Source organism: Brienomyrus brachyistius, chromosome 16 (assembly GCF_023856365.1).
Source record: "Brienomyrus brachyistius isolate T26 chromosome 16, BBRACH_0.4, whole genome shotgun sequence".
Taxonomy (NCBI): Eukaryota; Metazoa; Chordata; class Actinopteri; order Osteoglossiformes; family Mormyridae; genus Brienomyrus; species Brienomyrus brachyistius.
The window spans coordinates 25048986-25121074 of NC_064548.1; the positions used below are offsets into that span (position 1 = coordinate 25048986).

A 72089-nucleotide genomic window follows, 5' to 3' on the forward strand; every position below is an offset into this window, starting at 1 on the left:
TGACTGCCATTTTTGACTTAAACAGGCAACCTTCTGGTCACCCCTGGGTCCTTAATCTCTGCTCTAACCACCGTCCCAGGTTGAGTTGAGTAATGACTTTCATTAAACTATTAGCCGCAGTGGCAGAAAATGAGGAAGGCGGTCTGTGGCATTTATGTGCTTGCATTGCTCTCTCATTCACTGGGGGGGGGGGCAGGCGGGTGGTGGGTTGGGGGGTTGAATATTTTACTGCTGTTCTGGATTGCTGTGTCCCTTTGAAATAGAAACCTTATGTATATGTATGAAATGAGCCCGGGATACTTAATTCACTTTCATCACAGTGCTTATGTCTGTTTTCCGGATTTATATATTTGCGTATACGCTATGGTGTGCAATTTATTTATTCAACGTTTATTTTTTAACCCCGCAACTCAGCGGGGCACCTGTTCTCGGTTACACTGACCTGAGATAAATCTAGGCCGAATTTAGTCCCGCATAAACACCTTGCGTACAGCACGCTGGCTCGGTGGGTAGTGCTGTAACCTCGCAGATCTACGGTTGGTCTTCGCTTCCCGCCTCTCTGTGTGGAGTTTGCATACATCTCCATGTGTTCGCAGCGGTTTCCTCCTGCAGTCCAAACACAGGCGGATACGTGAATCGGTGTCTCTAAAGCATCCGAGGGGATCCCCTGTCATCGACTAGCACCTCCTTCCCACGGTTTTCTGGGATCAGCCCCAAACTCACCGCAACCTTGCAGCGGTTATGGAAGCCGGACAGATAACTGCTCTTACAGCACGGAGGCTTGACATCTACGCCTGCTTTTCGGCCCTCGCTGCTATGTTTTCCTCCATAATCTGAAAAGCAGCACCAAGCAGAGAAAACAGTATGTTCTTGACGTGGTCGGAGGCTGCCATTTGGCCTGGCATTCAGGAAGAGGCTCTCGGAGGCAAATCACAAATAAGAGACTTCGCTTTTGGTGCGGAAATGCATGTACTCCATCATGTTGTCTGTCCAAACACGTGCGTCCGCATCCCGCCTCGTATCGGGCTGAGTGAAGGAAGAGGAAAGAAGATGGATGGATGGTATTTGTGTGCAGACTGAGAAACGGGCTGTGAGTGGGGGGGGGGGGGGGGGGCATCCTACTCCCAGGTTTTGTCTATAAAAGTATGAGCTGAGCGTCTGACTTTGCGTCTGAGAAGTGGAACTATAATTACCGTGATGCTGGGAAAAGTGTGCAGCGGATCGTTAATCTGGCCCTGCCCCCTCTCTCTGTTTATCTGCCCCCCCCCGCCGACCACTACCAAATGGTCTGCGGTTTCCATCTCTGCGACCCGACATCGCGATGCCGCAGAAAGTCAACTCCCCGTCCGCAGCTGACGTTTCGGATCAGCGAGAGTAAATGGCCGCCGCCCCTCCGTCCCCCCAGAGATTCCGATGTCACTGCATTCCGTGAATCCCACCGAGCGTGTCATTTATTATAAATAATGCTTTTTCCCAGGAAGGCTGTCTGGACCCCCACCCGCTTTTCCCGAGCCCCTCCTCCAGGAGCTGCCGAAGTATCAGTGACAGTGTTTATATCGATTTCAGTGCTCTCGGCTTAACCAGACCAGAAACTGTTTTACTTTTCGGGGCCTAACCAGGAATATATATTTTCATGTTTTCTGCCTGTAATTAACAAGGAAGAAAGACTTTTTTTTCCATGGGCGTAAAGAGAAAGACCACATGTCCACAGTTTATTTTAAATAAAGGCCTTTAAAGGGCCCTGTCTCGTAGGTGTAACCACAGCAGCCTGATTGGATGGTCTGGCAGTGCTGCCTGGAAGCGCTGTTACAGGCATGAAAGTCTGGTTCTTTCACAGTGAAGTTAAAGGGCCGGTCCATCATTCAAGGCTTTTTTTTTTTCGTTTAATTTCTGGGAGTCGTGATAAAAGTCAGCTGAAATGGAGCACTTTGGTCTAATTGGACAGAAGGTAGCTGCAGCGATCCGGCTGTAAATTACACTTCCAGGGGGGGGCAGTCCACCGCTCACAAGCAGCCGGGCACTAACTGGGGGGTCGCTGGGCAATTAACATAAATAACCTGTCGCGCCGCCAAGTTAAACAAGGCCATAAACATAACATAAAGTTCAAATGTATGGGATGTCAGAGGCAAAAAGCAGGCAGGGTGTGGGGGCCCGGCCTGGCAGGGGGGGGTACGTAAGAGCAGGCCTGCTTTCACTTTCTGCTTTGGCATCTCCCGGTAAGAAACAGGCGTGCATTACTTACTCACACTGTCACGCTCTGCCGTCACGGTGGGGCTGGCACGGCCAACAGACGACATACGCGACCGCCTAGGGGGTGCAAAAAAGCAATCGAAAAAAGGTCAGTAGTAATACTTCTGGTCGCATTCCGTTATTTGCACTAGTTTTAAGATTTCGCTCCTTTTCTTGTGAAACAGACACTAGCTAGCTAGTTAGCAGCCAGACTCTCTGCTACTGAAATGTTTTTAATATAATAATCATCGTGCTTAGGGAGCTGGAATGTCCAGTGCCGGCCCTGCCTCATGAAGATAAGCTCAGCGGCAAGCGGGTGCAGCGTAAGGCTGCCACCTTTATCGAGAAGAACTCGCACTGACCGCAGCTCGTGTGCCACCTACCCATCGGGGTGGCTGCCTGTCAGTGATGTCACCGTCTGGCATCCAGACCCGTAACACAGAGAGTGCAGATCCTTCGGAGTCACTTTTAATCTGCTGTACATATAGACAGCGTCTTCAGCTGCGTGGGTGACGGCTGCGTTAGTGACAAACCACCAGGCCAGCCCCCGCATGCCGGCTGCGCAGCTGCACACGACAATTCGTCATACCGTGTGCTTTCGGAATGGCCTTTGTCATTGATGTCCTGGCATCTGTAAAGAAAAGAACAGCCTATTAAAATACAGCGTCCAGCAAAGAAGATGTGCATTTCTGATCCAGTTCCTGCACATCTTCCAAAACAGAAACACATGACTCATGGCTAATACTCTATTTCGGTGGAATATATTGCTATACGAATATTCACCGGTCAGCAATTACATTAAAACCACTTGTCTGATAATGTGTAGCTCCTCCTCATGCCTCAAAACACAGATCTGACCCGATGATGGACCTACGTAGGTGTCCTGTGGTATGTGGTGTAACACGTTAGCAGCAGAGTTATGGTCTCCATGTGTCGGACCTGTTTGTTCAGCACATCCTACAGATGCTTGATCTAATTGAGATCTGGGGAATTTGGAGGCCAAGTCAAAACCTTGAACTCTTTCATGTTCCTCAAACCATTCCTGAATAATTTTTGCAGTGCGGCAGGGAGCATCATCCTGCTGAAGGAGGCCACTGCTGTCTGAATGTCTGTTCATGTACATGAATGTCAGGACCCAAGGTTTCACCAGAGCTTAACCCTGCCTCCGGCTGGGCAATGTGTATCCCAGTACCATCCCAGTACCATCCCAGTACCATCTCCGCCCCAGATAAACGACACACACACACCCGGCCATCCACATGATGTAACAGAAAACATGACTCATCGGACCAGGCCACCTTCACCCATAGCTCCGTGGCTCAGTTCAGATGCTTTCGTTCCCTTTCTGGGCACTTCCTGTGGTGCACAGGGGTCAGCATGGACACTCTGACTGGTCTGCAGCTACGCAGCCCCGTACACAGCAAGCTGCCATGCACTGTGTCTTCTGACACCTTTCTATCATAGCCAGCATCAATTTTTCAGCAATATGTGCTGCAGTAGCTCTCCTGTGGGATTGGAGCAGACGGGTCAACCTTCACTCCTCACGCACATCAGTGAGTCTTGGGAGCCCATGATCCTCTTACCAGTTCATCGGTTGGTCTTCCTTGGATCACTTTTGGTAGGTACTGACACTGCATACCAGGAACACTGCACAAGACCTGTCATCTGACCCAGTCGTCCTGCCACCACAATTTGGTCCTTGTCAGAATCCCTCAGATCCATATTCTTGCCCCATTTTTCCTGCTTCCAACACATCAACTTCAAGAACTGTCTCTTCACATGCCTAATATACAACGGCACCCTTGACAGGTGACATTGTAACAAGATAATCAATGTTATTCACTTCACCTGTCAGTGGTTTTAATGTTATGGTTGATCGATATAAGCTATTATATATATATGAATGAAGTGAATATTCTTTTTGTATACACAGCATGTCTGACGTACCAGTGCTTCCATGGAAAAGAAGTCACTGCACTAACCGGGGGTCAAGAGATGTTATAAAAGTAAATGAGTGCTCTCCTTGTTCCTCCTGTCAACCAAGGTTACACAGACATAGAGATAAAGAGGTAGAGGTGAAGCGGGCAGAATGACAGTCAAGGACCCTGCTGTTCTATTCTCTTAAATATCTAGCCGTTACATCTCAATTGGTCAGCTGAGAAGTCTATTGAATTGAAGTACCTGAACCACTGTAGAGCTGTCCATATTGTGCCATGAAGAAAAGGCTTTCAGACAAATTCAGACGCTGTTGGGAGATCCTCGGTCTGAGCTGCATCAGAATGAATGAAAATACGAAAGCATTTTAAAAGTATACATTACGAAGCGTGTACGTCAGTTTAAATAACATCAAGAGACACATGGATAAAAATGAAGGTGTATGGTTTCCAAATATGACCTTGTAAAAAAAATAGAACAGGATAGAAAGAGTTAGTCCAGGTGCAGATAGAGGCAGAGGAGTCTGGCGTTTCCTCCTGCCAGCTTGTTTTTATCCGTGTGACAGGCAGACAGCAGTACCACCACATATTAGTGCCCTTTCAAGTCGAATAAAAAGAGAAAAATCTCTTAAATTATATATGGAATGACTCAAATCCACCAGGGACACAGAGAGACACGTATGAGGAGCCTGTCTGAGACCCGCCCTCAAGGGGGCGCTGGTGGGGCTGCGATTGAGGACCAGCGAAAACGTCACCACGGGCTGAGATGAAAGGCCACTCTTGTTTTCTTACCTGTGGCTGTTCCAGCTTTAGATACGGCCCTTTGAATCTGGGGAACGTCCCATCAAGCGAGAGACCCGGGGGGGGAGGGGGGGGGGGGTTTCTCTCCGTGAGTTTTTCCACGGTGTCACAGACACAGGCCGCTCAGTTCTGCCAATCTGCTCCCACCCCCAGAAAAGCCTTCATAACTTCACAAAGTCACCACGAAAGTTTCCTAGCCGCCGTGGACGACCGCCTGGCCTGCAGACGTGGAAGGTTGTTTTTTTTTTTCAGACGATATCCAGATTTGACTCTGGGACGGTTTCCATTTCGGTTTGTTTCAGCCAAGCGAAACTAATACTCACGAAAGCCGGACTTTCTGCTTCTCTGTTCCCCACCTTTCAACGAAGGTGGACTTCACAGCGCAGGAGTCAGCTCATGAACGAGGGCGAAAATCAGCCCTTCGCTTTCTATACTTGGCATTTTATGGCATTAAAAACCAATGTGGATAGAGAGGAATATGTGACCTTTCAGGGGTGCAAGACATCCCAGCATTAGAAAGCTTATATATGGAACATTTTCGTTCCTCTGGGGTTTTTAAAAGGAAGTCCTTCTTCTCAGACGGTATTTGTGGAAAAAGCAGAGATTAGATTATGTACAGTATCTTTGCCTTTGACCAGACACAGTGGGGTCACCTATCGCAACCAATAGAAAGACAGCTTTAACATCACACATACAAGGGGGCTAAGAAGAGGGGGAGGGGGGCACCTCCTGAAGAAGGAATAGTCTGATAGAGTCTGCTTTCCCTCTGAAGCTTCTCAAAGACCACTGGCTCTTCAACAGGCCCACTGTGCTGAGGATACAACCCCAAGCCCAACATCATTCCTACAAATCTCCATGTGTCCCCTCGACTTCCATTCCAAACACTGACCATTATCCAATATAGAGAGATAATATGCTTTAGGCAAGTTGATCATGCATCCGAAACACTGCAGTCTACATTAACTGCGTACTCCAGTGATTAACTACGAATAGGGCGAGTAAATAAGAATTTAATAAATATCTGCACCATTATGAATCATTGAGGAGCAGACAGTTTTAATAGCTTTAGTTTTTAACTAATTAAGGCAATCAGAGTGATTGCCTGATAGTCCTGAATGTTTGTGTAACGTTTAAAATATAGATACAGAGGATATATAGGCCAGAACTCCAACAGCTTACAGTGCATAAGCTCAAAACTTAAAAGATTATTTTTCAAGGGACAGCTCTAAAGATGGAGAATATGAGGAAATGTAATGAAATTTTTTATTTGATGACATAAAGCTGATGTCACTTCCTGTCACTTTCATATTCAGCCTTTAAACCCCCATAAAGCTGATGTCACTTCCTGTCACTTTCGTATTCACCCTTTAAACCCCCATAAAGTTGATGTCACTTCCTGTCACTTTCATATTCACCCTTTAAACCCCCACTTCCGAATGCGTCCTCTGGAAACCCCCATAATGTCGATAAGTACCACAATAATCGATGTAAACACCAGAGTTGTAAGACTGACAAGCTGATGTAAGCATCGCAAACCCGGCACTTGAGCGAGTCACGTCATCTGCTGTTTATTAGTGTTAACATTCACAGATATTTATAAACACTGTACAAGGCACATGGAGATTTATACTGTGTAATGTTTGCTATCTGCTCATTTCACTTTGCTTTTATTTTCTTGTTTTGCCCCAGTACCACACGACTGGTTTACATCACTGCCCACTTCGTCCAAAACTGCCTCATGCCGCCAACTGTTACGGGGGAGGGCGGGGGGCTGGGAGTCGCTGGCTCCAGGCTCTTCATTCAAGAGTCAGAACACATTCTCACGTCCGTGAGATGTGCTCCAGGATGAATGGTCCTGGCAAAACAGCAAATCGGCTCTCCCTCGCCACGGTTAACGATTTCTGTCTCACGCTGTGTCCTCCCCGGCAGGAATAACATTGGGCATTATTTATCAGGCAGCTTTGGGACAGCCTCCATAATCCTTCAGGGGTAAACCAGTCACTGACGGTGCACCAGGGTCTTATCATTACAAATCATAGACATGCATTGATAGATTATGATATTTTACTGCAACTGGAGGGGAGAAAGTTGCATTCGTAGATAGATGAGGATCCCACAAGTATGTTTTGTTTTCTTAACAATGAAGTTGTGAGACTGAGCTGCACCCATACACTGACTATAGATGGAAGCCAAGTACTGCTTACCAGCTCGATGCAGAAGCGTAGCGGTGTCAACAATGGCGGTAAAGTCCGTGTTCAAGCTATGGAACCACCCCCCCCCCAAGCACGAGAAATTCAGAGAAACACCACAAATAATGCCAATCGTTTAAAAGAAAAGGCACAAAACAGTAATTTAGCATTAAATCCATGCTAATTTGGATGGCTTATGATTTAAAGTGCAGTGTTCCTTATGTCACTGCAACAAGGCTCACTGCACTTTAAATCATATGCACATGTACAGTTTAAACCTTAAGATTATTTTCTTTATTACAACTATATTTCTCTATATTATGCGTATATTTTATCCATTGTTTTTTTAACTTGATGACTTATTCTTAATTTTTTATTATATTTTTGATTTGCAGCCTAAGGATCCTTCAGGGTACATTTCACTGCATGTTGTACTTGTATAAGTATAAAGTATCAGCACTGTCTCCTCACGCCGTGACTCTGGGTGTGGAGCTTGCATGTTTTCCCCGTGCCATTGTGGGATTTATTCACTTTCTGCCCACAGTCCAAAAACAGGCCAAGGTTGATTGGAGTTACCAAATCTCTGTGCATGTGTGAGTGACTGGTGTGTGAGTGTGCCCTGTGATGGGTTGGCGCCCCGTCCTGGGTTATTCTCTGTCTTGACCCCCTGTAACCCTGAATAGGATAAGGGGTTACAGAAAATGAATAGATAAATGCTAATCTGTTGTACTGCTTCATGAAATAGCCAAAAATAGCCAAGCAAAATTCACAAACAGACACACAGAATCACAAGAAACTTATTTTCAGTGGTATTTAAGTACATGCTAGGATCACAGCCACTGCCAATATTCAGAAAATCCATGAGATGCATGAGAAGCTTGAGATATTCGCCTTGTGATGTAGCTTCTTAAGGAAATGGCCTGATTTAAGATCAATGGGGGTCATTAATCTATCCAGCCAGGGCGCAAAGATATTCTCTGTTTCCAGTGCATCCTTAACAGCAGACAGCTTTGGCAGCATCTAAAACATATCCCTTGATTGGCTGAATCGTTAAGCCACCTTGTCCTTCATCGTTTACAGGCAGCCAATCAACAGCCTATTTTCAGCACAAAAAGGTTCAATGAGCGGTGGATTATCCTTGCCATAGGGCTGGTTCCCCGGTGACTCAGACTCAAATTTAAATCCATAATTATTTACAAATCCAACACTGTTAATAGGCTAATTCATGGGCTATGCTCTGTATTAGTGCCAATATGGAGTGCATTCAGGCACTGAGTAAACATACCTCTGTAGAATATTTCCATACAGAACATAAATGACTTACGACTAGTAAAGTATAAATCACTGCTTTGTAAAAACATGGATGAAAACTGTTACTTGTTTCACTGCAATCTCTTTTCTCGATGAGCCTCAGGCTGTAGGACGCTCCCGCTGATTGAGGAGAATTAAAATCTCAGACATGCGTTTGTACCTGGCGCTAATCCTGCTCTGGGTCTCCCAAACAACAGACTGCAGCCTTTCTCGCCGTGCGTTTGCTGCCAGGTGAACGAAGAACACTGAAAGACCCCCCCCCCTCGCATTTCGTATTCCGTTTGCGCTTCTGCCCGTCACAGACACAAGCTTAACCTGATTTAGCGTAATATCCCCTAAATGTCTTGACCACTTTATACCTAAACACATCACCTATTTTCTCCCGACATGCTACTTAGATAATGCCTCCACTTTTCTCCATTATAAACGCTTTGACATGCGGTTCTGCTACTTAGCAGTGCATGTGTTTGCTTCATAGAGATATTTGACTCACCTGTTGACTGGCTGCCATCATTATTAGAACAGAAAGACTGCAACCACCTTTGCAGATAATACACACAAGCCTACAATCTATCAATCACTTATTAAAACTCAATCTGACCTGTTGTGGCTGACACATGTTTATCACCTGCCCCCAAGGGCCATTTATCTTAGCTGAAACAGGCTTTGATTTTCCTGAGTGCTCCTGCTTTAGAATATAATGCACATGCAGTATCCTTTTCACCTCACGCCAGGTTTCCAGAAGTTCGGAAGAGAGGGTGTGTAATTCCAGCTAACCTTTTGCTCGCGTGTTCTTTCCGTGAACAGGCCAGCGTCCTCCGCGGAATCTAATAAAGTCCACGGCGGTACCAGATTGGTTAAAAGGGAGGGACGCGGAGACTCGGCGCGCTCTGCCATTTCCAAGCATCGTCTAGAAATCGTGGGCTGCTGCTTTGCAGCCTGTCCAAGGATCGTCAACCGCATCATATTTTTGTGTGCTGTCGAAATGTCACACTCATTCTGACATCCGTTAGGCCGAATATAAATATTTCTGGACATCCTCTACTATTTCTGTGCCTCTTTTTTTTCTCCATCCAAGACACATTTGGGCTTATTTCATTCCTCCTGTTGTGTGTGTGTGTCTCTGTGTGTGTGTGTGTGTGTCTGTGTGTGTTTATCACCTTGCTGTAATCACATAACTAATTGCTTTCCATCCACAGGTACGTGTTTCTATACGACCCTCACCCCCCACGGCCATTTTTATTTTGACTTTGTTAAAAAAAACCCCCGCTGACTCGCACATATCACCCGGACTGCCACTCTTCTGACTATGCGGCTCTCAACGAGAAACGTTAGCTTACGTGATACCAAGCGACCCCCCCCCCACCCTGTCTGCTCTGCTAACAAAAGCTCTCTGGTTGCCCAGAAAGGTATAGAGTTTAGGTTCAGCACTGCCTCCCGCCATCTCACCCCCATACCAGGTATTTTTACAAAACCCCCTTCCTCCCCCAGAGCCACAGAAACCCGGAGCGTAGAGGTACTTAGCGGCCTAGCAGGCCAGGCTAGCCGCACTTATCCCGCGTGAGGATTGTGTGTCGGCCGCAGATTAATTATTCACCTGCTTATATTTAACACGACTGACAAAATGACTGGAGGCTGTTTGGATGGGGGGGGGTGGGTGGTGAGGTGGGGGTGTCGGGAGGGCAAAGGATACGGTTTCACTGATTAGGGGCTTGACAGGAGAGTGCATTATGGTGGGGGGGTACAGACAAAGGGACACAACTTTGTGTTTCAAGTGAAACCGTTTCTTCAGGTCATTCACTGGCTCACGAGTTAAGGGGTTATGGGGGGCGGGGGGCAGAACTGGGGTCTTCCAGGGGAGGGGCGATCAATCGCCCCCATAAACACAAGAGACTGTGAAGGGGGAGGGTCTAGGACTGGGCCGGGCCACGGAGCTTTAGGAGGGTGTCTGTGAGGCCTGCAAGGTATTTACAGGGAATAATAACCCTCTGTTTTGGGTCATTCACACCACAGTTCTGAGGAGAGGCTTAGGCGATAAAAGAAATCTTAGCCAGCTCTAATGAGAACGAGGGAAAAGCTGGCTGTCTGGACGGCTCAGGTGACTCTAGGCCCCCGCGTGGCCATCGTCGTACGCAAAGTTCACCGTACGCAACAGCAGCCGAGCCATCATGTACGCCTGGGCTCTAAGGGTTCATCCCCAAAGCGAGAAACATTACCGGAATGCAGCCTCCTTCGAGGAGCAATTTTGAACATCGATGTTCACGCGCCTCCGGAACCCTCCCGTGTTTCCCATAAGCAGATGTGATTGGATAGGATGCGGCCATCCCTCACAGAGGTGTCGGGAGATGCTGCCGACATCCTCACACGGCAAACATTTCTCCTTCGGAAGGCCTGACAGATGGAAGTCAGCATTTCAGCACTCTTCCAGGTCCCTCACTTCTGCTTTTATTTTATCCAGGGCAACGCGGATAAAATAACAACAAAGCGTTTCTCTTTCCAGTCTACACAGCCGGATGGTTCGTGCTAAGCCCCTCACTTAATGGTTCAACAGCGGTGACCTAGACGAAAGGCCGGCCAGCATGACTCCCATTTCTCCGCCTCTAGTCATTCTGAAATATTTATCGACCGTACTTCCTGCCAGTGTTTTTCTATCTTTATGAAAGAGACCAAAAGAATGATACCGTGTTTATACTCGTGTGCCTCCACTGACGAGCTGAAAGAGCTTTTGTGCAAAGGCATGGATATGAATGTGGGCCTGTGTGTTTGTGTTAAAGGAACATTCCGATTCCGGAATATTCCCTACCCTCCCTTCCCCTCTGCTCCGAGGTGGCAGGGATCTCCGGGTAACCGTGGGTGGCTGACACAGCTGGTACTCGAACCACAGCCTGGGCTACAGGACGTACACTGACCTTGCAGCAAACACAAAGCCTCATAGACCTCTGTCCCTGTTCATCGCATTGAGCACATCTTTGGTTTGCAATTGGCCCCTGCTTTTTGGGCCAGCTTTTGATTGGTTCTAGCTACCTCATGCTGCCCGGCTATGCTGCATCGTACCACCCCATTGGCTGCTAAAAGCCAGAGGCGGGAGGTACATGACCTGCAGGTCAGCAGCACGGCTTCTGCATGGCAGCGACCGGTCATTTCCTGAAGATGGTACCGCAGCAACCAGCTAACCGGCTTAAGTGCCCCCCCCCCTCCCCTCCACGGTGGATCACATCTGCTGGTGGATGGTCCAGGGCAGTGCTGTCATTCTGGGGGGTATTAGCATCCAAACCGCTCTCCCTCGCCCCCAGGCTCCATGGGGTAGGCAGGGGCCACACACCTCTGATGATGACATTACACTTTGAATGCCAGTTTGCTTCTCCAAATGCCCTTCACTCTCCCCCACCCCCGATAATGTCACACTGCGAATGCCTGTCTGTATCTCCCAGCCCCGGCTCCAGCGGAAACATCAGGAAGCCCGTCCATGCATCCTCCCATGAGGCCCAAAGCGACAAGGCGATCGGCCAACCAACAGGCAGCGTGAAACGTGACCTTTGGATCAAAGGACGACAGCGGCGGCTCAAAGAAGCGTCCGAGGGAAGGTAAGAGGGGAAAAAAGAAGAAAAAACAACAGTGTGTTGAAAGATAAACCACGTCGAGTGTGACGCAGCCAAGGCTCCGAAGGACAGAACGTCCCGCATTCTGCCATGCTACAGAGGTCGAAGGTCGCGTGATATATGCACCGACCCCCATCACCGCCTGCCCCACCTCGTCTCTGCAAATTTAGCAGGCGTGGGGGCTTTAGCATGGCCTTCGCGGAGACAAATGGGCTGGGGGCTGCCAGGGTGTTGACGTCTAACCTCTGCCCGTCCGCGAAAACCCTGGGAAACACGTTTTTTTCCTGGTGGGGGAGAGTGGAAGAAGCCGGCGGACTTTGGTATGCAGATCCAGGCGCCTCGCTAGATGATTCTAAACACCTTTCTTTGGTAAAACAATTAAATTTTTTCTTTTATTATTTTTAATAAGGGGCTGTGACTTTAAAGAGCCGAGTATTTAAGAAATGCAACCTTGTCATTGTTTAATTGCGAAGCCCCGGTATGTCCTGGGCAGGGAGGGGGCACCACACCACTGTCACCAGTGTCTCTGGGCCTCTGGTCGGACGCTGCCGTTCCTCTGGGAGGTTCTGGGGAGTGACGATGTGGACTTTTTGGCCCGGAGTACTTAGCAGACACAGGTCAGCAGCACAGGGCCGTGGTGACTGCAGCCCTGCTCTGCTCCGTCACGCTCGTACAATTCCGACTAATTTGTCATTACCGTCGATTACACTGTTGTTCCCTTAAGCTCGACACTCAACAAAATGGCCAGTCAGAGGCTCGAGCTCTTTGTTAAACTCTTTTTTTAAAAAGAGTTCGTAAGATGCCTGGGTTGCTGTTTCCTTACTGGCTGCCATATGTGTCCAGTTATAATCACGAGGGGGGGGGTCAACAATTTTTTTTCTTTTCCGCTCAATACCCTGAGATCAAAGAGCCAGTAAATCTCCCCAGTAAAGTCGGATCACAGCCCGCTCTGAGATGGTAAGAGTGATTCATTCTGAGGTCCCCGCGCTGTTCCGAAACACTCCTTAGCTCGGCCGCTTTTGTCGTGTCAAGAGGACATCCGGCTGAGCCGGTGATTACGACCTCACCCCCGCCTCAGAGAAAACAGGAGCACACCACACAGTAAATAACACAATGACGGACATGAGTGAAATACAGCAATGCCGAGGGTGGGGGGTAGTATCGGCCCCAGAGGGAGATTCCCTCTCCACCCCCAGGGAGCATATGAACAGCCTTCGGAAGGCGATCCTCATGTGGAGCTCGGTTTCACCTTCCTCCGGTCACCAGAGAGGAAGAGCCCAGCCTTGCGGCCATGTGCAGACTCATCCCATCGTCCGTGTGACAGGCACCCGATTCCGTGTCCCTGTGTCTGCGGCAGAGACGCTGATTAGCCAGCCGAGCGTGGAGGAAGGGGGCTGTCAGGTGTCCCCGCGACTCCCGCGCTCTCACCGCTGATGCTCGTGTTCTTTTGAAAGCCCCTCCTTTGCTCAGAAGCCCCCACGGATTGGTTCTGGTGATTACAGGAGTCACTCTGCACATCTTTGATTGAAAGGGCACTCGGTGCCCGATCGATGAACGAGAGGGCAAATAATTAATTTAAGTTTGAATTTTTGTAATTAGGGGACTGCCATGTGACAGGACTAATAATAATAATTTATATAGTACTTTTCATATGTGAAATACAGAGCAAAGTGTTTCGATATGGGGTTAAAATATGCAACTAACATGCAGGTTAAAGAAAGTGTAAAAAGATGGGATGAGAATCTAAAAATAAAATAAGTAAATTAATTTAGTGAGATATGAAAGAAGCACAAGAACATCGAAATATAATGAGTGGGACGAAAAGACGAAAGAAAAATAAAAGAGGATGAAAAGTCAAAAGATATAAAAGTCTAAGCCAATAAAAGCTGGAAATGATTAATATTGTATGATATGGAGAGACCAAGAGAAGAATGAGGTAAAGAGAAAGAACAGCACAGGCAGTGACATGATGCAAATAATATCGTGACGATAAAAGAGAAGAAAATGAAGGGAAACATAATAAAAGCAAGAACAGATTTAAAATCCAATCTAAGATACAGGAAACATGAAACCTCAGAAAAGCATGACAAAGACCTTAGGCATGACCAAAGGCCCCCCCGACACGGTGCGGTACACCGGGCCAGGATCTGGACCCGGACCCGAGCCGGACCCTGTTCTAACCCCAGTGCAGCTGTGGACAGACAGGCCTCCCTGCCGCCCACTCTGCCGACCCTCCCAGTAACACTAATAAGGTAAGCTAACAAGGTCCAGCTGGGTTTCATAGCCTAGATGTTACCCCCGGGCCGAGGGCTAAGGATTGTTCACCATGGCAACACAAGCACTCACCCTAGTCCCGCCCGATCCCACCACAAAAACATAAGAAAGCCCTTTTTCCAGCACTGGGAAAACTGAAAACGATCCTGCAAAGGCTTCAAAGAAGGTAATCAAGCTGTGCACCTGCAGTAAAGCCTTCCAGAGATGTATGTGTTACAGATGGAGTTTTAGGGTGCAGGGAGAAGGTCTTAAAACACTCAGGAGTGACGGAGCATGGTCAGGAACCCTGGGGACGGAGCGGCGCCTGATGCAGGTTATTGCAGGCTGCAGCAGACCTCTTAGGCCTAATGATGGATTCACTCCCCAGACACTGTTGGTATAACAGGTCTAAAGTGGATAAATGATGAGCTATGTTAGCACATCCAAGTCATTAGCATCTGTTAGACTAATTATAAAAGATAAACACAATCATATAACGCCAAAATTAGGAGCTGTATGGTACATAGGTGGGAGTGCAGTGTACCAGGCTCACCCTTTGCAGAAAATCAGCATCTGTGATATTGAATAATGGTGCGTTTCCCATCGAGGGTCTCAGCCTGTGAGAAGTTTATATCCCCAGGGATGTCGATGTCAACATCAGAGGCCCAGGGGGAAATGAAACGCATCGCAGGAGCAGCCCAAACTCGAGAGACTACCGTTATTCACGCGAACGTTTCCATCGAGCGGCACGTACGCCGAGTGCTGGCATCCTCTGGTGTAAATGTTAGCACAGGAGAGGAGTTGGGGAGCCGGAGCAGTCACAAAGCACCTCCATACGCTTCGCTTCATCTAGCGAGGGCGCCGATCAGCGTGCCCCTCAGAGCAGGGAGCTTTTTCGAACACTGCGATCGATAGCCCGGAGGGGGGGGGCGCTTCGAGAATTCTCCCTCCATTACTACCAGCAAGCGCCTCTCTTCTCTCCCATCTCTCTCTCTCTCTCTGCTCCTTTATGTGGTCGATGCTTCATTGGAGAATATGGAGTTTATTGGAGCCAGGACACTGTTGCTGATGGTGCACGAAGCCTGTAGACCCATAGGGCCATTTCCCCATCTTCTACTTTTTAACAGTTTCCCCATCTTTTACAAGTTGACTATTTCCTCACATTTTGCACTTTCACTATTTCCCCGCTTTTACACTTTAATCCCCCGTCGTGTCACACCCCCGAATGTGGATTCCCGTGTGGTGGGGGCCGTTCAGGCCCTCGATCGGTACCCGCCAGGCTCTGCCCCCGCTGTCATTACAAGAAGCGGTAGGACTTAGCAATTTCCTGCTGCCTTAACCTTTAACAATTGTTAAAAAATATCGATGGATTTGCTCGCATTGGCTATTCTGTTAATTTGAACCCTTTTTAAAAGTATTTTTTCCTTCTGTGCACCAGGAAGTTGGACAGGTGCCAGCAAGCAAACAAGACTGTCATTATGAAGACATATGAAGAACAAAATAATTCCTAATTAAATATTTTAAGCCGCTGATGAATAATAATTACGGCCAGCACAGCTGGGCCGCCCAGGCTCCTCTGCCAAGGCGCGGACACATTCACCCTACGGCAAGTTACCAGTGGGCCCATCGACGACGGCAAAACACTTCACAGGCGCGTCGTAACCGCGCCGAGACGTTCTATCCGATCACTCGTGACAGGGGACGAGGGGAGAGAAGTGGGAGACGGCGGGCATTTCCTGTCAGCCTCTGTGTCTACGCTAGTGGGACGGAGGCAGTAGTGCTACAGCTATCTTCCACGTCTTTCTGGGCCGGCTTCGCTTATGCTCACCGACATCAGGCCCCGTTACGGCGCCGATAAGATCCGGCTGCCCTTGGCGTTACAGCCCCAAGCCTCGGGGGTCACCGTGACGTGTCGGGGTTCTGCTTACATCATCACAGGTACTGTTTTGTTAGCGTGTTTGTTAGCATGACCATGGCGTGTCGCGCGTGATGGAGAAGCGCTGATGAGAAATAAATAATATTAGAAAAACCAGTAGCCCACCCCCCCGGGGGGCACGTGGAGGAGGGTGATGAGGGTTAATATTGGATTTTGAATGAGGCAATTTATTTCTTTATATGGCAGGCAAGCAAGGACATTCTTTCCAGGGACCGTTTCACGGGTCAGTGAGATTGACAGAATTAGATTTGGAGCAGCCGTGGGAGGCGATGGAGATGGGGTGGGGAGTGGGGGGGGGGGTGCAATGGGCCTGCACGGCTTACCTGGAGTCCCGCTTATTCACGATTCCCACCCTGTAATACACAGTGTGTAATCCCTTAACTGAGAGGCGCGTACAGTATGTACATGAAAGCCTCGCTCCGGGAAGGATGGGGGGCAGAGACGACTGACACAGGGATGGCAGAGGGGTGAGGAGTTTAACAAGATGGCGGGATAGTAAGAAAAGAAACTGCTGTGTCAGCTTCAGAAGAAAGACAGCGCTTGGGGCTGGGATACGGCCTGCAGAGAGTCGTGGGATTGGCCAGCAGGCCTGGGGTCACGAAAAAGAACAGAGAAATCTGTCAGTACCGGTGCCCACATCCTCCAAGCCCCCAGAACGTCCACACTCCCTCATTTTTACAGCGCTATAAAATCTGGGTGATCTAGGGGCCACATAATAGCCAAACCACAAACCATGATCTATTTGCAGGGGTGTTCAGTGTACAGCCCGCTATCTCTGATCTGAGAACAGAGACAGCGCATAATCTTATCAGGATCACCACGCCTGTAATGCATAACCCCTGATCTGTGAAGTACATGGTGAGATGATGCACTCGTCACTGAGCTCTGCACGGTAAATAGTGTACAGTCCCCGACCTGTAGGCCTTACAGTAAAGGGGGTAAAGCGGCTTATGGGGGGGGCAAGGCGGGGGCAGTGCACACAAAGCGCTGAGGGGGGGTGCGGCTCCCAAAGACAGATGCTCCAGCAGAGACTGGGGGGGCACTGACATCCAGTGCTGGGTGGGGAGGCTGGGGCCTTCTGCATTCAACTGGAAAAATAATGTTTAATAATGATAATAATTAAAGATTTTTTTTTGTTTCCTGCTGCTCGATCTTTTGGTTTTGTGTCTTTGCCAAAATGACAAAAAGGCTTTTAAAGGGAAACGCGAATTGAGGGAAATTGCTTCCTGGATTCGAGCGGCTCAGTTCTGCAGATTTATTTTTCACATTCTTCTTTATTCCAGGGTAGAAATTAAGCGATCAGAGCCCGAATCTGACAGCTGTGCAGCTGCGATAACGCAGCACATGCGAGTCGCAGGCGTCCGTCACTGCATCCTCTGTGCAGAGCGGCCCTTCTTTTCCTGTTTATGCGCAGGTTCACAGAGCCCCCTTCAAAGGGGTACCTGTCCTGTCCTCTCCAAGTACCAAACAGCTCTGCAGTCAGGATGTTGATTCACAGCAACCCTGACCAGCATAGACAGTTAGAAGATGGATGGATGGATGGATGGATGGATGGATGCATAGATGAATAGATAGACATTTTATTTTTTTCTTTAATTGTTACCGCCAATAACACCTATCTTTTTCCATCCAATATTTCACTAATGGTTAACCAGTATCTTGTCCAGTGGCACCACAATAGCACTGTTCCGGTGACTTCCGCTGCACTGTCAATGCAGTGCAGTATGCAGCCTTGAGTAACAGTCCCTTAAAGATTATTGCCTATTCCTAAAGCCCAATATTTGTAGCAGTTTGGGTATTTTATCCGCCTCCCAGGATCTGAACCAACAATCACCTGGTGTTGCCCGGCATTCGCTAGTAAGCTGCCCATTGCCTCTTTGCATTTTTTTTAAGAAACAGCATGAGAAGAATGTGATGCCCGGGTGACTCACTCCAGGTCTATTCATAGCTGCCTTTCTTTCTAAACCCACTTTTTTCAAATTCTGTTTCTCAGCCGTAGTCTATAGTTTGAGGGTTTGCTGATTATCCAACACCTGATCTGATTACCTTCATATTCCTCTTAGCTTGCGCTGTTTATAATGAGGCGTGCATCTTTAGTTAATATCCCCACTGATACACAGAACGCTGAATCACCTCTTCCCTGCAAATCGCATCATTTGTCTATAAAGTCAATTTGTGGTTTCAACACCTATGAGTCGCTGCTTCCACGGCCTGCTTCCTGTTAGGTCAGGCTTGGTACCCCACTGCAGGGTCAAGATCAGAATCTCTCCAGCAACACCATGGTGATTCCTACTGTCGGTCAATCAAAGTCGGTTTCAGAAATGTCACGTGACCTGCAGTGACATAACGTTTGCCACAAGGAGTCTGGGGTGATGAAGGTGGGAGTCCGTGCTGACGGTCCTCAGCTGAGTCCCACTGGCTCCGCATCTCCTCGGGGCTTTTCGTTCCGATCTGCAGTTTTCTCTCTGTAAACTGATCATTGTCTCCTGACAGTAATCTCATTTGTCATCTGCTTCGCCCAACATGCAGAGATTTCTTAATCGCCTGGGCCCTCCCACTCAGAAGCTCAAGAGTGAGGGTCTGGACAAGCAGAGGAACACGAAGGGAAGTGCACATATGTAGTGGCCGCTGCTCTCTGTGTTACGGCCGGGTTGGGAATGTGATTTTTCTACCTACTCATCTGCATTAAAAAGCCGACGCTTCAGATGTTCATCGAGACGTAACTGACCCTCTCCTGGAACTTAATTTCCCACATTTCCAGTGTCCGTGAAATTCATAAAATGAGATTTAGGAGTCACTGGAGCCCAAGCAGGCCGCCCTGTAATGTCCCTTCCAGGTTTTACTCATGTGAAATCGGAACAAACAGCCACAATCTCGTCACACTGGAATTGATTCCTAATTCCCAGCCTTACGAGGATAACAAAGGACAGGAATTTTAATTGGGTTAAATGAAGATGAAATGGATGGTTTGTTTAGAATTTTTTTGTTTGTTTGTTTATTTCGTTCTTATTTGCTTCCCTTTGTGTTTTCCCCGCTTCCTTTGTGTGTCGAATAAATATTCTGTCCTTTTGATGAAGATGCGGTCCGAAGAAGAAGAGACTCGTAACCCGCCTCTTACAGGAACCCAGAAGCCCTTTAAATCCCTTTAACATCAAACAATACTTTACTGGAGCCACCGCTAAATCCACACGTTTCTACAGATGACTTATGGCGCCATTGTTTAAGGCGACAAACGGCCACCACAGGGCTATTTATCATGCTGCTTTCTGGCTGGTGAAAATGCCCCGTCACGGCGTACGCAGGTGCTGTACCACGCTGAGCCTGTGTGTGTGCGGTTTAAGATCGCCAGCCAAGGGCTCTTTGGACTTTCAGTATTTCCTCGTCTCTCACTTCATTTCTCCATCTCTGTAGCCACAGCTGCCTGCCGGACGGCTCCTCTCGTTTGGCAGTGGAGCCCTCGCTCTCCACCCAAGGTACAGCAGTGGCCTTCCAGCTTCTGCCTTTCATTTAGCAGGGCTTCCCGGGTCCTCTGGCCTTATTTTGCTTCCAGGGAAGGAACAGGCCAGTCGCTGATGAAGGACAGACCCTCGTCGTGCTTTCTGGGACAATAGGCTGCTCTAACATGTCCACCATGCCCACCTGGGGCCCCCGCACCCAGGCCCCCACCCTCAGAAGATCAGCCACACGGCCTACAGTGCTGCTCGGAAACATCAGACCCCTGAAAGAACGTCCACACGCCCACCAGCCATAAGACTGGAAATCCTCCTCTGCTGACATTAACCGTTTATCTTACAATGCAGATGCTTAGCTGTACATTTCCATCCCAAGGGACTAACAGCATATAACAAGAGGACTCTGGGTTAAGAGGCAGGCTCAAGGCGTCTCCTGGGACGCAAACCAGCAGCTCCAGTTTCACGACCATGTCCTTTAATCATCACCCACTGGTGTAATAGTATTAGCAAAGGCAGCATACGAGCGGGTAATACCTCTGGTGCGAAGACCATATTGTGTTTTCCCCTGTGAAAGCGAAGGTTTTCAAATTGTCAAACTGTTGATTTAAGAGGGATTAGGAGGGCAGGCAGCCCGTAGCGACATCTGGACACAATAGCGATGGGGACCATCTCGATTTGGTTCCAAGATTTTCTAAAGCATTCTTCATCCAGCCGCTGGGCCAAAGCATGTCTGAGATCGAAGCATCAGGTATAAATTAGGTGGCAGAGTAAGTTATGGCGAGCACAGGTACCATGAAATGAGAGACAGTACTGTTAGCCACCTAACGGTAATTCTGTCTGGCAATCTTTGGCATATAGCATTTGAAAAGCCAGTGAGGTTAAATCACTTTTTCTGCCTGTTTCGGAGTCTGATTATTAAGCGTGCTCATCCCGCCTCACCTTTCTGTCTCAGCTTTCCCTGTCACTGCTTGTCACAGCGTGTCACTGTCTTTCACTGCATGTGACTTGTCTCTGTGTGTCACTGTATATCACTGCGTGTGACTGTGTATCACTGCATGTCACTTGTCACTGTGTGTCACTGTATATCACTGCTTGTCACTGTGTATCACTTCATGCCACTTGTCACTGTATGTCACTGCATGTCATGTGTCTGAATGTGACCAACAAAACTAGAGTATTACAGGACTTCGATTCATGTAGCAATGGTGCCACATTATTACAAAATAAAATGAAGACAGATGAGAAAGTATGTGAACGTTTTGTCGTGCATGTAGCCGTTTGTTATTATTATTAATGTTATTATGAATACAGCAGGCATCTCCCAAAATGTACACACAGTACTGTGATTTAGTCAAGCACCCCCCCCCCCCATCCGTTCCCCCATGATCCAGCCCAGAAGCTGTAAATGGAGGGTAATGGATTGTGTCGGACCTGAGTAACAGGCCATTAAGCGGGTAGATGGAGATAATCTGATCCCATGTCCGTTTTACAATAAAGACTCGCCTGGTGACCTTGAGAGGGCCGAGGAGGAGTGAAGGTCACAGCTCTGGACGGCTACGGCTGCTTCTGGTGGCCCTCCGCTGACTTAGGAATAAAGGGAAATAAAATAAATACGCTCCTATCTCAGGCATTTTCTTATTCCATCTGAAGTATTTGAGCATGCTCAAAGGCACACGCGCAAGCATGGATAGGCACCGGCATCGTGCAGACGCACAAGCATGGATATACTCCGGCATCGTGCACACGCACAAGCATGGACAGGCGGCGGCATTGTGCACACGCACAAGCATGGACAGGCGCCGGCATCGTGCACACGCACAAGCATGGATATACTCCGGCATCGTGCACACGTGCAGCCTTTAGCATTAGCAGCCATTGCCGCATTTTATTCAGCCCTAAGCGTACAAGACGTTTATATAGTCAGTAATTTCATTCAAAGTCATGGTGTTTAACTGCTTTTATACACAAGGTTCCAATTTAACCACAAAAAAATGTATATTTTGTAAAGGGGAAGCTTGGGGAAAAGATGTCAGCAGGCAAGGTCACTATTTATTTATAAGGATCCGCAATTATCAGTGCAAAGAGAAATCTGGACGCTTTAATTACTGTGAAGGGGTTAACACAATAAACCCCAGCACAGCCTCAGAAAGCCTGACAGTGAAAACGCGGAGGAATGTGTCCTGGGTCTCTCTTCTGGAGTAGTGGAGCCGGACGCAGACACGCTGCTGTCACCCCGATGTGGACGCTGCCGGGGGGGGGGGTCGTGTCGCGAGCTGAAGAACGTGCCACCGTGCATCCCAGCACATGCTCCAGTCACTTTCTGAGGTGGGCCGGATGCTATTTCCTGGGGGTTAATCATGGAGTCAGTGTGGCAGTTTGTTTGGTGTCGATGTCCCACGGCTGGAAGCCCTCAGATGAGCTTATGCTGGAGAATAGGGGTCTGACTCATCCACTGGCCAGTGCAAAGTGGCTAAGCTCTCATCATCACAATGGGCTGAGTGAAGTCACTTCCTGCTTCAGGGTTATGCGCCATCACTCAGACCCCCAGGTTTATACGATGAGCTGAGTTCCCTGCTGTACACAGAGGAGATGGAAGATGGAACATTTGCACTTAACGTAGGCGTGACTTTTTATTTTTTGCTGAAAGAATGCGATGAAATAAGGGGAAGGACTTCAGTGCAGTGATGAGAGAGCAAACAATCGGATGCCTGTGTGATAGTAGTTTTTTTATTATTGTGGTGAATAACAGGCAGGAGGTGAGCGTTGTGGAAGCAGGAGGGAGGGAATTACCGCACTGCGATTTAACCTCCCCTCTTTACCTGTCAGCTCAGGGTCGCAGCCCAGCAACCAGCCTGACTGCCACACAAAAGCTTCACCACTTTCAGGACATGGGGGATAATTGGCTAAAGGGGGGGGGATAATATTGGAGAACTGGCCAAAGCGAGAGCAGCTGAGAGAGCGGATCAGGAAGTCTGGGCGGGTGACCCATGAGGTACCAACTGGACTGAGCGGTCGGTGTACTGCGGTCAATGTCCTGCGGTCAATGTCCCATGGTCAGTGTTCCGCAGTTGGTGCCCAGCGGTCGGTGCTCCCATAGTTAACCCTGCAGCCAGCCAGGGGGCACCATCCACTGCGTTGTACCCCCTGAGGTGTGCACTAACCCTAACCCTAACCCTTCCCATCCAGTCTTCTCCTTCCCTCTATGACATCACGAAACACGGCTAGAAATATGGGCCCAAATGTCCAAAAAAAAGACCCCGCCCTCCCTGTGCACAGCGCCCTCTGCAGGCTGGAGCTCGTGACGCACGCAGTCCACTGCACAGCAGCCGCTCTCCGCAGCAGCCGCATCACCCAGCTCACTCCTGTCACTCCCGAAGTGTAACACTGTAACAAGGAAATTAGGTGATATCTACATACACAGCATGCATAACTGCATGCATAAACGTGTGCATGAGTGCACAGTATAAAGTACACGCTCATGCTGGCAGAGATGCAAACACGCCGTCACTTCACAGAATGTCAGCATAGCGATGGGAATGTGCCGGGAGGGCGGCTGCATGTGTGTGCGGAGGGTGACAATGAGGCCCGCGGTTTGGCTAGGTTTGCTGCTCAGTAATTGCTTCCAGAATCCTCCGAGAATAACAACCCTCCAGATATTTTGCAGTTGGTTTCGCAAACTCTCAAGTTCTCACGAGGGGACATGTTTAAGGTCCTCGCGCAGGTCGCATTCACACTTGTGCGGGCCGACGCCTTTACACTCCTCCCCAGCAAGCCCGGCTCAGAGAGCCCAACCAGAGTATGAGCATTTCTAAGCAGGCAGCTCGGGGTGCCATTCTGGGGTTAGGAACAGGCATCTGTGAGGACGCCCAAAATTTAGGCCCCGGTCAGTACCCCTGTATCATCATTCAGCCCCACAAAGAGACTTTGACCACAGCAGGACCACAAAACTCCTTCCTACGGCTTTACAGCCTGATACAGCCAAGGCCTAACTGGGCCCTTAGTGACTGTAACACATCTTAATGCTCCTGAGGGTACTGAAGTTTATCAGTTTACCCTCAGCCTTACTTCCCATAAAGAAAACAAAGTGCGCTTAATTATGGAAATATTTTCAGTTCTTAAACGCGAGAATGGAGAGGTTTTCATCATTATGGCCAATGGTAACACAGACTCTAATTCCAGACTTGCGACAGGCAAACACAATCCGCTCTTCCTTTCACGTCATTTTTCGGCTAATAAAACCCAAAGATAGATACAAGTGCCAGCCCAGATTCCTGTTTCATGGCAGAAGTGGTAACTGGAGACCCACCAAAGCTCCTGGTCGATGTTGAAAAAGGAAAGAAACGCTCAAATTACAGGTGGAAAAATGTGGCTGTAATTAAATTGAATGACTGGTAAAGAAAGCTAATTAGTAGATATTTTAGTATGAGAATCTGCAGGTGTAATGGGAGGCAGAGGAAGCCATCACTGACAGACCAACCATAACTAACATGAGTGCGTCTACAGAGACCTGCCGGCTGATTTTATACTGTATAAAACGGAGTCGGTCTCCAATCTATTATTAAATGTGTTTTCTTTCAGCAAGGGTGACGTCTTGTAAAATATATGATCTGACGTACGGCATACTGTAAATCTGAAAAAGGCTGTTAATTAATGACCGGAAAGTATTGTGAGAGAGGTCATTTCATTAGCCGAATTGTGATTTGACATTGTGATGATTTCGAGATTTCCTCGACACTGGCAGGCGCTGCACAAGCAGGCAGTCAAGACGTACGCGATCGACAGAAAAGGGGAATTAAATTCCTCGCGGCTCAATCTCCGGTGCGATCAGTCTGGTCCGCAATGCAGAACATCTTTACTAATCAGGTTATCCCTCTCAATCTGCTAATGCTATGAGACTCCATCCATTTTCCAAAACCAGTGCTGAGTTACGGTGAGCTTGGAGCCAATCCCAGGAAGCACAGGGCAACAGAACACTCTGAATGGGACACCTGGCCATCACAGGGCACACAAAATAGTGAAGCAATGCTTTATCTGCCACACATAATAGTGATGCAATGCTTTATCTGCCACACATAATAGTGAAGCAATGCTTTATCTGCCACACATAATAGTGAAGTGACTTTATTTACACAATTACAGCAACATCGGGGTGCTTCTTCATACGCACATCCCTTCTTACCCTTTTGAGACAGGTATGCACATATATTTGGGAAGCAGAGCTTGGGATTCAAGGACAGGATTAAGCCATTTTTCTGGCACCCCTGGAGCATTTGGGGCAGGGTTTGAACCAGTAACCTTCTGATAACACGCAGCGAGGGTTCAAGGCACTGAACCACACAACATCCTCACGCATAATGACACTACAGGAAACTCAGAGATGGCCACCCAGCTTTGGCCTGAAGGAGCAAACACAGGCAAATATGGAGACGCAAAGCTTGGGGGGGGGGGGGGCAAACCCTCAGTCCTGAAGGGGTGAGACCACAGCGTTAAAGACCGAGCCCCGGTACCTCTGCGACCCCGGAGTTCTCTTCTGGGGTTTACAGGCTGAATGCTTTGTTACGGAGGATGACATGGCATCATGTGCTGTGCTTATGTCAGCCCATCCCCTACTGTAACCTGGCCCAGGCATCTTCACAGCTTATCTAACACTGCTGACTACAAATCTATAAATAAAAGAATTATAGTCAGATATTTTCATAGTGTTCGTGGCTGAAGGTCCTTAAACCTGCCTCCCCAGGCACCTGTGTGTGCTGGGGCAAAAACATCAAGTTGCTCCTCAATTAACTCTCTGTTGTACTGAAATGGACTTTATTTTTCTGCACTGGGGCTTCACTTGTGAAAGAACCGGCAGCATTTTACTCATTGATTCCCTTCAATAAATGCTGTATTTGCCTTTTTTGTCCTCTCATATTTCTTTTACAGGAATGAAGGAAAAATAATCTTTAGAGTGTGATATGTGGTGGTCCTCTTCAGAGGAATAAACCTTAATAAAGCAGCTCTCTACCCAGGGATGTCTATAAATCACTAGAAAGAGGCAAAACCATGTAATATTTCAACATACCTCTCCTATTACAAGTGAATAATGGATTCTTTTGTAGATTTCCAAGCTTTACTTTATTGTATAAGTGCTAATTTGAAAAGTATATATACAGGATTCTTCTTTTTACAGCAGTAACTGATGAATGTGTGCGTGAATGAGGGGAGAGAATTGCTTTATAATGCGACCATTGTATTAATGGTGTTGCAGCAGCCTTTCCATAAGCAGTAGGTGGTATTGAGATTAAGGAACCGACAAAGCCACCACATCCCATTGTGGATTCCAGTCTGTAGAGCTACAGACTGGGTCACAGACCGGGCTCAGCTTTCGAATCCTATAGCCTTTAATTATCTGTGGTGTCTGTGTTCAAAGATAGCTGAGTGTCCTCGGACTCTAACTGAGATGGCCAAGATCATTTCTTTCACATATCAGGAGATGTGGACCATCACCTTCTTCTGAATTTTCCACATCACTGTTTCCCAATCCGGTCCTCGGGGACCTGCAGACAGTCCACGTTTTTGCTCCCTCCCAGACAGTCCACGTTTTTGCTCCCTCCCAGACAGTCCACGTTTTTGCTCCCTCCCAGACAGTCCACGTTTTTGCTCCCTCCCAGACAGTCCACGTTTTTGCTCCCTCCCAGACAGTCCACGTTTTTGCTCCCTCCCAGACAGTCCACGTTTTTGCTCCCTCCCAGACAGTCCACGTTTTTGCTCCCTCCCAGACGGTCGACATTTTAGCTCCCTCCCACCTACTAGTAGGATGAAAAAATGCAGACTTTCTGTGGGTCCTTGAGGACCAGATTGGGAAACACTATTCTACAGACATGATGGTATCTGCTTCGTAGACCTGCATTCCCAACCCTTCTGTAATGTTACTGAGCAGCCAAGGGCAGCCATGTTGGGTAGGCGGACAATCAAATAAAAACCTGTGACCATTGATGATTCCTGACCAGCAATGCAGCCCCAGGTAACACCGGACTGAACTGGCTCCAATGTAGTCAGGGGTCTCCCAGTGACCTCAGGAAATCACTGGGAATACTGGTTCAAGGATGCACTTCTCCAGATTAGACATGCTCGGAATAATCCATTAAGATGAAATTCACTCTGTTCACACACTTAATCTCAATCACTCAGAAGGTTTAAGGCAATAATAACATTCTACTTCATTTTTTCAGTTACTCTCATGTCACACCGTACGCGGCACTGTCAACAACCCTAACCTGAATAAACACAGAGGGATTTTCTGGACTCTGCTTTTCATAATTATGATGATTTAATATGCCGGGTTCCCTCCCAAACAGCCCAGCCAGCCACATATTCCTACAGCTGTTTAAAAATTCCAGGCAGCACCTCAGAACTCCTCCAGAGAAAAGAAGGCTGTTGTACCCTTGAGCTGAGTACTTAGCTTTAATGGTCTCAGTGGATTACAGCTAAAATGCTACAATTAACACCTGTGCTGTTGATGTCACCCACAGACCACCGCCGGCCCTATAGACCTCACGGTCCGGCCATCTAACAGACCATCGTGTGAGATGTGTGTAGAGGTGCCATTATATCCTCATCTTATATCAGCTAATCTGTAAATAGTTTTTCATCCAGCACACTGTAGACAGCACTAGGAAATATTTATATATTGTATTAATAAAATGTATTTCTGATACAATGACAATTACTTTATCATTTCTTATTATCTTATATCCATCCGTGTACAAGAGCAAATCTGTGTTTGCTGAATTATGCAGCCTGCCCATCCCCCCAAATCACATAATTGTCCGTCCAGGCTGGATGGAAGTTGGGGGTTTGGACCCCCACATAGACAGGTGTCAGGGGAGCCGAGAGGAGCCTGAGATACATAGTGCAAGTCTAAGGTGTCTCTACTGAACAATTGTGTCAAGACAACAAGACCTCACATCATAGATTATTCACCCTGTGCCTTAGATTCTGTGAAAAGCAGCGCATGAAGCATATATAGTTTGTGAGGAAAAGTTGATTGTCAAATTCTCTCTGGAACTCAGCAGCTTTGAAAATGTTCTTCGTGGACATACACTTCCCTCCCGCCTTTAAATTACCGTTAATTATAAAATGCATAAAGCAATAGTTTTAGGACAACAGGATCATGATGTATGTGTAATTTTATTTCACAAATTTACTGCCCCCCCCCCCCCCCCAAAAAAAAAACCTTAATAATTGTTGATTTCATCAACAGTAAGGACATAATTTCCACAGTGCTCACACATAGCCTAGTGAGATGCTGCATCGCAGATTGTGCTACACTGGTCCAGTTCGAGCATTGTCAGTGGTCTGGTAAGGAATGTCCCATCATGCATTCCGGGGTATAAATGAGCCCTGTGGAAAAGTGCGAGGGCCGTGAGCATTCTGGCATTCCGGAAAGGTCCCAGGTGCGAGGATTGAGGTCCCATCTTGCACTCCGATTGGTGACCTCATTGCCGATGTGCTGGGTCTTCCAAAATGGAGACATGCATTTTTAATCGATTGAGCTTAAAAAAAGAATCAGGTCACCACTAGATATTACGAGTAAATCCTGGGTTTTTTCCTGTTTCCTTTCTGTTGCTAACGATACATAGCACTGGCTGCCAGATTAGCGGAGACTGTTGGTCTAAGATTGGACTCCTCAATACAGTTAAAATTTTATGCAGAATAAGGAGGCAATCCTTTAAAAAATGCTCTGTGGAAGAGTGTCAGTTAAAAGTGCATTTCAGGGGAGGAAGAAGTCAGCTTAGCACTGGATTAATGTCCAAAAATGTTTATCATGATGGGAATAGATCCGAGGGGTGGCATGGTGGTGCAGTGGTTAGCACTGTTGCCTCACACCACTGGGGTTCGAGTCTCCGCCTGGGTCACATGTGTGCGGAGTTTGCATGTTCTCCCCATGTCGTTGTGGGGTTTCCTCCGGGTACTCCGGTTTCCCCCCACAGTCCAAAAACATGCTGAGGCTAACTGGAGTTGCTAAATTGCCCGTAGGTGTGCGTGTGTGAGTGAATGGTGTGTGAGTGTGCCCTGCGATGGGCTGGCCCCCCATCCTGGGTTGTTCCCTGCCTCGTGCCCATTGCTTCCGCGATAAGCTCTGGACCCCCCGCAACCCAGTAGGATAAGCGGTTTGGAAAATGGATGGATGGATGGAATAGATCCGCTAACCACAGGGGAATTATTTGCAGTGCATTAGTAGCCCGGCCCACCACACACACAATGCTGGTTCACTGCATGGACTTTTGCACATGTAACATTCACTGAAAGCAGCTATTAAGGTTCCCATTGAAAGTCTTGGCCATGGAATTTGCATTGTGTGAAGCAAACCCACCACACTTTAAATCCAGTTAAAGTGCATTTAAATAGCTTTGCCCCATGCAGTGTAGATACAGACTAACAGCTGGGATAAATCGTAAATAGCCCGCAATTTGTGAATAAACTGTGCTACAGCCACCGTGCCTATGGTCAAAGTCTCTCAAATGTTTCTCATTTATTTGACACATTTTTTTCCCGAACTTGACGTGATGTTGGATCCGCTCCTCTGTTTTTTCACATTGTAAGAAAATCTCCGGCTGGGATGTCAGACTGAGCCACACGACACAGGAACTTGGCAGAGAGAAATGGCCTTTCTCGAAATATTCTCCCTTTTGGAGTTTACACGGGACGGGGCGCGGTCAGGACCGACACGGCACACGCTGGAAATACCAAAACAAGGACGTCGGGCCAAAGATAAAAAAAATACTAAAGTGATACATCAGGGCCACACAGGGACTCGGCTGGATGAGAGATTTCGGATCTCTTGACCAGTTTCATACAGAGGTCCAACAGCAAGAACGAGAGAAGGAACGGCATCACACGCAGAAAGCAGCAATACCTGAACATTCCTTAGAATTAGAGGCAGGGAGTCCAAATGAACAGAACTGACTGGTCACCTGACTCTCCCTTCCAATAAGGTCAAAGGCCACACCCCCAAGTCACAAACATATGCTGCTTGTCCTTCGAGTATGGCCTACCAATTACAATATCAATTTCCAGATCAATTTAAAATATCCAGTCGATGCATGTGTCCTACCTCCCTTTCAGTAACTTTTCTTAAAGCTATCTTATACCCCGTCATCTTTCATGACGTATCTAAATGTCTGTGTGTTGTAATCTCCTCCATGTCTACACCTAAGGATAATAAACACAGAAAGAATTAGATGCATACTGGTTTAGCAAGTTCCCGGCATATAGAAGATATCTCTTTTTCGCATCTTCACAGATATCAGCGACAAACAGATTGTTTTGCACAGATACCTTATAATTAGTCAATAATTGTATAATTAGACATGAGCCTGTACTGATTATGAAATGAATGCTGAACACGAGAAGCATACAGAGGTACTTTGAGAAAATATGCCGAGAATGACAGCTCCGGCAATCACGTGGTGGACGGAAACTCCGGCACCTAATCATAAGTAATGAGGGAACCTTCAGCTACGAGGTCTGAGCTAATTAGTCGCTCCGTGATTAACGTACACAGGCTTCGCAGAAGGTGCCACTACAGAGCTACAGTACGTGAGGGCGACGGGGCAGAGGAGTCTGATTTACAAATGAAATGCACAGGTATAATTACTCCTGCACCTTTCGGCAACTGCACTCACCACACAGCAGGTGGCGCGGTGGTTAAGATACGAGGCATCAATCAACCCAAATGTAGGAATCATATGCACAACACAGTAGACAGAATACAGGCGGAAAACGACCCTCTCAGACCTGATGAATAGCCATTATTGACTTGAGAAGTTGTTTTTCAATTAAAGTACATGGACTTGCTTTACGAGGCATTTGAATCAATTGAGCCGTCCAGGGAAACCTGCTTACTTGCTGCAGTGTAACCTGCAGTTGCTGTGGATGGTGAGACAGCAGATTTTCGCCGACGTATTCTGTCAGTCTCCAGCAGGGTCAGCTGTCGAGGTAAAACTAGTGACCTCATGCTGCCCTGTGCTCGCCTGAAATGGCCGTCACCCCTGCACTGCCTATTTTCCCATCGTAGTGCTGATCAACCGCTAACAGACTGCTTCCTGTTCTCGGGATAATCGCTGGAATGGAGGACTCCGCTGAGCAGATGGTCGGCATAGATTACACTCACACCAGGCCTACCTAGAAGCACCTCAGGCACTGGTCTGGGTGGCCTGAACATCAGGCGTGTGCGAGAAAGGTAACATCTCTCTCTTGGGTGATTGATCAATGCTCACTGTTCCCAGGTCAGGGAGGTGAAGAGACACTCAATAGATATACACACATACATACACACATACTGACATACAGTGTATTCAAAGATTATTTGTACACTATGAAAAAATGGTTGATTATGAAATTACATCATTTGAAAACAATTCCAGAATATGTTTTGAATAAAACTTTTTCTTGCTTCTTTACATGACATAACCGTAATTGTAACATTTTACAGTTTTAAAAGCTTGTTCTTCAATATTCTCAATATCAATTCCATTTTTGACCATTTTTTCACAGTGTACAAATAATTTTTGGCTACACTGTATATTATACATAAATGAAATCCATCAATCCATCGACCCCAGTGTCACATGCACCCCTCCATCACAGGGGACATGGTCACAAGATCTCACATGCTATTAGCAAATTAAGAGGCAGTTCAGCCACCTAAGTGTATTTGGACTGGAGGAGGAAACCAGAGAAGCTACAGGAAACCAGCATGAAATGGGGAGAAGTGGCAAACTCCACACTCAGTCAGTACATGATTCTGCCCCCTGGAGGTCACAGGGTAAAGTGATACCCGCTGAGCCACAGCGCTGCCCTATATCACATAAGCTATTAATGAAATGTAGCAGAAACTGAAAAATGTGGAGGATTTGTTCAGACAAAGGAACCCCCCCGATAGTCTGCCCATGTTGATATTCTCTTTGTTTCACCATGGGCCCTTTTCCTGCGGATCATCTGGGCCCCATTCAGCGTCGTCACCTCTTTGGCACAGCCTGCACCCGGGCCGGTACCGCTGGCTCGGGTTTGGACCGCTGTACAGTCCTCTGGGCCAAAAATGGAGGGTTGTGGAGGGATGGCCGAGGTTTGGGGCTGGCGTGCTTTGCAAGCCACCAGCGGTGATTTGGCGAGCGGGGTGGTGATGGACCCTGATCCAGACTGCGATGGGGGGGGGGTGGGGGGTCTTTCTACTATCTCACAGAAGCCGGAATCCTCCGTGATCCTTTTTAAGGACACAGAGATCTGCTCTAAAGGCCCTTTGCCTGGGTTTAGCAAGCATTCCTTCCTAATGAATGTGGGACTTCTTCACTTGGAATGCGTCCTCCTTTGTGAGCGAGGATTTGCTTAAAACCGGCACTCGAGAGCAACGTTAGCCACAGTAATAATTAAAAATAAAAAGGCGCTCACAAAATGCCGTTCTCAGCGTTCCAGCAGGCTAAAAAAACACCTCCCTCAGGACACCAGGAGAAGCCTTTGTGAAGGGGTCACATCTTGACCCTGACCAGGCCCAAATGAGCTACTTCCTTTCTCCAGAGGGGATGCTTTCGTAAAGCTACTCCCCCCCCGCCATCTATTCAGGGGATGGGACTGCACCCCCGAATGAAGGACGTCTCCCGCTAGTTAGCTCCCCGGGCCGTGGAGGGCAGGTGAACTCCCCAGAGGCGTAGCGCTGGGCTTGGCACCCGTCTAGTGAGGTCACGTCTCTCAAAGCCTGTGAAGTATTCACAGCGGTACCCGGAGATTGCTTCTGGGGATGGAGGCGCGGAAGATGGAGTGGTAACTCTGAGTCGTATTGAAATAAGTCCACCTTACGCCTGATGCATTCCTGATGGAATTCCTCCCCATCAACAAACACATCCTCCAGCTTCTAGCAGTCATTCTTCCGTCACGGCGAGGCAGAATCCTACAGGAGGGTGTGAAGAGATGTGCAACACGCTGCGTGACGCCATCCTCTCATGTGCAAGTCCTCCGGGCCTCGAGTCTGCTGCTCCCCCGGACTGCTAATGAAGACCTGAACGAGCCCCCCCCGGGGAGCCCAGGACCAGCAAGATGCCAACTTAGCAGGCGGCATGAAGACACGGCACAGGTGTCAGCGCTGGGATTGGATCAAACAGCATCGGAAATCTACCCAGAGCTCCGATTCTCCCAGTCTTCTCCGAATTAGAAATTTTGACCTCTGCTCCTCTGTCGCAGTCCAGAGCCCAGATCTGATGGTGCTCAGCCCCGGCCGGCCCTCAGTGACGCTCACCCCGGGTTGATGGCGTGACTCAGCCTTTTGAATTCCAGCCCGGCCCGTTGGCCGATGGCCGGGCTCAGCTGGAATGGGAATCTTGTCCTTACAACCTATTTCCACTAATACCAGACCTGAAGAGAACAAAGAAAAATCCTCCAAATGCCACCAGCAACAGCCCTTCCCTGCCTCCCGAAATTACCCAGATTGAATCGATCTCAGCGACCAAAGACCAAAGCATGAGAGTTAGCATGAGAGTTTAGCGTGTGCACTGAGTGGGGACAGGCTCACAGGGAGGGGGGCGCTCTCCTAAACAGGGCAGATGTTTGGGGCAATTTTTCCTCATCAAACATGCACATCTGCCCAACATCCTGAGAGTAATTTGCTTTGCTCTTTTTAGCTGTCGCCACAAGGAAACATCAGCTCACTTCTTCTTCAAAGAAAGAACACTCCTCGATTAGTATTCCTATTGGGATTCCTCCAGCCAATCAGACCATCCCTCTCCCATACAAAGACGCCAGTCATCTCAGCAGACCGGTCAAGATGATTGCATGTTTTCCTTCGGCGTAGAAATTCCGCAGTTTGAAATCGAAGGAGGTCCCGTGTATCCTGCCGAGTGCCGACTTTTAAATCGAGAGCCACAAGTGCTGATTAAGGTCTGTGAGATGTGCCTTAAAGACTCATGGCGGCAGAGCGATTCAGCTAATGATCCAGTCTATAGCGATGGTCTCAAACTGCTTGTGAAAACATTAAAATCTGTGTGGCAAGATAAAGTACTTCTGACGATGGGCTAGAGTCGGATACTGCTATAAAAACGACTGTATTTTATTGCACGATTGTGCTATAAAACCGCAGGTGGCATAGCAGTTAAGAAAGACTGGCACTGAAGGATACTATCTGAACTGTAGATCCACAGAAGAGCATTATACTTAAGCTCTGTAAGCACACAGCTCTATGTTAACTGAGTAATGTCTACTCTAGTACTTGTAATGTAAAATATCTGTTACACACGTAAATGCTGCTTACGATCCAGAATTTAATGGCCCCAGAAACGGAATTCAGTTTTTGTTTTCAGCACGACAGGCGTCCAGTTGATACCTAGACAATGGCTAAGTGGGAAGAGCGGCAAGGGTCCCCAGTCCGCATCCACGGCTCAGTCACCAGGGAAGCAACAGGCACATTGAAAGGATTTACGAGATTAAGATCGACGATAAAACAATGGAGGCATAATTAGTAATTTGCCACGAGCCTCACAAGCTGTCGCCTGCAATCCAGCGGAAATGTCCAAACCATTTTAGTCCTTAATTGAATGGAGGGGGGGGGGAGCAAAGATGATCATCCAATCTGGCACGTACACAGCAACCGCGGAGACCTGAAGCCCCCACCCACAATCCTCATTGTCCTTGTTTAATTAACATCTGGTCAAACGAACGGAATCCTATACCCCCACCCCAAAGGATCCTGGCGTCCTGCGGTGGCTTTATCAGATCACGTAGAGGGCGTGCACCCTCCACCTCTACATCCCCCTTACTGCGCAGACGTGGAAACGCTGCGAGCGACCTCGCCGTTTTAATTACGGTGAGAAATCGAGTGCTAAAACCAATTTGCAGCCGGCGGTGATAGCGAGAGAGAGCACCGAAATAGCGCCAAAGTCCTCCCCACCCACCCAGCCCGCTCCAAGCGTCACTCTTAATGGTGCAAAGAGTATGCAGCGAGCTGTCTCACGCTTTAATTAACTTCCCACTCGTTTCCTAAGGGGGGGCACATAAAAAAGTTTCTGAACACACAATCGCACTTAACGAAAAGATAAAACAGCTCGTCAAAGCGCGGCATCGCTTCGCGTGCATCTGCATCGGGGTTATTGTCACAGTCGCGGTGCAGAGTGTGAATGGTGTATGAGTCCATGGGAGGACTGGACCAGATAGCAGACAGTCTATGGGGCTTCTGCGGAGGTTTGCCTGCTTTCATCCACTGGGGCGGCGATATAAACCAAGCCCAGTCCCCTAATACGAGAGCAGTGTTTTTTTTTATGGCCTTTTTTTTACCTCTAGTGCAGTCGCTGCTCATCCACATCGTGAGAGTCCATTCGGTTTGGCTCCGAGGACGCCTGGCCTGGACACCGAATACGAGCCGCTCCGCTAAACACAATAATTACCGTTTGTTTTAAAGCGGTGGTATGGGGTGGGGGGGGGGGGGGGGGGTTACCGTCAGGGTCACATGAACTACAGTCGCTCCAGGATTATTTGGAATCCAACTCGTAGGAATGTAAATAGCACTGGGTGGAATTCCCAAATCAAGCATTTTATTATGCTTTTCTTATGCCTGCGGTGTTAGATCTGCATTGGTGTTTTTTGTAGACTTTTAACACAAATCATGCCCCCTTTCTGCCTGGGGGTCTTACAGCACATACACACACGTCCACACGCATGTATATTCATGGCTACAGATGCATAGGAGCGGCTGTGCGAGGCAGACCGAACATGGGCATCGGTTTACCGTGTTTGTCTAGTCTGCTGAGCGTGTTTATCCTTTCGAGGAGACGGGCCGTGCGGACAGGGCCAAAGTACACACCGGCGGGCCGGGAGTCAACAGAGCGGGGAGCCGGTCGGCGGTCCCACTCCCAGCCACGGCCCTCCTTTCTTTGGATAAGGCTCAGCGAGCTTGCTGGCTGTGCGGAGGGTACACACTCCATACGCTCCTGTATACAGTCACTGGGCTCACGACCCGCAGCTGCACTCTTCAGACAACCCACGGTGATAATTACCAGGAAGCATTACCGAATAATGGGTTCTACACCTTTATTTCACAGAAGCTCTTAATTAAAACTGATTGTTATTATTTAATTCTTTTTTGCTTACACCTAGCGTCCGCTCATTCTAAGACGTGTCTGAATATTGCGTTTGGGTTTCACATCTGAGGTGAGCTTCTGCTCTGTAAATAAACACTGACTGCAAAGTACGGCGCGTTGGGGGCCTGAGACCCCACCTGGGGCACTGGGGGGGCCAAACTGTAGTCATAAGCGCATTTCTGTGGGCCCCCTATTAACCAAACGGTCACTACAGTATGGGAGGCAGGCAGAGTGACCCCTAATGTTTGGGGGGGGGGGGGGAGGGGTCCTGTTGACCACAAACAGTCATTAAACCAGGGGGGGACAGAGGGCCCCAAAGTGATTTTTTGAGTGAGGGCCCTGAAACAATGAACCCTAACTACAGCCAGGTAACGAAAGGGCAGGTGGGGAGAGCACTGCAGCTGAGACGGTCTGGGCAGCAGTTCACAGACCTTTAGCTGCCAACGCCCTCTCACTCTGACTGATCCCGCCCCCCCACTCCGGAACACCGCGGCAGTAACATTTTTTCACACCTATACGTCTCATTCACCGCCATGCGAGTAAAAATAAGCTGCGCAGACTCAGCCCTACCAACACTTCCACTGTGCGAAAAAAATGCTAACAGTATTGAAATTTATACGAGACATTTTTTTATTTCCAGTGAAAGATAAAATATCACCCCTTATGTCACACGTGGAGGGACACTAGCTAGAGAGCGTTGGAAACAGTCCAGGCCCGGAAGGTGAACCTGCATTTCCAAAGCCCAGGTCCAAACTACGACGCCACCAGTTACTGAATATTAGCAAGGATTTGCGCCCATTACTGGGGATTGATTAAGGGCCGTGTTTAGTCCTGCATCAAACATGAGTGTGAGGCGAGTGTGGGATCTCCTCCGAACGGACAGGTACACCAGTCACATCGGCAGTCTTCAGCTGCCCTGTTTAATCCCAAAACAGCGCTCCAGTATCCCACCTTATTCCCAGTGGTTTGACCCGGGTGAGGCCGAACACATTGGAATGACCCAAGCTTCAGAAAGGGAGTGGGGGCGTTTGCCATGAAGACTGAGACCCATTCAGCCTGACCCACGTCAAAATCTCCATTATCACTGGAACGACTAAGCAGCTGGGGAGAGATGATAGTGAAAAAAGAAACGCAGAAGGAAAGAGACAAGTTTTTTTTTTTTTTTAATAAAATTAATAAATAAAACACACTACTAGGGTCACCTCTAGGTGCGAAAAAACGAGAGGAAGGTTCAGCCTAAATAACTTTCAGGTGGGAGAGGTTTAATGAAAATGTCCCCCCCAGGCTGTTAGGCAAGAGCAAATCACTAGTGATAGACAGGCGAACCATGACCCCGAAGTGGCTTCAGATGGAACCTGAGAAGAGGGTTTTTTCTGGTTGTTTTTCAAAGATCAGTTTGAAAGTAGGAAAGCGACTCGTCAGAAATGTAATTAAACATCTGTAGGAGGTGGCTTTCTACCCTCTTTTTAAATTTAAATGTGTCCAGTCTCACCCTACCATCGCCCCCCCCCACCCCCAGGCCTGCAGCAGAGACTTTTAAGGGAGTAAATTATACGTGCCTCCCTGTGCCCCCCTCCCCTGCAAGCCTAAATGCGGTTGCAGCATGTCCTTCGCTCATGACTCATGGCTCATGGGTCGCTCCAGCACCTTTTCATGCCCCGTTTCTCCACGAACCGACTATTCAAAGATGGAATCAAAATAATTCGCGGGTGTGACAAAAAAAAACAAACATTGTTCAAACCTCGTTTCAGGTTTGACAGTCCCACGGTGGGGGACCGTGCAGGCTGCTTCCTCCCCTAATTCAGTTAGCCTAACTCTCCGGAGGCCCTGCATGATATAACGCCCTCTCTCTCATCCTCCATTTTTCATTCACTTTTTAATGCGTTCACCGCTTCTGCAAACACCTGCAACACAACCCGCCGTGTCACGAAACAATTACCGTAAGAGACGGACCAGACAACGGCAAATCAAAATCCTTTTTTTTTAATGAATCCGCTTTTGCTTAGAGGTTAATCATTCGTATTTATTGTTTTAACGGGGAAAAAACAACAAGACTTTGAGTCTATCTTCACAGGTGTCGCCGGCATTTAAAAAGAAAAATTAACATAAAAAACATTTGTTTTCTTTTTTCGCAGTTGTGTTTATACGAGGCACTTTAAAATATAGTTTCCATTTCTATTCCCATAAACACTATTGTGCCCGCACTACAAAATAAATTTCTTTGACCTCCCCCGCTTGAAGTAGCTGGCACTTGTTCACTCTCCACGTGCTGTTTTTCATTGTCATTGACTCCGCGGGGTGTCAAGCGCCACCACGCAGAGGCCACGTGGTCCGCTAAAAAAAAAAACACCTGGAGACGTGGCGCTGATTCCCATGATGCTTTTCATTTTTCTACTCATAGGAAAATGTCACGACCAATAGGAGAAGCGATACCTTCCCGTCACATGACCAGTGCGTGACAGTCATGGCCACTGCAGTATGAGCCTTCGAGCCGCAGCGAGTGACCGAATGCCACAAACGGAGCCCTCAGCACTCGCAGGTAATTCTGCACTAATGATTTGCCGATGTACCCATCGTTCGCCCAAATTATAAAATACTCCATTGACACTGTATGCAGAAACGAACAGAGTAGAATAGCTCCCATTTAAAAGCCTCGTTTTGCTTTTACTAGGCCAGCCCGAGCAGTCATCGCTGGTGGAGAGGAAGTGCACAACTTCAGGGTCTGGTTCATTGTCGATTAAATTTTAGTTAGAAATACGTCCTGTAAGACTCCAAAAAATATTAACTCATATTTATGTGCGGTACCAAAGAAAAATCCACGTGACCTGTCTGTGTTCATAGAGCTGTTTTATGACTATAGCAGTTGGATGGATGGATGGATGGATGGATGCTGCATTACTTTGTAGCTGGATGCTGCATTACTTTGTAGAATTACCATTTACTTAGACTGAGCATCCTGAGTATATAAATACAAAATACATTCTCTGGCTCTCCCATACATATTTTACAGTGCACTGTAATATATAGAGAGTTTTATAATACGTTCCCTAGGATGAATTCATGATGGGCTGTATCTGTCACTGATACATACTTGCTGCCATGCCAACCTCGACCAAAGACCATCACCGATACCCATTTGCATTGTGTCTTATATGATCTGTACATCCACATGTCTCTGTATTTCATAGAATTTTGTCTTTGCTCAAAATTGTTTGCGTTTTGCTTTTCTGTGGTGGCTAAGTAAGAAAAACTATTGTTTAAATTTTTAATTAAATAATATTTTTTAAAAAGTGCATAATTGTTATGCTGTGTTATTTGAAAACTTGTTAAATCTACTGTGCAAGGCAGTACATGTAATATTAATTGGCAATTAGGAAAATGATCCTTTCATAATGCATGTGTTGTGATACACAAAACTTACATTATTCGTGATTAAAAGATTAACGCATACCATGATTTTTCAGTTCAATTTATAGCAATGTAAATGCATCACGTAAATGTGAAACAGAGTAATTGTGTGGATTGTGTCGTGCTTGGGGAGAACCACACAGAATAATTCTGCAGGATAATTGGACATGATGAATTCTGTGATTAGTGGAAAGTTCAACTCAAGCGGGTGAAATATGTGATTGGTAGAACATCTGAGGAACTTCCAGTCCAGAAAACAAAAGCAAAGATGCTGTAATACGCAGCCACACTACATTACCGAAATGGCTGGTACGACTTACACTATAGATACACAGTCAGCATTTAAGATCTTGCCTATAGCAGGTATGCAAATCAATTGGAGCAAAGAGTGAAATCTGGCCGAAATCGCTTCAGATTTAACTTATTTCTCTGTCCAGAAATGTCACATTTAAATATTTTTTCACTGAAGTAACCCACTGAAATACATCATTTTTCGAATGGTTTTACCAAAAACGATGGTGAATTTCATCCTCAGTTTTCTCCACCCCCCCCCCCCCCCACTAAACTAGGGACCCAATTAAAACCTGAAAAATGAAGCTTTTCACTAGATTTGTAGTGAAATCCAACAATAAATTTCCCTGCCAAGAAAAGCATCAGGTCAGGGTTACCGCGGTATCCATATCTCAAAAACAAAAAATAACACAAAAAACATTCAGAATCTAACCTGAGAAAATGTTTTTTTTTTCTAGCAGGTACCTAAAGCATAAAAATGATAACATTTACCCTAGAGATTAATCTACCAGCTTTCCATTGGATTTACTTCAGAGACAAAGAGAAAACGGCAGAGGTCCTGCGGGTCTAATCGCTATTCGATTAGCTTTGTGTCCCTATTACAGGAGCTCTGTCTCTCGGTATATTCAGTCTCCTTGTCGGCAGATTATTTTAATGAACGTTCATTCGGAGAGAGTTTTGGTTGATATGTCGCCTATAGGGTTACCCACTGCTTAGAAACATGCAACACCAGACTCGTGTCCAGTTTTAAATAAGGGGCATTTACGGATTTTAGCCCGAACTCAGAACATTTGTGTGACTTCTTGAATTCTATTTTTCTTCAAGATTTCGGTTAAAACTGCAGTTGTACCAAATTAGCCTTCCCTTCGACTTGAAAGGCTAAACTTGAGTGCAAAGCTTCCTGCTAGCGAGGAACGAAATGTAATTATAACTTACGTTCATTTTCCAAATAGTTTACGTTATTCCCTGCCCCTTCAATGACGTACTTATTTATCTAATTATATCACTCGAGAAACACATTGAAGTTGTGAATACCTCAACAACAATTACCCATCTAGATTAACTAAAGTTAAAAGCTATAAGATGTAGAACTCAGCTCCTTTGCCCTAGTAACGGAATCATACATCTCATGTTAATATTTAATGCCAGCATATTCTGTGATTTGTATTATAAACACAAATTCTTGTATAATCACACATGGGGAAGCGTACGTTTGCATCAAAGCTGGGAGTGATTATACTCAGTTCTTCAGCTCACTGGCCGAAGGCCATGCTCTTAACCTCCCTGGGAACCCCGCAATGACGGCCTTTAACCCCCCCCCCCCGTAAACGACCGCACAGCGCAGCCCGCCTTTAAAGCCTTCCCCAGGGGTAATTACACACGCTGCTCCATCCAATGGCCTGCTGCCCTGGCAATGAGATCCAGCCTTGACCGCTAATGGGTCCCAGTGACTCTGCTGCGACCAATCCCCGGTTAAAATGTTCCGTAATGTTAGGATAACGTTACCGTTACAGCATGGATTCCCAGCTGAGGGAACGAGACTACTTTTCTACTCAGAATAGGGGCTGGATACTGTACTTCATTCCCTGAAATTGGGGCGGGCCACCTGGCTGCCACATATGCTTCAAGGAGGGTGACATTAACGACTGCTTCTCCAAAACCCTGCAAGTGGACTCACTGCTCAGAAAAAAAAGGACACTGTCGCTTTAAAAGTCATCGACTCGATCCTGCTTCTGCATTAAGACAAGTGAGGCATTGTGAAGCACATTGCCGAGAAGATGAGGCCCGTAAAATACCAGCCATGCCACAAGGTAACTGGATTGCACCAAAGCAGAACGCTAGTCTTTACGACTGGCTCGGCAGACTTTGAGAAAGAGCTGTTTGGGGTTTCTTTGAGAGAGCTTGGTCTCATAAATCACCAGTCGGGACGTCTCTCTCTCTCTCCGTCTGTCCTTCCCCTTTTATAAGTTTAATTGAAGGCGTTTAATAATTTCTAAACTATTTTGCCTTGAGCGTGTGTCGGCCATAAATCCCACGCTCTATACACACACTTAAACCACAGTAACATTCCTCTACTCCGCTTAATCTGTCCCCTGTCTCTTCCCTCTCCCCCCACAGACCGCTCCCCCCCCCAGCTCCTGCTGGAAATGTGCCGTTGAGAGACATGCCAAAATATTGAAGGCTGACTTGACAAGCAGATTCCACCAGAGGGGACAAATGGGGGTGTCGGCGAACTTCTGCTCGAGGGAGCGGACGCGTGTTTGCGTGTGCTTGTGTGTGTGTGTATGTGTGTGTGTGGGCATGTAGAAACACCCATACACTGCAAGCTGAAGGGGAACTCCGCGGGAGTATGGGAAGTTGAAGGCACGGCCAGCCGGGGACGGCTACATATCTCAAAGCTGTCTCTCCCTCTGGGGGGTGCCATTCGTCGTTTCTCTCCTTCCCCTTTTTCTCCCTGGCTTCTCCCCCCCCACGGAATTCCTCCTCCTCCGGCTCCTGGGGACGTGCGGGCTGACTCCGCGTGAAAGTCTTCCCGCCACATTCTTGCGGGCCTTGCTAACACGGGGAATGCTAACTCCATTAGCCTGGGGTTCTGCTCCCTGTGTGTGCTCCTCCTCGCGGAATGCCGCTCCCGACACCCAGCCAGTTCAGCGCGCCGCGTAACGAACACAGGGCCCGAGAGACAGGCAGGTGGCGGCCTGTGGAAATATCCCTTGTGTGGATATACAGGTGCGTGAACTATGGGGTGCGTATTACTGTAAAACTGCAGGAGTGAATCTGACATACTTGTGTTTATGTGCGTGTGCACTTGGGTGTGTCCGTGTGTGTCGCCGTGTGCATTTGGGTATCAGTATGTGCACCAGGATCAGCCATACGCCTGTTAGCATGGGCCAAGCCCTGCACCATGGGGGCTCCGTCCTCTCCTCATCCCACACCGTCTGAAACTCCCCCAGCCTGCAAGATGACACTAATGGGATCTGCGTCCTTTTCCCCCACCTCGAGATCCGTGAAAACATGCCCCCAAACCGTGCTGTGCCCCCGAGGCCCCTAGAGGACCGGCAGAAAACCAGAGGCTGACAGCTGATTGGTGCTCAGCTCCTAAAGTGGCGTTTTGGCCCAAAGAAAACGGCCGACTCCGTCAGGCGTGAAGCGCCTCTTTGTTGTGGGTCGGTTTTTGGTTTCCGCATGCCGGTCATCCCTCCATTGCCTCTACAGAAAACAAACATGTGGGATGCTGCCCCAGTGGTTACTCCCGCAACGTTTCAAGTGCTCTTTTTTAGAAAACGAAGAACAAAACAACACATGGGACCATTTCGACAGCGTAGGTGCAGGGATCCGCCGTCTGAAAGCCGAATTTCAACCGCAGTACCCAGAGTGACCGAGAGACTCAGCTGGGTCAGCCATGTGACACCGTGTGTCATGGGGAATTATGGGAAAGCGGCAACACAAAGGGGAAGATTTGGTTCAGCTCAGTTCCTTTGAAGGTCATAGGCGTTGGACTAGGCAGTGAACTTAACCTGGTAATTCCAAGCCACTGTATGAGAAAACCAAACCGTCAGGAAAAGAGACAGACTGTCATGTGCCCTAAAGCACACAGGGCCTGTCATTCTCAGGCAGACTGCATATGTTGCAACTTCTCTTTTTTTCTTTCTGCTGAACAAGCACGCAGCCGCTTGTAGGAGGTTGAAGTATAAGTCTGCGCAAACTTCCTGGGCCGATGTCTGGGCGGAGGGCCAGGTCAGACCCATTGTGCTGCTACCGTCGCTTGTTCCCAGCTCAAGAGGATCAGCGACGTTTGGTCGACCGCGGCTCCATTGTTCCTGCTGTTTGCTTGTGTTTCGTGGATCGGACACGGCCGTCCCACATCGCTCAGTGGCCTTTTGTTGCCTGACGCTGCTGATTCCTGCCCAAACCTAAACTGAGGACTAAAACTTAAACTGACATCACACAGGCTGAAGGAGACTATGTGGAACTATGTGACGTTTACGTCGGTTTCATGTGAAAGAATGGAAACACGGTACTAAATTAGTAAATTCACATTTCTGCGAAAATACTCAGTAATCCTCTTACTCCTTCCAGACATCCTTCCCTTACTACTGCCAGCTCTCTGTTGTACTTTGGAGCTCTGGAATTTAATACACAGATGCCCCACAATACCATCCTAGGTGCCAGCAGGTGTCCATTTGGGGTGAAACAGACAGCAGATGTGATCCCCTTATCGGATTCCTATCCCGGCGGAACCTTCCGGCAACGCTGTCCGTCCATAAGGGAAGCAAATGGCAAGCTGGGTGACACTGCATTACCCTGAGGCACACTCATCCTTCTTACAACAGTGTGGTCAGTGTGTATGGGCATTCCGATTCATTCCGCAACATTCTGCCGCATTTACAGCCGGTGCGCTGGAAGACGGTAGCGCATGTCTCGACCGCACACCGGCTCAGCTTGAATTACAGCTTTGCGCTCGACACGGAGGTATGTATTTAGAGCCGGTTACTGTAACAAACGAGCATTGTTGAGCTTTCGCAACATTGTCATCCCGGGGGTAATCTAAGCAGGGATTAAGGCTGCAGTGTAACCTCTCTGACCGCTACCTGCCTAACATCCCAGCAAGATGTAATTATCCGCGGCCGGGATGCAGGCGAAGGAGGGTAACGGCCGGGGCGGGGCGACCAGCGGAACTGCGACAGGAAAACCATCAGTTAAAAGTCCAGAAGTCTTGGTGGCAACACTGGACGAAAAGTGGATGAAATGCGTGTGTCTCTATGGTCAAAGGGCTTCGTAAGTCACTTAATGTTAAAAAACTAGGTCATTTTCCATGAAAACCCATAATGTATCATGTATGCATCAGTTTCCATGAAACATCACAGGCTTTATAAGTTGGTTTCCATGAAAATTTGACATTTTAAGTCAGATTCCATGAAAAGTCCCAGGCTTTTCTGCTCCTGATAAAGCTGCTACATCATTCCGCGTGATGAGCTCGGCGGTGTATGTGCCGCCCGCTACACTGCTGCTTGCTGGGGGGGGTCCGCAGGGTGTTGGGGGGCAGCTGGGGGGGGCAGAGCACTTCGCCTCTTTGTATCAGCTGAGCGCCTTTGCCGTCACGCCGAGCTTGCTGAGTGTTGCCAGCTCTTCACCTCAGAACGGGAGCCGCTTCGGAACATTCCTACATCACGCAGGTAAAGTCCCGGATGTAACTGGCCAGCTGCACTCTGCCACAGAGCACAGACCCAGAGACATGGGAGGAGAGGCAGGATTATGGTCTGTTTGTGTGGGGTGGGGGGGGGGAGAGTAACGAAGGCAGAGTACGAGGGGGGGTCTGGTGTCCCTGAGGGAAATACCACGTCAGACAGGCCAGGAGCAGCAGGACAATGAGGTGTTTCTCTCGTCTGGGCTCCATTCACAGGGGGAAGAAGGAGCCTCCTGTTTACTGAAATAATGTTTTGTGATTTGCGTTAATGTCCCCCTGAACGAGCGGGTTCTGGTTACCATATGGAAGCCCCCCCCCCACCATCACCAAAGTGACGGAAACGCGAAAGCCCACGCAGCCAGACGAGGCGGCCAAAACCAACAGGGCCGTTTGTCCGCGTCATCCCCGGGGGGGGGGGGATTTAGCTGAGTAAGGCCGTGGTGTTAACAGACGACTGAGGGAAGGCGGAGCTTAACACCTGGAGCCCATGTGACCCATCATGGAGGTGGTTCCTGGAACTAGACACCTCCCAATCTGCCCTGACACCAAACAAAAGCAGGATGGGGAGAGTGGGGATCATCATACTAATTAACTTTTATTACAAAAAGTATTGTTTTTAGTTCATATATATTATACAGCTAACCAGTTAATTTGCCTTTTAGATCTTAATATACATATCTATTTATACACGCTTTAGGGTAGAGTGTAGCTCAGTAGATTAGAACTCAGTGCCTATATAAGGTTGTTGGTTTAAATCTCATGGTCCCATAGCAGAATAATCCAATAACCAATGAGCAAGGCCACCTGCTGGATGCTGGCTGACCCTGGTCTCTCTCTCTCCATACTAGCATGTAACTTTTGGACAAGCAACATCTAATAAATAAATGTGATATTTGCATATTCCCAGCCCTTCTTTACAGGATAAGACTCCTGCAGTAATAAGGTGTGTGTGCAGCATGGTACTCAGCTGTTTACCGCCACGCGCTCATGCGCGTCTGACTCACTGGAAGCGCTGTCGCTACCAAAGCCGCCAATTTCCCAACCAAAGCTGTGGAGATTATCTGTCTCCTGTGAGGCTCCATCAGGGCAAATGGAAAAGACAATCAGGAAACACAGACCCTTTAGTGATGTCGTCTCTGGTGAAAAAAATCAACATAGATTGGGGGGCGGGAGAAAATTGAACAAAAAATTGGAAATGCTGCAACGCTCCAGCCATGGAGTGGAGTTTGTGCCATTGGTCAAAAAGGAGCTGTTCTCACAGATGCTATAAATGTTGGAAGAAGTGATGAAAGCATGGAGGCCACTGCATCAATGGGGCTTGGTGGATTTTGAGATCTTCTAACTAGAAGATGTAGATTCTAAGAACACCTAGAATGTGTGTGGAATATCTAGAATCCTCGTCAGAGCCGTAGGTGGTTTCACTCAAACGCTTTATGGAATGTCACAGCTATTGGATCCGACGCTGTTACACTTCTGGAACATCCTGAATACTTTTGGACCAACAATGCTGGTAGAAAATCTACAATAATTGTGGAACACCTAGAAAACCTGAGAAATACATAGAATTCTTCTGGAACATCTAGGACATTTGTAGAACATCAGCAATACTTGTGGACCATCTAGAATAATCGTGGAACACTTATAAAAGTTGCTAAATAGCTAGAATGCTTGTGTAACATCTTGAATACTTGAGACACACTTGCCATATACCTAGAATGCATGTAGCACGCCTGTTTTGTGACCAATATCTCAGCGCCAAGTAAGGGAACATCACCCTTGACGACCAGAATGTCTTCCCTGGTAGCACATTGCTGTGGGAGCTACTGAGTTACTGGCAGGAGCTCAGTAAGTTTTCTTAAATTTGCATGTGGAATTCTGCCATTCGCTCCTTGTTCTCTGCTTTTATGTTGTTCATGGCTGTGAGTTCTGTCAGGCGGGATCCATGTGCCTGCCTAGATAATGTGGGATCCCCCAGGTGTTTGTGGGACGCTCTCCTGGCACCGCCCTTCCTGTGTTTTCCGCTTGAGCGGGCCAGGAAGATCTCTCCTCCCATCAGAGGTCTCATTTCAACCCGAGGGCCTACAATGTACGGGACATGTTTATCTCACTTAATTTCCCGTATCTACACGCCTGTCTGGCCGCCTGATGCATGAAGGGGAAACCGCGGGAGTGAGAGAACAGTGATGGCTCGTTTAAGAGAGCGCCCCCTTGTGTCGGCCTGTGTAGGATCACCCTGCCTGCTTGTAAGGCTGGGATTACGCCATGGTTGCGGAATACAACCTGAATAAGGCATCTTTGTGGCTGCTATGAACCACTAGGGGGTTTAGTGAAGGTCAACAAAAATAATCCAAGCCCAAGTCCCAGTTATAAGAATAGAATAATTATTAATAGTTAAATAAGAACGTGGTATAAGTGGTTTAACACAGAACCTATCGGTTGCTTTATTGGTTATCATTTGGATGGGAAGATCGCTTTAATTAATAATTATAATTATTGCTATTATCATTTTTTGAATCTTGTTCTGCATTTCCATACTTTTTTTATTCAAAAAGCAGCTTTATTTATTTATTTTTCCCCAGTTCCTACTGCAAAAGAAAACGAGCATAATTTTCGCAAATAGGCAGGTTTGCAGTTTGGCGAGGAGAGGGGTGATCGCCATGGTGACATAACTATGGAAACGGAGCAGACGAATGGCGGGCCAGACCCACCGCTGAGGCAGGAATCTGAGAAAATGACATGCAAAGCCACCTCGCCCAGGTCGGGACGGCGGTACCTCACTGCCCCCCCGAGAAAAAAAATACATACTCACAAGCCCTAACTGAAGGGGCAAAGCAATTGGTGCTGGTCCCTCTCCCATCGTTGAGAGGCTGGAAATTCCGCCAGGGACATAGAAGGTTCCAGAGGTTCCCAAGAGCTTATAATGTTGGGACTGGCAGCTCGATGCTAAGCCAAATGTTCAGGCCTCTTCATAAAATAAGGCCTCATGAATAAATGCAATTTTAACTTTTTGGTTTATATTAAAGTGTGGAGCCATGAATATTGCTATTGCATTTTATTTACGTTATCGAGACTGAAAAGGGACATTTGCATTTGAAGTGCATATCGTGTATCATGTGTATATTGGGCGCCTTGACATACATCATTTTTTAGTATTTGTATATGATTCAAGAGGTGCATGCAAGGTTTGAAATAGCTCAGAATTCCATGAAAGGTGAACAGTGTGCAGATGATCCATCAAACCATCTGATTGGACGGCAGATTTCACTGAGCGCAGCGTGAACAAGGTGGACGAGCCCCCATCCATGAAAAATCCCGGCCAATCAATCGGCCCAAGCTCGCCGACGACACTGACGCCAAAGGCCCCCCTCCCTCGCACCCGCCTCTGGCATCACTACGGTTTCTATTAAAAGGACGGCTCTCTCATAAATCCCACATGCTGAGCTTTAGGTGCAGATCAATTGGGCTCCTGCTACCCCGCATTATCATCTCCTGAAAGCGGTAGACACAAAAAGTTAAATTTACGAGGCAGGAAACTAGTATTTAAGTAATTTTCCCTTTACTTTCAAAGAGGCCAGTCTCTTCCCCCGAGGGCACATTCCTGATTATATACTTGGATAGTAATCTCTGAAATCACATAAAATTTATGAGTAATTTGGCAGTGTGTAAGAAACATGTTGTTTACCGTACTTGACTTCTAATATGGAGAGTACATCTAGTCGGAATTTGCAGAGGTTGTAACACAGTTGTGTTTTGGAGGCTTGCGTTTGTAGAAGAAACTAGAAGCTCACGTGGAAAAAACAACCATATTTTGCTGTTCTACCTATTAATTTTGAGTAAACAAAAGCACCACTTCGCATTATCCTGGCCAAAAGACAGTAATGTGTTTTTCTTTAAACACGTTTGTTTTATGCTTCAATGTCACCTGAATCGTGTGGCACAGGAAGCGTCCAGACAGCCACATTTGTACAAGATGAACCAGCTTTCAAAAGCTTTGCTGAAAGATAATGGCATTTTCAGCTTAGGTCGGCTGTTTCCTGATTTGTACAATTTCATTTATAAAACAAGTAAGCCGCTCAACATGCACGGTAATGTTACATAATGAGACTCGCACCCAAACCGTTTATCTTTTTTTGCGGAATAATTACCATCTACAAAGAAAGTCGCCGTATTTGTCAAAGGTGCAGAAAAGGATGTACAGCAGGCTGCCCGAAAGCATTATGAGTAATATCACTGCAGCAATGTGCGGAGTGACAACGACCCGCCGTCACGGTGAGGTGGTGCAGGCCGTGGTCAGCTTAGCCTCAGGACGCTCGGCTTAATCCCACCAGCAGTAGAAACATCTGAACCAACTTGTTCATTAACAAAAGCACTTCACAAGTGTGACGAGAAAAGCAACCTGTTTGATCCGTCCGATGTTTAAGAACGGACCAAGTTACCCAAAAAATCTCATATACAGTACTGTGTGAAACCGTGAATCTGCCAGTACAGACCTGAAGTATTTCAGCAGATTAAAGGGTAACGGAAAGCCTGCATATACAAAGGAACAGCACCAGGGAACTGCAATACAGTTAGCTTTGTCATTTAGGTAATATTACTATACAGTTAGCATTAGTTAGTTTTATATACACTTGGCATTGGCTGAGTCCTAGCCTATTGCTATACAGTTAGCATTACCATACAGTTAGAATTGATTTTCGGTAAGCATTACAATAGCCTGGTGTCTGTTGTAGGCCTTTGAGGCAAAGGGTGAGAGCAGACCATTTAGATGGCAGGGATGGAGGTGACAAAGCATCCACAAGTCGCTGTCTGACGTGGCCACGCACTCCCAGGGCCGACATACGTGCCCCTGTACCTGTTCATCTTCATTCTATTTTATTTTATTTAGAACATTAATTATTTCGCAATACGAACATCTGTTTCAGGTTTTGACTAAAGAAGCAGACTTTGACAAATTGCTGTTAAGCGCTTAACCAGAATTGTACATAAATTGCATAAATTTTGCAAAGATGTGAGGGTTGTACTTCACTTTGCATAAAGACGTGAGGGTTGTACGTCACTTTGCATAAAGACGTCTGCTGAGTGATTCGTCAGCGGTCATTTGGACATTTGAACGAATGAACATTACCGAAAAACAAAAGAATGACCTCAATCGCTGCATGCTGCATGCAAGTGAAACTCATTCTAGTCTTTTCATTTGTTCCTTCTGCACTTGCAGGTTGCACATTTAGACTCCAGGCGTGCAGTCCTGTAAGAACATATTTATTTTATTTTTTGCCCTTCCGGGACGGTTCTTGAGCCTACCGGGTGGCTGTTCACAGTCAGACGGGCTGCAGTTTAACCCTAGAGTTAAACCTGTCAGATGAAAGCCTCTCTGACCTAAAGATTGATGGGGACCGTGTTCGGGGGGTGGGTGCCTTTATGCCTAACCCACCACTCAGGTGCAAAGCCTTCTTTGAACCACCTGTCGTGCATTACTCAAAAAAAATTAAGGGGGCCTTCCTCAGCCCTATGTCCTGCAGTCCCCATCTATCAGTGATTGGACGTGCGGGACGTCACGGAAACCGCCACTCCAATCCAGACGCGACAATAAAGCCTGCAGTGTTGTGAAACAATCCAATCAAACAGAGACAGGAAAGTCTTGACATCTAAATTGCAGATGAGTGTGGGGATTAATTCTGAATTCCTCTGCAAGTCTTTGCACGCCACACTTACACGTTTGACTCCAATAAAACCAGTGTCTGCCTTTCTGGGTTTTTTCTTTTCTAAATTACTTTCTGCAAATTGGTTAAATTGCTTGGGAATAAAATTTGACTGATTCATTCGCCCCCAACAGGCAGTTTTCCATTGATTCAAATACAGGCAATTAAATTCTTAGTGAGTCACTTGACCATCCATTCGGCGAACATTTACATTTTTCACTCTTTCTCCTTCATACACACACGTGCAAAACTGCATCTGCTCTCACACGTTTTCAAATAGTTTAAATATGCAATGATGTCCAAATCAAAGGTACCAGAGATACAGAATAATTTCATAAAAAAAAATTTATAATTTGTAGTTATTCTGCACTTTCAGAAGAAAGGTACCAGTTTGCACTATTGAGGTACAATAACTTGTTACAGGAGCTGGACCCTCAAGGTCCAATTGTATCCCAGCTGTAGGTAAATATACCTTTTAGCCTAATTTAAGATATAGAAATAGACTCTGGGGGACATTTTTGTACTGGAGGTATATTAATGTTTTCTGTTGTTTGTACCTGTGAGAACAATATTGTAGCAGGGATGTACCACTGTTTCAGACTGTGTAAATATTCCTTCGTTATTCCACACATAGTCATATTGCATATACACAACCAACAATGATTCACAACAAGATTAACATGAAACATGTTGAATAACAAAACAACCACAAAAGGAATGCGTCACGCACACGCTCCCCAGCATGAGAGACCGGCAACAAACCCACCTGGCAAGAGGCTGCCCCGGACTCCATTCCGCTGGAGGGCGTCCCGCAAAAGGCAGCTTCCAGCGCGGACCGATGCTGCGAGCCGAGACGGGTGTGACGCTCCCGGGGGCCTCGCTGGGAATTAGCGCGGTGATGCCTCTCTGCCATGTGCTAAGAAACTAAAATGCATTTCAGCAAAACCAAAACAGAAGCTAAAAGGAAAACACAATAAAACAACTGGTCACATAATGAGCCCCAGCTGTTGAACTGAAATTAAAAAATGTTTTATTCAGTTTGCCTGATTTATGGCCGCTGTGTGTTGTTGTTACAAATATTTGCCTACACTAAGCTTTAAGATATATATTTTTATAACCTTTAAGAAAAATTCATGGCTCATTGGAATTATTGTGCCCTTGCAAAAACCATGAAAACTCTTGCTGCTACCATCATGTCGGCCACACAGAATTCATTAATCGAGTGATGTGAACATTTTAATTTCTTAATAATGAATATAAATAGTCTTCGGTTTAAAACGAACTCAGCGGCACCTTTGCTGACGTCGGCGATGGTCTGCTTGCCGTAACCGGGCGCAGTGTCTGAGGATGACGGCCACCTTGCCATTCTGCGGGTTTCGCTGCAGAAGAGGACAGACGGCAGCAAAGTGCACATTCAGGCCTCCTTCCAACTCCCAGAGCCGCTCGGCCGTTTGTGCATTTCATTTCACAACATTTAACTAAAGCCCAATAAACCTGCATTCTTCATAAATGACTAAGCAATAGATTTCCCGATAGTGTCAGAAACATCATCCATCCTCTCGCAACACAGATAAACATTGGCAACAAGTGAGAAACCAAGCAAGTAAATAGGCATACACAAGTTTTAAAAAACAGGCGCGCGCATATATATATATATTTATGTTATAGCATATATAGCAGAACGCTCCATATAAGGCTCTAATTAATGCAGTAGGTTGTGACTAAATGCCTGCATCACTGGCAATGGTGCAATTAATGCTGAAAATCCAGCAACCTGTTTCACAGTGTTATACTGTAAGGGAGGCCCAGTGTCCGGACCGCAAACGTATCTCAGCCCCGAAGTGCCCAAATTATAAGCACACATTGGGGTCATTTGAATTGAGTTGTTTACTGTATTTTCTCTCCATAATTCCCACAGGGGATAGGATACTTGTTGCATATATTTATTTTTTTAATGCCAGCTCTCGTCATTTTCCTGTTAGGCAAAATTAATGCTCTAAATTAAGGCTTTAAATTCCATTCTCCCCTGTGAATTTCACACTTGGGGGCAGGAAGTCGCGCACACTCACAGAGACGGCGGCGTTGTTACCCTTACCCTTGTTAGCCGTGAAATGCGTTTGTTCCTTTAATTGGTATGTCTCGTTTCTCAGTGCATCTATTTTGCACATTAAAATAGCAAAATGTCACTTATTCCGTATGTTAATCGTATTGAACGTGTTTTCAAGTGCACGGGAATGAGATCACTTTTTATTCACAGGACATGATATATTATGGACTGTAATACAAAATATTACTTGCATATTAATACAGAAAGTATAAGCCTTGGCATATATTTTGCCTCTGAAGTTCTCAATAAAACTTCAAATAAAGATTTCCTACACATATAACATTAATATGTTTTAAGAGATTTTATAACGTTAGGGTATGACTTTGTGCATTTCTGAGAGACTAGTTGAGTGATAAAGTAATTGTTGTTTAACTGTACTCGTCGTAACCTAGATTGTCATTCGTGCAATCTTTGGACCGCAGCTAACAGTCAGTCAAAGTTCAGTGCGCGATGGACTCAAACCAGCGATCGTGAATGAGAATAAAAAGTGAAAGTGATCATCTAAAGATGAAGTGTTTTTGGATCAATGGGCGAGAGCTTCTTTCTGAGAAATGGGTTCACCGTTGACAGTTTGATGCTTTCTAGACATGTGCAGTGAACCCCAGGGTCGACTTGCGAATTCCTAAGCCTGCAAAACACTGGAGGGAAAAATCTGAGCGCACACGAAAGCTCACCTAGCGATACGTGCAACATAACCTTGCGCTTATCTTCTGTCGGAGGCAGTTAATTGTCAGTGTTAAACAGCCCTTTATGGGATGTCGAGGGACTTTCCACCGAGGGAGGACGAAAAAAATGCAGTCACGTCAGCACAAGCCTCTGTGTGGAGCTGCAATGAAACTATGTCCTTCTCCATGAAGTAATTTATTGCACAAATGGGGGAGTCATCTGTCCGCAATATGCCAATTAACCTTTTAGCCGTGTCGGTTTTTTACTTGGCGTTTTAGTGCTGTGTCAGTATTCATAGTTTCCGCGCGCCCTTATTTCCGAACAATACAAAATTTTGCGGTAATTCATAGTCACTGTAATGCTATTAAGAGAGTATTGAGTAACATTTTAGTTATTTGCGTCTTTTTCTCGAATTATTCGCGAGTTAAATTTATGCTGCTACGCAATGTAAAGATTAAAACCCATTCGTTTATATTCCTTATTAAGAACAATAATAATAATGATGTAGCGCAGAGACCCACTATTACAATAATAATATTTTTGGGTGCCGTCAATCAGATGTATACGCTATCCCCCAGAAACCCCAGTCTTCGTCACGCATGATTATTAGGCTGTAGTGGATCCCAGCTTCCAGGTTACTGGATGTCCATTATGGTAGGCCTATTCTCCAATGCGTGTCCAAAATACGATTTATTTAGTCAGGCCATTTTTAATTCAAATTAAAATATATTTGGCACGCCAGAGTTGCTTCTTGAACTACATTTTCGCACTCGTCCAAAGCTTAAGCAATAAATGGGAATAAACAAATAAACTGGACTGCCCGCTATTTTGAGGAAGGCCGGGGTCACAGCCCCTCTAAATCAAAAGTAGCCCGCACTTCTAACTTCGTTGAATAACTGCTGCTGATCGATTTCTCTAAAACGTGCAATTTTAAACTTACTATTCCCAATGAACGTTTTTTTAATAGAGACAGAAAACCCATAACGTATAATAAGACATGTAGAAAGTAAAGAAGGCTGCATATACACACATGGAAAAACTCAGAGGTGGCTTCGATCGGTGTTGTTTTAAGTTCACAGTTTCCTTGACTGAAGCAGAGATATGAGATTTTCGGTCTTTGAAAAGGAGCGCAGCTTAGAGCATCGAGACGGCGCGGAGCTGGCTGCCTTGCGACAACAGCTGTTCTATAGACCGATGCTACCTATGGAGACGTGCGACCGAGCCTTTCTGCACATGTGCAGTGCCACCGTTTTTGGATTAGGGTTAGATTTTAGGTTTATGTTATTGGGTTAGGGTTAGGACTATCGATTAACACTACGGTAGCCTAACTCGACAAAGTTGCTCAACTCGTCAGAACACGGGCTTCTTTCAAGGGGGCAGGAGAGTAATGCCCCATATGCCCCCCCGCCCCCATGAAACTATAAGATCTCGTACCGGAATTGTACTGCCTGAAGTCACGCTTAAAATATATATCCTGTTCCTATTAATATTATATATCAGATGAAAAAGCATAACGTTTCAAGAAGTAACAATAGCCCCGGACGTGTTTGTTTAACAAAATGTATGGGTTTCCTTTGCCCAAATGGTGGTGGCGTGTGTAAATCTTCGGTTTACTTTTACGGAGATTAAACTTTAAATCTCTAAGATAAATATGGGGCGAGTCGTCGCACCCGGGTTATGCGAGGATACGAGGTGCCGACGTACCGCGGCGATGCGCACGAAATATTCATGAAAGCCAGTGACTACGTCTGCCTCTCTTAATTATTTATATATCAAAGTCTCACTTCGCAATTGCAGTTTTTTTCTGGGTAAATCTAGTTTTTTAAGTTTCACACTACGCTGAGCTATCGGAAAGCACTTTAAAAACTCATTAAGCTTGCGGCTGTGCTGTGGAGGAGAGACTCGCCACTCGGTGTCACATTGCTTTCGCCTCTCAATATTTTCACCAGTGCTGTACTGTTAGTGATTAGTGGTGATCGCCTAGCGTGCTGGTCCAGCTCCGTGCCTACACACCCCACCGCTTTAAACATTTCATTAACCATCTGTCGCTCTGGGCCCGATTGCTTCTCATTACCGAGGATGTTGATGACGCCCCCCAGCAGAGACCCTCCACGCATCTTGATGCACTGTGGCCGAGGACCTGCATGTGCTCACCGCGTAGGCTACACAGGGTTAATAGAAGTTGTGAGGCTCGAACAGGCTCCCAGATGAATGTCATCACAAGCACGGAGCTGTAATTCAAGACGAGGCGCTTTCAGTTCAGACATGCGGGCAGCCAGACGCAGTAAGGGGCGTAAAGCTTTTTATCTGTGCGGAATTAAACAGGTTTACTTAGGTCAATACATTTCTCGCTGCCACAGGCCTTACAGGAGAAGCAATGCAAAACCAGCCTTTTCATAAGTGTTATTACACTGTATTTTGAATTAATATATATAATAGTTTTCATATTATATGTAATATATAACATAATTTAAATAACCTACATATTTAAAACCTATCCATTAGTAGCTGACATATTGTTACATGTTTTTTTCCCCTTTATTACATTATATAATCATTAATTTCGTGTCACTGCCATTGCATACACATGCAAATGCATATGTCAAATGGTTTATAAAATATTCATTCTGTTCTAGAATATAGGCATACTTAATACATTTCAACTAATTAAAGTAATTTTTGATTAAAATTAATGAACAAAAAGTTTTTTTTAGAAAGATAACTGCAAAGTGAATTCTCATTTATATTTACATAAGAATAGTAGAAAAAATATATATATATTCATTCTTTCTGGTTTTAATGATTGGCAGGTAATGGCGTCGAAGTGATGCAATTTAATGCATCTGCAAAGCCAGACAAATTATAATATATTGTCTGCTAATCTGCATTCCCCCCCATTTAGCTACACTCCTGGACAATTTAATTGTTCCTGCTTCGGTCTTAAACCTGTGCAGAGCAGGTCTCTTTATGTTGCCTGTAGGTAGGCCTTCTTCATCAGGACTGCCTTGTGGAGATTTTCGAAAAGTCCCCTTGCAGTAACTCCAACCCCTGGAGCTCGTCTGAATGGCCACCGACCCTTGCAGAGGATCTGCGGCTCCGAGTGGCTGTGGATCAACGCAGTCGTCAGCCCCTGGGCCCCATCTGCCTCCCAGCCTGACTGCTGATGGGTGCTGGGGTTACATCCCACTCCCCCAGGGATAGATGGGAACTGTTGTGTTTTCAGTACAGGGGCAACAGCAGAGTGTTTGACATTTTATATGTGGTTCAGTTTGTTTGGAGAAATGAATGCGGAACAGAACCCCCCCCCCCCCCACACACACACACACACACACACACACACACACACACTCTGCAGCAATAGACCCTTCTACTTAAAGGGACAGGATGTCAGCGTCCACCATGTTGGCTGTTGGCCCATCCTGCCAAAAAGATCCAGGTTACTGAGTCGCTAACTTTTTCTTTCTCGTTCATTCCCCAGGGTTTTTCAGAACTGTTTTTCTTTCCTTTTAGCCTCTTTTTAAAACTGGGGAACGTGAACACCCCCCACGTCCTCAAGGGACGTGATTTCCCACTGGGAAAACAGGAGGTCAGGTTTTAATTCTGGGGTCAGGCCTGGAATGGGACGGGATGACGAGTCAAAGCAGGGAAACAGGAAGTTTTGGTGACAGGCGACACGCTGAGATTCCGCCCATCGCCCCGTAAAAATTTCCACCCGAAATCTGTCAAAACTAGTACTGGGAATAAGAGTGGCAGGAAGATCGAGCGGAAACTCTTCACGCAATTCGCTCTGAGTAAACGTGAACGGGACTTTATCTTGGACTTCATTTCATTCTCATGGAACTGAAATAAGGGACAATACCTGAGAAGATAACCAAGGTTCATAAACCCTGTACTGCCTACTCTGATTCTCTGAGTCCTTTTCTTGTTTCCAATTTCAGCTCTGTTCTTCCGGCCTCTCTGAGGTGAAAGGGCCTGTTTTGGGCAGATACGCAGGGAATGAGAGGCACTCGTGCGACGAGTGCTGGCCGTGCAGACCTCAGAGGACAGGGAATTGTCTCTCGCAAAGGTCAGCTTCCTGAAACGCAGTAATTACTGAATTATCCGAGCAGGGGTTATTTGCGCATGGTGCACGCTCCAGAAATGCTTAATCCTTTCCTGGCTGTTGTCTGAAAAGTAGACAGCCCAAAGTTGTCCTGTCTTAACAAACCTCAGGCCGTACTATTATCGAGAATAAATGACGACGTCTTTGCATGCGCAGAGATGCTTAATTCAATCTGCATTTAAGGGGCGGCGCCTTAATCTCCTCTTTTGTGAAGCCCCTTAACTAAACTCCTGGTCTTTGCGTGTCCCGACCCCTGAGCGGCAGGAGCATTGTGACAAGAAGCCGCTGCTCCATCTTTTCGTATCAAAGACTTTTTCTAAACGTGTGTCGACCCCCGATTCTCCGCCAGAGGCACGTCGGTCGGCATCTGATTTGGGGAGCGCAAAGTGAAAACAGACCGGTAGCAGCTGTTTAAATAATCGACAGGATGGGCCAAATTAGTGGCTTGAAGTCCAATAAAAGCACCCTGCTAATTGCAGCAGCTTTTTCGCACATTTACCTAAGTCTGGACAACAGAGGAAACGCGTCTCCCTTTGCACCAGCCTCAGTGCACAGGGAGAGAATGGATCTTGCTTTTTTTTTGCACCTCAACCTTCCTGAACCATGTACAGTTAGTATGATGAAAGATCTCAGATTGGTACAAAACATACTTTGTCACCAGCGTGTGAAAAGACAAATAGCTTATTCTCTTTTTCAGATGTTAGTCACTAGCAGGCCACACGTGCTGGGCGGTGACTCCAATGTTCTCCACCCGCTCTCTGTGTGCAGGGAGTGTAGCTGCCACCGGTGAGCGTCACTGTGTCACTGCGCACGGCCGTGTCACACCCCAGCAGAGCACAGGCAGTGTCACCCGACCCTGGTGCTCAGTCGGAATCAAATGAGGTCCCTGCTGTGCTGTGACTGGGGGGGGGGCACTGTAATCAGCCATCCTCGCCCTATCCTGTATCATGTCCCCCCAGGGCAGAGGAACTGCTTCTGTCCTACTGGTGCTCTGGAAGCTACTGATTCCTCTGTGCCCCCCCCCCCCCCCCCCACCCCACCCTGACTCATTCAGGAGATCCTATTTCTACCCAAAATATTTACCATGTCCCTTTGCCTACACCAGAGGTGTGTTTATAATCCCGTCAAGAGGGTCCACATGGGGGGCATTTGAGATCCCATCCTTGTCTTGGTCTTTCGGCTAAACAGTTTACATGACCCCCCCCCCCCCCACACACCCCCGCCACCACCCCTCCCAAGGTCCAGCACCCGCCCCAGCTGTAACCCGATGATTCACCGTCGTCGCCGGGCTGAATCACACAGAAACAAACGCGCCTTTGTTTATGGCTATTTGTGGTTCCCATGTTCAATGCCCCCCCGACCGGCTCGTCACAGCTCAGAGCAAACATAAGAAAACACTTCAAAAAATAAAATAAAAAACAAAAATGGAAAAAAAATTCCCAGCCAAAACTGGTTTCCGCAATCTGAGAGAGAATAATACACCAACATCTCGTTCCAGTGACCTCACAAGCGATTGTGAAACGCATTTAGGTGTCACTCATCATCAGGCCGCAGAATGTGTCTTAGCATAATGTGTTTGACCAGTAGTACAGATACGTGAGGCTGTTATCTTAATCGGTCGTTAAAATGAGCAATACGATTCCCAGTAACGACGGGCTAAGCGGTCACACCCTTTTTACACCTGGTTGTTAAGCGGGGGCCGCCCTCTGTCCTTGCACACGCCCGCCGCGTGACCGTGTCACCCTGTCACCTCACCGCATTTAAAGTCAATTCCCCGTCTTTCGGCACGGAGTAAATACATCACCAGCACGCTGGCTGACCTGACAGCGATGGGATGAAGGGGCCCACACGCAGCGTTGTGAGACGGGGACCATTACGATGTCTGCCATGACCTCTGGCTGGGGTGAGGGGTCACGTGTGTGTGTGTGTGTGTGTGTGTGTGTGTGTGTGTGTGTGTGTGTGTTTGTGTGGCTCATGTATACATTAGTTTGAGGGGACCAAATGTCCCCACAATGTGATTAAAAATGCCTGTTTTTTGACATTATGGGGACCACCTTTTCAGGGGAAACTCAATTTTATTAAAATCTGTGACTTCAATAAAAAAAAAAAAAAACTCAAAATGCGAAGGTTAGGGTTAGGTTGTCGTCGTAGCGATCAGGGTTTTCCCCATAGAAATGAATGGAGAGTCCCCACAAAGATATGATTACAAACCTGTGTGTGTGTGCGTGTGTGTGTGTGTAGGAGGAAGTTGATCTTAGATAACTGGTTGACAGCGAACATATTGTAGGGTGAGCAGATCTGCCCTCCATCTCCATCTCGCAGTAGCAGTGTTTCACACCCAGACACACCAACACGCTTCTGCATGTGTGCTGCCTGACTGCGTCCCCCTTTGCATGCGCGTGCGTGTCAGCATGTAAAGTTATCTGTTCTCGGGACACATGGCCCCCTCTGCCACCATGCTTTTCCAGGCCCCCCCTGTCAGCAGGCCACGGTCTGTTTATGTGTCTGTGTTTTTTTTTTTTTCTTTTTGGGGGGGGCGGGGGGGGGGCTTGGGCTGTTTATTTGTGTTTCTGCTGCTCTTTCAGGTTCGTTTATTTACCCGGGAGACGAGGGCCTCGGTGGTGTACAGCTTGGCGTTGTCTGTAAGCGCCGCTGTTGCTGGTCATCAATCTCCCCATCCGTCAGCTGGCCCCCCGGCCTCACCTGTGTAGCCCAGGGGGGTGGGGTGGGGGGGTAGCTTGAACCACTGTAGATGGAGAAGCGGAGAGGAATGGAATGTAGGAAACTGCTTTATGGGGGGGTGGGTCCTTCATGTTCTCCAAATATCCCCCCCCCTAGATATCTACTCCTCAGCAGTTTCTATCCATAGCTAGATCTCGCATCTTCTCTTGGTCTCCCCCGGGGGCTGCTTTACTGCATGTGGGTGGTCGGTCTGACCTGGACACCCCTTCACCCCAAGCCGAGTCACGCAGAAAGAGGCTCTGCTGCCCTCATACCCTCTGAAAATCTCAACTGACCCCAGCCAGTGGGCTGTCTGGGATTTCATCACTGCAGTGCAGAATGCCCCCCATGCACATCCACACATACAGAAAGCATCAACGGTTCTCCTGCACACATCCGAACACAGACGTGCCCCTTTTACACTTGTGTGCACACTCAGGTTCACACACATCTGGGAGCAGCCTCGCACACTCATCCCTGCAGCGTCTCGCTTCGGACGTGCATGTGCGCATGCTTCTGCCCCATGAAGATCTGCCGGCTCAGCACTCCTGATGTTGAGCGGGATGAGGTTCCCATCATCGTTCTCTCCGTCGTCCCTCTGATAATCTGGACACCCTGCTAGGGGTATACCTGAGCTGCCCGGGTTCCTTTCTTGAGTCTGGGTTCCATAGCGGCAGACTTTTAATTTATTGACATTGTTGCAATGAAGCTTTTGGAAACCAGTTTCCGTGGTGAAGCGCTAGTTCCGGGGCCCCGCGGCCCTTTTACTCGGAGGCGTGGCTCTGGCCTCCTTCGCCATGAGCCCCTGATGGCTGTCCCCCGATTTCCACCCTCATGCCACCAGCATCTGCAGCTGCTAACCCTGCGTTACCTTCGCGCTACCTGCGTCTGCGGCTGCTAGCCCTGCATCAGCCTCACACCCCCAGCATCTGCGGCTGCTAGCCCTGTGTTAGCTTTGCACCCCCAGCATCTGCAGCTGCTGCATTAGCTTTGTGCCCCCAGTGTTTGCGGCTGCTAGCCCTGCATTAGCTTCATGCCGCTGGCGTCTGCGGCTGCTACCCCTGCGTTAGCTTCGCGCTACCTGCGTCTGTGGCTGCTAGCCCTGCGTTAGCTTCACACGCCTAGCATCTATGGCTGCTAGCCCTGCGTTAGCTTCGCGCTACCTGCGTCTGCGGCTGCTAGCCCTGCGTTAGCTTCACATGCCTAGCATCTGTGGCTGCTAGCCCTGCGTTAGCTTCGCGCTACCTGCGTCTGCAGCTGCTAGCCCTGCGTTAGCTTCACACGCCTAGCATCTGCGGCTGCCACCCCTGCGTTAGCTTCGCGCCGCCTCAGCCTTCTGGAGAAGTTTAGGGAGAGAGGGAAGAAGTGAGAAGGCTAGAGCAGATTCAGCATGGCCCCTGGCATCGAGATAAACATATTGACGAGTGGCAGGACCCATACACACACGCACACAGCGCTCCAAGAAAGCTGGCCTCTCTGTGGCCTGACTGCCAAGCTGCAGTGGGATGAGTGTGAGTGGACAATGAGTGTGTGAACAAGAAGGTGTCATGGGAATTTTACTGAAATTCTTACCATTGGTTCAGTCTCAGTATCATGTGAGTCACAGATGGAGACAGCAGTGAGCAGGAAAGCAGATTACATTTAACTGTAACGAGTAAACGAGTCACCCTTTACCTTACGTTTGCATGGATTTGAGGTTTTGCATTTGGGAGAATCTTGGAGGAAACCGCCTTGTGTAATGCTGCATTTGTGCCCCGCGTTGCATGTGTTTGAGTGTTGCATGCATGCGACACATTGCATGTCTTATGGTGTGTTGCATGCATACCCAGTTATGGCATGTTGCGTGCATGTGCACATCGCACTGTGGCACATGTATTTAGCATCCTGCATGCATGCAGTGTGTTGCATGTCTTTGGCGTGCTGCATGCATGGAGTGTGCTGCATGTCTTGTAGTGTGTTGCATGTGTATCCCGCATTGCACTCTCCTCTCCTCCTGCATTGGAAAATGTCAGCTGCACTGTTGCTAACAGCTGGACAAATGAGTATCAAGCACAAATATGCAGAAACACATGCAGGACACACTGACTTGCAAATAACGGGCAAAGACAAAGCCTCATATGATCACATGATCATCATCAACAGAAACATACATTCATATGTAGACTGTCACATGAGAATTTGCCCAGACACATTGCAGAGTGGGTGGGATATGATTTACGTTGGGACAGGTGACTGCCCGGTTGGGACTCACCTGATTCATGTGAAAAAGCTTTCTGACTGTTGCCTAATTTTGGAAACCCCAGACCCAATCCCATTTACATCCAACTCAATCCAATAGGATCATCAGTACTTACTACTTAGGTTGTATAAGTTTTAGAGTTACTGCTGAACTGCATTTTTTTATGTCTTTTCAAAACTTTCTTGCAGTGTTTATTATCTCCTCCTGCCCACCTGGAAAGGGGAAATTAATAAAGACCAATTTCCAATCCTTCCCCAAGTTGTCCCACTTTGCACGGTTCAGCGTACGATAGAAGGCCACCTCCCCACACGTGTGCTCACTCCTGGGCCCGTCGCCTCGGTGATTCACTTGCAGACACACACACGTTGCCGACCCACATGCACACGCATGTGAGACACACGTGGCAGACCCAGCTAAAACCCTGATCACATGCACTCGCTGGCACAGAGACAGTTTAAGGCACCTGACAGCTCAGGAACCTTCAGAAGAGCCCCGCCTTTTAGACCTTACAAAAGGTTGAAAGCAGCAGAACCTGCTGTCAGCAGGGTCTGAAAACAACCAAATGGAGACGTTTAGACAGCTGAATCAAAGCGACCAGGGATGTAGCAACTTATATCGTCTATGAGGCTTTTACTTCACAAGAGCTCATCCTCAGGTCTAAAAGAGCTATCAGTAGGTTTCCTGGATGCCTTCTGCTGACATGGCTTTGAGAACGTCTTCCTTCAGAAATTCCCCACAGCATCTCCTTCTTAATTCTCAGTCTGCCATTCTCCAGTCTCCACTGGTGAATTATAGTTTAGGTCCAGTTTAGTGGTGCCAGTTCTTAATTCAGTTTTAGGAAAATGCACCTTTCGTTCGAACCCTTTTCGCTTTGTACTAGACCTTGTAACTTTTGCCCAGAAACAACAAAGAGATCAGGAGTTCAGCTGTCCAGGTTTCTACCCCAGCATTGAGGAGTTCCCTGCTGAACACCAGAGGGGTCTGATGCTATCAGCCTTTTCATCACTCTCCTGAAAGACCTCTGAGATGTTGATTTTGCTCAAATTCATACTCTTGTCTTGCTCACAGAGCTGGATCTTTTGCTTAACCCAGGTTCTTAGGCTTGCTGTGTTCAGGAGCAGGGCACCAAGGTTTCTGCCGCAAAGTGGTCTCCAGTCTGGACCAGTCTGGATGTTTTCCCTTTCTCAGGGTTGAATAGGGTGGCATTGAAGCTGAGAAAACATAAACAGAAGCAGCAAAACAAAGAACTGCACTCCCAGATAAGAAAACAAACATGAGACTGATACCAGCAGCGGAGCTGAGGAAAGCGTCACTCAGCAGATGTAACATAGAAGAAAAGCTCATGTGACATCCAGGATGGGGGGTGGCCCACACCAAACCGGACCACACCAACCGGAACACACTAACCAGACCACAACAAACCGGACCACACCAACCGGAACATACCAACCGGACCACACCAAACCGGACCACACCACCCGGAACACACTAACCGGACCACACCAAACCGGACCACACCAAACCGGACCACACCAACCGGAAAACACTAACCGGACCACACCAACCAGGACACACTAACCGGACCACACCAAACTGGACCACACCAACCGGAACACACTAACCGGACCACACCAAACCGGACCACACCACCCGGAACACACTAACCGGAACACACTAACCGGAAAACACTAACCGGACCACACCAACCGGAACACACTAACCGGACCACACCAAACCGGACCACACCAACCGGAAAACACTAACCGGACCACACCAACCGGAAAACACTAACCGGACCACACCAACCGGGACACACTAACCATACCACACCAAACCAGACCACACCAACCGGACCACACCAACCAGACCACACCAACCAGCCCACACCAAACTGTACCACACCAACTAGAACACACCAATCAGAACACATCCAATCAGAACACACCAAGTGGAACCCACCGGCATCTGCGCATGGTTAAGGGTCACAGGTACAACAGCCCGAACAAACCTGATCACCTGACTCCCCCCCAGGTACCCAGTGGCCATGCACTCCTTCCACATGTGTTGGACTGGAAGATCTCAGTGCTGCTGTGGAGTAGCGGGGGCCTGTTTGATCACACGGGCACATTATACATACATTCACAAGTGACGCCAGCTTAGTTTGGTCGCTGCTTTTTTTAGCCGCTGAAACTGAGGAGCGTCAAGAGCAGCGAATTCCCGCCATGACCTTACACTGACCGGCAGCGGTACTCGCGTTCCAAGCAGAAGCAGAACATTGGAGTCTTCATCACTCTTCTGCTGGTCCCCGGTATCCTAGCGTGATTTTTAATAGGGGAGCTTCACAACAGCACCTCTGAAGGTGCCTGAGCAGAATAACAGGTAGGAAAAGCAAAACTTTTCACAGACCCCCTGCAACCCACCCCCAGTCCATTGAAGACTGAAGGTTTCTCATGTCTCTCTGGCAGCCCCCCCCACCCCCCCCCACCCCCATCTGCTCAGCTCAACTCCCAGAAGTCTTTGCAGGTGATACATTAAGGGCAAGTTTCTCACCCTTGGACCTACACATATACAGTTTTTTACCGCATGCTGAGGTGGGACCATAACTCAGGCTGTTTAGTATGCAGCTCTGCCGGAATGGATTGTAACCTGATCCTCGCGAATCGCTCATCCTGTTCATCAACTTGCCGCGTCTTCAGAGGTACCAGCACGCCTCAGTCAGGCATGCAGGTGCTGGTTCCTCTCCAGGATGAAAATGAATGAGACATCGGGCACTAAACCGGGGGCCACTCAAGGGTAATGAGTCTGACAGACCCCTGAAAGGTCGGTGTGTGGTGGGGGGGGGGGGATTCTCCGTCACAACAGCCCGATTGTGGGAGATTAAGATCGATACACGATACCAGGGCCTCCCGAATACCTGCCACGCTCTCACATGCGAGTCTGCGACAGCGATGGGGACTCTACCTGCCTCTAGGCTGGGGGGTTGGAACAAAGCATCCTCCTGGATGGGACTGTCATTAGAGTGGACCGTACCAGAGACAGCAGAGTTGGGGAGGAGCCGGACGAGGAAGCACATTCACAGTGGAGCGCTGAGGGAGGGGGGCACCTTATTGTTATTTACTTTGCCTCATTATTTCTCTGGTGTGGTAACTTCATCGGCCGTCATCCGCTGGTCCGCCGTCAGTGTAAACATTCAATGGCACTCTTGGCCTCACGTCACAGATTGAAGCGTGAATATTTTCATCCACCTTAACTTTCGTATTAAGGATGATAATGAGCCGTTTCTGGCTAAATGGCTGATATTATTGTTAAGGTACAGAGAAACAGTACAAACGTAGTATGAGCCATGGCACCCAAAATCCAATCCCGAACCAGCTGGGGGGGGGGGGGGGGGGGGGGGGGGGGGGGGGGAACCTCATTTATTTCCTGCTAAACCAGCAATTATTTGTTCATTTCCTGAGAGATTTTTCTCTCCTTCAACCCCTCACTCCCGGCACCCTCCTTCCCACACTTATCCCTCACAGAGCCCCGGTCATCTTTCCAATCCAGCCTCCCCGTCACGGCAACTTTACTGGGGGGGGGAGGGGGGGTAGGTGCTGATCAGTGATATGCAGGTATATCTGCTTTAAGTTCTGGGCTCAGAAGCGATTGTTTCAAACCAGCGGCTCATCTGACAGTCCTGCTTCACCAGCTGTTTATCTAACTGCATGTCTGGAGAAATTGAAAAAGGGGGGCGGAGCCTGGTGTGAAAGAGAAAGAGAATCTCATTGGGTAACCCCGTTGGAGTGACTCAATCAGCAATTAGCAAGCTATGAGCAGAAGAAGAGAGGGCTGGGAATAGTGTAAAATGGAGTCCCATTGGCTTTTCTAGGTAAAATTGCCCAATCAACAATTACAAAACTTGGTAACACTTTGATTAAAGCAGTCGTGTATAATGCATTATACATACCTTCGTAATGCATTATGATGCATTCAGGAAGTATTATAAACACAGCTATAAATGTTTATAAAAGGGCATAGCCATGTGTATTAAGTATTATGACTGCCTTGAGAAGCTTTCATCTATAAGTACTGTAGATGATTGGTATAAACATTAAGGATGCTTTGTAGTGCGTTATGAAGGTATTTATAGTGCATTATAGATGAGAGCTTCATAAAGCATTCATAATGCATAATAAACATGGCCATAATGTGTTATGCCTTTTGATAAATATTTAAAGCCTTGTTTATACATTATGAAGGTATCTATAAGACATTGTGATAACTGCTTTTGATAAAGTATTACTGAATTTTTGCAGGCAGCAAGGGAACAGAACCCAATATGAAAGACAATCCCATTGGCTGCTCCCATTATAAAATCCCAGTCAGCCTCTCTGTCCGGGGTCAGTTCTTTCATCTCTCATCTGTAATTGGCACGCTGTCTCTAAAATGAAAGATAAACAGCGTCTGGGTGTTGTTAGAGCACTCATTCCTCTTCTGTTAGTGACATGCTCACCACGCCCTTGTTTTGAAAACATGGTGAGGTGTTTACCTGGTTACCAAGCGGGACTCCCTCTCTCGTACCCTAGGCAGCTGCGGTGCGAAGCTGCATACCTGGCCGAGAGTCTCACCATTTACGCTTCAGTCCTGCAGTGTTAGTAATGTGCAAACAGCAAAGGCGGATTAAATCCTCTCCATCATAAGTGCCCGAAAGGATGGAGACCTTAATAACAGAAGTAAAACAAAGTACTTAACGGCTTCAGCCTAAGTCATTAATTCATTTTCAAACAAATTTTGAGCTTCTCTTTTACTGCTAAGCGCTCGTGTTCCGATTTGAATTCTAGCCCTTGCATTAAAGAGTGAATGACAGGGTACTGTGAGAATGACTGGCAGGTACGTTTTAATATCACTCTTTCTCTTCTCACCACAAACTACCATTGCCCCCCTCCCCCCATTCCCTGACATCATCACAGCTATAAGTCTGGATCTCAGACCCACAATGTACTGCTCCAGTATTTCCTGCGCTGCTTTTTACCATGTGATGGCAGCGTTTGGCAGGTTGTTTTTTTTTTGCTTCTGTCGCCTATGACGATGCTCAAAACACGGTCCTTGTTTTAGTGGGAGCCGTCAGTCTATGACGCAGATCACGCAGGGATGACACGGCGAAACGATTCTGAAAAAAGGGTTTGAGAAGGAGTCAAATAAAAGGTAATGCGAGCGGCATGCTGACAGGATTGACGTGTTGGATTTTATAGGCAGAAGCTGAGACTAGGTTTGCAGTGGCTGATCTCAGTGCAACCCCCCCCCCCCATCTGAGCCGCCCAAGGCGATCCCGAAACGAGATCGCCCAGTATGATAGCTCAAACACGCTGCTCTGCTCCCCCCGTATCCAAATCAGGCCGGAGCTGCTGTGGACGCGTCCAAGAGCCGAGTCGGCGTTTGCACTTTTTGAAGAAGAAAGGCCCCTTTCATAGCGCTGGGCTCCAGTGCTGCTCGACGTCGGTCACACACGTGACATCACTAGGACCCGTTGACGTTGTTTTAGCAAATGAGACGATTTTGTAGAACTTTTATGGTCAACTCAGTCATGCAGATTTTTACTGAGGTTTCATTCACCAGTGCTAAATCCACGCCTGTATGAATGAAATTAGCTTTAATTCATTTCGATATAAATGAAAGGGATCTCGAGTTTCGCATCACGCATTTCACAGCATTAGCCTTGAACAATGCAGCACACACTTCAGTATGAGAAGGAAGCTTTAATTATTTTAAAGGTTCTTTTTTCGGAGTCAGCTGCCTCCTCGTGCTCCATATTACCTCCCTGATATTTTTCAAAAAACCTTTCTTTCCCTCCCGTGTGTTCGCAGCGATGCACTAACAGGCAGCAAAGACGGACGGCTTTCGGGGCCTTGAATGGTGAGGTTGCAGGATGCTAGTCCACAACAATAATTCCAAGCAGAGCCAAGCGCAGGGACTCTGTCCGCCTGGTCAGAGGAACGTTCGGGAGAAATCGTGAACTGCATGAACAAAAGACAGAGAAGTATGATGCGAGGCTGTGAGTGCAGGCCCACCTTAGGTGGCTTGACACATGCCTGAAGAAGATTAAACAGCTACGATGTGCATCACTTGGGGCATTTCCGCGAGCTGTCCCATTCCGATCCCTCCCACCCGTGACCGCTGTGGACCACGTGAGTCGAGGAGCTGAACACCAGGCTGTCACGGCGACAAAGGCACACATTTCACGTGGCACTCACTCACAAATGGGCAGACCCAAGACTGTAGCCATGTGTAATTCTCAAAGCCAAAGACTGTAATTACAACCCTAAATATGACGTTTCCTCTTCCTGCTCCACCTGCGCCTCTCCATCCCTTCTTTTATTGAGCTCCTTTATTGTCGCTAGAAATCCCAGTAAACTCCCCTCTTTTTGACATTTAAAGGCGTGGGAGGGCTTAATTTCTGCAGGAATCCGATGCTAAGGGAGAGCGTCAATGTCGAAAGGCAAAGCAGCAATGAGGCTTCGACCGACAGCTCCTGTGTGCCTGCCTGCGCCCCCCTCCCACACCCCAAGTCTGCAGGTCTTCCTGGAGGCTTCTCCTCCCACCCCTGCAAATGTCCATCAGCGATGGCCAGGGCTGTAATCTGGGACCCTACCCACTCACCCTGGCTCTCTCATTACCCAGGCATCGCGGGGCGTGCCGCTGCCCCCACTTCTAATTAAGGGTCGAGCAAGGAGTCTCACTCCGCGTTGAGTACCAGGTTACCGCCCTCAGCGTCCGTCTGGAGTACTGTCCCCTTCTGCCTCGGTTTGAAAATGGCACATCACCTTGGGAACCTGGCATTATGAACCAACATGGTTTAAACCAGAGAGAAGGATCCCTCATTCGGGAGATCATCCTGCATTAAAGATCAATGAGCGGTGTGAAGACGCACATTTGTCAGCTATATGAAATACTGGCCTAAAACAGGCTGGCATTTCCTGCCTGGTGGCCCCTGTCTCCAGGGCCCCTATGACCTTCCCCTGGATACGATGGACGGGCGACATGTTCATCATACATGCGTTCTGTATGGTATATTCTTCTCTAGCTCTGCTTTCTCTCCATCTTCTTGCACAGCTCCTTCCCTCTATCTCCTTGTCTTCCTTGCCCTCCTTTTCCCTTCTTTTCTCCCGCAGGAGTCAAGCTAATTCACCTGACAGCAGACATTCCGGCAGATGTTTCCGTGGCGATAGCAGGAGCTCCGCGCTGATGTGACGAGCGGGACGCCGTTATTACAAGGTTCTTTGTCAGCACAATGTGTGTGGAATCCGCTCGTCTTCGCCTTATCTCCCCTAACACGAATCATACCTGTCTTCATCCACCCTTCCCCGCCTCCACCCGCTCCTCCCGCCAACAGCCAGCACCTGCCATGTGCTCTCTAGTGCCCCCCAGAGGATGCTGCTTTGAAAATGCGGGTGTCAGCATGGGCAGGTGAGTGCGTCTCACCTCTGACTTTGACGAGAGTCGCTTGTTGTGTGTAAATAGTGCTGTTAACACCAGGATGGTGAAACATAAAACAACACAGACTGATTCATTTTTACTTCCACATTATTCTGCTCGCGTTGAATTTTAACCGCTACCTGGCAGAGTCTGAGAAATGTGACATCGCAGGGAGCGACACTGAAAACTGTCCGCTATTTTAAGCGAGAAGTATACAGCAATGATCTAACAGGGGGTCTATTCTGATTGGCTGATTTTCGAGCTAATCTGTCGCAGTATGGAAAATGTCAGTTAGCCGTATGCTAGCATTCCAGTAGGGCAGCCACAGGCGTTTGAGTCCCAGCCAGCTGGTGAAATGAGAAGCGGCTCAAACGCCCTTGGAGGGGATACTGGGAGCCAGGCTGGGGGGGGTGACCTCCGGGAACAACACCATCACAGAACCTCACCGCTCTTTTGTACTCTTGGTCCACTAGACATATATAACCAAAGATCTAACCGCATCTAAGAGACACTATAAGCATTCCCACAAGTCTTTCCTCCCAATTTAAAATCTCCTCCATCCTATTAATAAATCCCTTGCTCCTGATGGAATATAATACATGCCAAACTTTCTGTGCTAATTTCTGACCTGGGATTTGTTTTTGACCTTAGGAATTTAGTACAGGCAACGTCCTGCAGTGTTTATTGTCACTCACTCTTTGACTGTGACTGTGACTGTGACTTCAGCTTCCACGTGACCAGTCCAGATGTAAAACTCAGTCGAGGTGCCAGCAAAGATTCCGGCGACACCCTCAAGGAACAACAAAGTTGTCTTTCTGCCGGACTTTGGCCTTGTGTAGATTTCTGAATTATTCCGGAGTATGACTAACTGGGTGCCATCTATCTTCCAGTTCAGGGTGACGGTGAGCAGTGTCTCAGATACAGACCCTGAAGGTGAGAGGCCACTGGGCTGCACAGCGGCCAGTGTGCCACCCTAACTGGAAATCCCTGAGCTAAGCCAGGCCAGCAGGATCTTCCTTGTACCTAATTCCTCTTCCTTCTGTTCTCAACATTTGCTCCGTCTTTACACACAAGTGGTTATTATTCTGCTCTGGTCCTGCATGCTGCTTTGAACGTTCCTCAAGGCCTGGCATAGCCAAACAGCTGAGTGGCTCATAAGGCAGGCACACCTACTATACACCAGATGAAGAATCAAGCAATGCCCACCCACCCACCCCTCGCCACATGCACTGAAAACAGCATATCTCAAACAGGGCAATAGAGGGCCGATGGCTTATCAGGTCCAGGCTTGTGGGGGGAGGGGGGGGGGACAGAGGGAGGGGGGGAAGTGTCTATGCTGTTTGTCTTGTGTGATTTATGTTATTCCAGAAGGTTCCCAGTGGGAGATTCTGTCATGTTTTATTTGCATTTCATTCCTTTAGCAGATGCTGAATGATCACAGATCATTCATGGATGGGGGGGGTTAGGAATGTAAAACACTCGATTCAGGGGAAATGAAGGCTTACAAAACCATGATGGGGGATTTGGGAGGGGGGGTCATTTTAGGGCCATGTATTTATGGAAGACCTCATGACCTTTCGGTGTTCATTAAGCCCTCAGAAAGCGTGACGCAGCGCTAATTGGCTTGAGCGTGGGCTTCCAGCGGCAGCTGAGACGCCTCTCGAGCCGGACATCTCCATGCACACCCCAGAATTCCAGCCAGGAAGCGTGTGACGGTCCGCGGACTGGCCTGAGGACGGCGGGACGCGCTTTGCAGCCTCGCGTTGATAGCTCGGGAGCGCCGCTTTCACGCCGCGATGCACCAGCTGTCAGACGCAGAAAAGACAAAGGTGGAGGAAAGGAAGGGGGAAAATCTTTCATATGAGGCAGAGAGAGAGTCAGTGCTGGAGTCAGGAATGAGACGGGAATACAGCTGGGGGAGAGTCACGTATCCGTGCAGAATTCATCATGGGACGGAACGCAGCGCCGCCTGATTCGCCGGGGCCATGTCTGTATGCCTCCTCCTGCACTCTCTCCAAATAGGGGGGGCTTTGCCATTTTTACCACGCTGCCGCTATATATACAGCGTGTGCCAGTAATCACTGTGTATTTTCTTAACAATCCTGAGTGTTTAATTACAGGACATACATCTATGATATCCAATGCTGACTCACAGCAAGCCTGGATCCTTTCCCAGGAATCAGGGCAGGATCCAGGCGGTCATAAATATTACAAAAGAAAAACAAATGAATAAAAGTTTCTATCATTCTTCTGTCACCAGCCAAAAAAAACAGGTTTGGCTTGACAGACGGAATAAGAAATACCTACCTTTCCTCTCCTTCACCTTAAAGTTTTATAAATGGTAACATTTGTTAGAATTTACACTTGTGCTGTATTGGTTCATGAAGATTTAGTCAGGGGTTGTTTGTT

At 47.5% G+C, this 72089-nt stretch overlaps 1 long non-coding RNA gene across 1 annotated transcript; it reads right to left on the reverse strand.

Moving 5' to 3' along the window:
- Positions 1–1906: 1906 nt before the first annotated feature.
- LOC125710305 (uncharacterized) lies at positions 1907–51247 on the reverse strand. The gene is made up of 5 exons (XR_007382956.1): positions 51160–51247; positions 4411–4498; positions 2819–2860; positions 2613–2705; positions 1907–2307 (listed from the first exon to the last, which is right to left on the reverse strand). It is a non-coding gene; the product is annotated as an uncharacterized LOC125710305 (long non-coding RNA).
- Positions 51248–72089: the final 20842 nt, after the last annotated feature.